At 44.9% G+C, this 71,719-nt stretch overlaps 1 protein-coding gene across 3 annotated transcripts; it reads left to right on the top strand.

Moving 5' to 3' along the window:
• Positions 1-28,783: 28,783 nt before the first annotated feature.
• Positions 28,784-64,671, top strand: cdon (cell adhesion associated, oncogene regulated). Of its 3 annotated transcripts, none has more exons than XM_040130244.1 (19): positions 28,784-29,365; positions 42,408-42,546; positions 43,354-43,632; positions 44,158-44,304; positions 44,782-44,925; positions 45,023-45,313; positions 45,403-45,672; positions 48,682-48,944; positions 49,451-49,625; positions 51,457-51,573; positions 52,203-52,406; positions 52,718-52,899; positions 53,694-53,799; positions 55,758-55,880; positions 56,147-56,338; positions 57,034-57,335; positions 57,506-57,585; positions 58,588-58,850; positions 60,187-64,671. In XM_040130244.1, exons 2-19 carry the CDS (start codon positions 42,474-42,476, stop codon positions 60,339-60,341), a joined length of 3,366 nt encoding a protein of 1,121 aa, XP_039986178.1. In that variant the 5' UTR covers positions 28,784-29,365; positions 42,408-42,473; the 3' UTR covers positions 60,342-64,671. The 3 variants fall into 3 exon arrangements, with proteins under 3 accessions (XP_039986178.1, XP_039986180.1, XP_039986179.1); XM_040130246.1 differs by lacking the exon at positions 28,784-29,365 and adding an exon at positions 29,540-29,657; XM_040130245.1 differs by lacking the exon at positions 28,784-29,365 and adding an exon at positions 29,661-29,769.
• The last annotated feature ends 7,048 nt before the right edge of the window (positions 64,672-71,719 follow it).

The following is a 71,719-nucleotide window of genomic DNA, read 5'->3' as shown; positions in this document are numbered from 1 at the left end:
CTGATGCCACGTTGAATTGCCTGGATTTTTGTCTGTCTGGGGGTCAGGTACGTCCACATCTGGAAGGCACATGGCTTCTGAGACAGATGTATGAGGGGTCAGGGGTCACCTGGGCCCTTTAATGCAGATTAAAAAAGAAAAGTGAAGAACAACAGAGATGAACAAACCTCTGTAGTGGCTCCAAGGCTGGACAGCACAGACCGAGACTCTGATCAGCATCACTCAGGTATGTATGTGATGTCGGGGGAGGTTTATTGCAGAAAAAAGACAGGACTAAAAACTACTATTATCAGTCTGCAAGTATGTGCGATTGCATTGACAATGTGGGGATAAAATCTGACTCATACTGGTTTCAAATTCAGATTTTATTGCAAAAGCCTGAGTTCTTGTCACCTTTACTGAGGATTGTTATAAGGTCTGACGATCCTACTCTAAATGTAGATGTGTTACGTGGCATGCTGCTTGTGTCGAGTCTTTGTTCTCTCTGTTCCTCCGCTACTTGCTCTGCTCAGACATGTTTCTCCCTCCCACCCCCAAATTCCCTTCTTTCAGAGAGAGGTCAGAGGCCAGGGACTGTGACCTGCCCTGGGGGTGGCTGAAGGACTCTCCCCCACCTCCCCTCCTTGAGAGATGGGCTGTGTCTCCTCATCTCTTTATTTTGTATACACCTGAGTCCCTTATGCTCTCTTGGATCAACTGACAGAGTGCAGAAAGAGCTGCCGTATCCAGTTTCAAGCTCTATTTTGTATTGTTCGGACAGATCGATTAATGTTCCACCAAGCAGTTGTATGGAGTCATTGTACCCTTAAAAACAGTGGAAAAAAATGTGTAAACTTCACTGAAAGTTCTGGTCATTCGGTTAAAGTTAAAGCAATGGGTTTACAAATCCAGTGGACGTAACGGCGCCTTTGTAGAACTGAATTACGTCAATTTGTGTGGTTATATTTTCCACAATATGTTTCCCCAGTAATTCTGGAGAAACATATTGTTTTCCACAGTGTTTCCCACATCCTGAAAAAAAAAATGACGTGGAAGCTTTATAGATAATTCTAAAGAGAGGTTTTACCATTGTTACCTGGTTCGGGGAAGTTACTTCAGAAGAAGCCTGGTCTCAAAAGTAGCATAAGACAGTGTATGACTGTTCTCTCCGGATTCATACGCCCATGTGTTTCGATGTTGACCACCCGCCTTCCTCCTGTACCCCCTGCCTCTCCTTGGCACCAGTCCTTCATGTGTGTTAGCTTAGAGGAATTCTCTGGAGCCTGCAGGAGAAAACGAGTTACATTACACGCCACTGTCTTCTGCTCCTGCTCTGGGAGCCGAAGGAAAGTGTTGCGGCCCTTGTCTCTGCTTGTGGTTTTCAAACACGTTTAAACAGCTTGCCTCCTCTCTGCTCCTCATTCCACATTCTGACAACCAAAGTGTTTGGGATGAAGCTGGCCATGTTTCAAGCTTGTGTCTCCTCTCTGTTCCTGCAGTGATCTGGGCGTTTTTTACAGTCTAGTGAATCTGATAACACTGATTTCAAATGCACCAGTTTACAATTTTGTTCTCTGTTTATTCTTCCATTTGTCTCTGTGATTTGCATTGCTTTTCATGTCATATTTTTGTCCACTTCACTTCCGTGTTTTAGAACTGTGTAAAAAAAAAAAAAAAAAAAGTCCTCTCAAGTCACATGTGCCACTTTATCATTTTGATCCACTTATTTATTTTGTGATTTATGTCTATACAGATAAATCAAACTGATCCGAGACAAATCCAAATATTTAAACACAAACAGATGGTTCTGGAGCAGGTTAAGAGTCCCTCTAAATTGTGTAATTTATACTTGAGTTTTGCAAAGTTTTATGAGTGGCGTTTGAGACTCTGCCCTTCAGCTCATGGCATTCCTTTGCTCCTCAAATGCAATTATCTTTTCCCATTTGTCTGTTTTTGTTTTCCCCATCCTTCCCTCTTATACTCATTTCCTGTTTTGAGCTACACCAGGCTTTTAGCCACCCCCTCATCCTCCTTCCCATAAGTATGAGAGCATATCTGTTATTTACAGCCCCCAGGGGCTACCTGTCATTCTCACCGCTCCATTGTGATTGCCATGGTGACACCCAAATTCCACGGAGCGCAGGTCCCGACCCCCGCCCGCTCTACCATAAAGCTCTGACCCCTCACCTCCGCACCTGGGGATGCAGGTCAAAAAACTTATTGGTGTAGATTAGAGAGGGGAGGAGGAGATGTAGAGAAAAGCAGCAAAAATAGACAGATAGATAGATAGAAAACATACTAAAATAGAGTAGATGTTCATGTGAATGCCGACCCCAGCACTGAAAACCTGAATAAAGTGTTCGAGTCCATTGCTGCATCCTGCAACATTATATACAATTTTAAGGAAATACATTTATTCACTTTCTTGCCAAGAGTTGGATGGTGATTTCTGTTCTCTCGGCCAAGATATAGTCCAGAATACACATTCCCTCCTGCCCCTGAAAAACTGCATACTTTTTGTTTGGACTAAATGAACAAGATGAAACATGTTAATTAGTTAGCTTTAGAGATGCTGGGGCCAGATTCTGTCACCTCTGGACAGAGCCAGGATAGCTGTTTTCCCCCCGATTCCAGTTCTTATGCCAAACTAAGCTAACCAGCTGCTGGCTCCGACAACATATTTAGCCTGCATTAAAGGCATGACAATGGTTTCGATCTCCTCATCGAACTCTCGGCAAGAGGGCGAATAAGCACATTTCCCAAAAATGTCAAACCACTGTTTTGAACTGTTCTGATGGCAGTTTAAAAGACAGTATGAAGCTACTCTGAGCTAAAATGTCATTGTAGTTTCATGCTGTCTTTAGCCTACCCTGTCTCCTAAAAATTAGGTGTATGTACAACTAAACTAGTGCAAAGGAAATACGTTTTGCAAGCAAAGTAAATGCGACCAGATTTTGTTCTCTATTAGCATAATGAGGATATGTTGTTCATTTATGCACTTGGCAAGCAAGTCGCAAATACAAATGAATTTGCTTTTGCAGTTTTGCTGTATAGCAACATAATTTTCTGGAAAAATGGTTGCTTCAGCATGTTGCAGCTGCCTAAATGCTTACTGTGCATTTTTTAAATATCTGAGGATCTGTTTGATTCATGTTTCTGTTTGCCTCTGTGGTCTTGACTTCACAGTGCGCCAGCCTGAATGTGTTTGTACTTGTTCTTTGGTAGTGTGAGTGAACACTTCTCAACCTGGTAATATCATCTTTTCTCCTCTTTTTAAACCTGTTTATGTGAGTGTGTGTGTGTGTGTGTGTGCGTGTGCGTGTGTGTGTGCGTGGTTGGCGTGTGTGTGCGTGTGTGTGTTTGTGTGCGTGCGTGCGTGTGAATATATGTGGTCTCCGGTTCGACTTGTAGGCCTGTTGCCATGGATACGGAGGTCGCCTGAAGAAGGCACGGTAAAAGCTGATAACAGTCTGCCGTGAACTCATCACGACCTCCTGTGGGAGGCAAAGTTACAGAGTTACAGTCTGACACTGAGTTTAATCTCTTTTCAAAATCAGGTACTGTAAGGATATCATCCAATATCTGCCATTTAACACTGGAAATTCACCCGGCGGGGGTTTCGTTTTCTTCTTAGGGCTTGACTCATGCCGCTACTGTTACCGAGGAACGATGATATGTCTGACTGTTAATAAAAAAGATCATCCCTTTTACAGGTGCTGTGGAAGTCTGTGAATGGAGAAGAAACCTGCGCTCTGGTTACATTCAAAATTGGGTGAATTAACCCTCCAGCCCCTCAGGCTGTATTACTCCATAATTACATGGTTTCGCGATTTCTCCCGCTCGTATGTCGCCATGTAAAGGTTTACTCCCGCAAATATTTTGGTCCAGCTGGCGCTGTGGTGTAACTGTAGAAGGGGAGCCCTGAGTAAGGGTGCGGGGGCGCTTTCTTGTCCACTCGTGACTGTGTAACATCTGAGAAATCCAGACAGACATAATAAAGTCACAGGGAAGACATGTCAGAAACAGAGAGAAAAACATGTCACATTGAGGAACAAAAGGAAAGGGAAAACTCACACTTTTTTTTGAATGTTGACTCATAAATAATCTTGTTGTAAAGTCCACCCACACTTACCTTTACACTATTGCCTTTTTGTTTTAGATTCAGTTCAGTGCAACGCACGTGTTACTCTTTGATCAGGCGGTGTATCTTCTTGTTCCCCTTCTCCAGTTATGTCCATACAGGGCCTTCTGACCTCTTCCGGAGACTGAGGTCTAAACTTCAGATGTGGGTTGTTCACTTTTGTGGTTAGTCTCTGATTCTGTACAAACTTTTACTGTTGATATCAAAGGTAGTTAAGCCCCTACAGCCCAATCGTGATACCGCATTGTCTACGTTTGGATATAGATATCAATGAAAATAAAACAAAATAATGTCAGTAGTAACCACCAAAATAAAAAAAAAGTTTCCATAACCAGTCACCAATGAGAGTTAACATGTTTAGGTTTCCTTTTATGGTGAAATTACCAATTTTCTGTACATTAAAAATGTGTATCAGTGCAAAAAGAAAGAGTTGTAAATGTTTGTTGACACATAATCTATATAAAAAGTAGTAGACACTACAGAGGTCAAAAGAATACCACACTCAGTTTCTCATAACAATAAAGAGTAACCAAGACTCTCTACCTTGTTATTTAACAGTGTGCTAACCCATCTGTTGCGTTTATAAACTTTGTAGTCCTGACCAGGGGCGCTTCTCGAGCTCTTTCCCCTCTGGAACAACTGGTCTGTCTCGTGGTTCAGATCTAATGAGGCAGACGCTATTGTTGGCCCGGAGGCTCGCGCGATGGTCTAACCCTTTGTGCCAAGATGCCAATCTGAATCCTCTGCTGCTGCTTTCCATCTGACTGCCAGTCTCGCTGCTCCACACCCATGTGAAGCCCACCTGTCCATCGCCTGTCCTCTGAGCTGTCCGCCGTCGGGCCAAACCGCACAACCATCTGCCCTCCGCCTGGCTCCTGTCCTCTGAAACATGGATCATCAAAACCTTATTCCGCTGTAAACCTCAGCAGAGCTACAGGAAACCCCGGCGCTCTGGCACACTCCCGTATTGTCCCTGAGAAGCGAGGAGGGAAAGTTTCGGGGGAAACTCTACCGTAAGAACCATTCCCTCCCCGGGAGTCCTGAAGGCCTCAGAGAGAGCAGGACATCAGGTCAGAGGGCCCGGATTCATCTGTTGTAGAAACACTTAGAACATGTGGTCAGACCCCGCGGCCCCTTCTGCACCAAGTAGCAGGAGCATCCATTATTATCCGTTACTGCATTTACTTCTTATTCCTAAACTTTTCTAATGTTTCTAATGTTATTTATTTTGTTATTTGTTCTGTTGTATTATTTTTTAATACAATAGTTTTTTTTTTTTTTGCATCATAACATTGTCCCACTTCATTTGTTGTTTTCATCTTAATTTCGAGAAGCTTTTGCCCACTTCTTATTACTACATTTTCATCATTACTTTTTCTGTACTGCTTTTTTCTGTACATTTATCATATTAAATTCTTACTGGCTGTGTACTGCCAAACTCATACCCTTTTTTTTCCTCTGAATCAAGCCCTACGCCTTTGGATGCGCTTCAATGGAAAGCACATTGAGTTTACATTTAATGACATGTGCTAGAAGGCATGCATTTCTCTCTGCGTGGAGGACAGAGGGGAAATTTGGTTGTGAGATTTATTTCACAGGTTTATTTTACTATTTCTGGACACATGCTGATGCTTACATACGTGCGGTTTCTAGTATATTCATCTCTGTGTTATGTCTGAATTTTTCTCTCCACACACATAGAAAGATGAAACTGTCGCTCTGGCCTCTGCGTACATAATTTTTAAGAGTTTGAACTGTACGCTTGAAGCAGCTGCATCCGTTGTAAGTCGCACTCCAGTTACTGATTTTGCATACCTGCATATTTATTTTCAGGGACAATGCAGGGGTCGAGCCAAAATCAGGGGAACGGGTCACTTACATGCAAATAGACCTTCACATTCACACATTCGCATCTACGTATATATGTGGTTTGGAGTCTTCAGTTTACCTGACTCACAGAAAATCTACTTTAGTGGGATTCAGGTGCACCGCACACATAAGACTCAATTTCACCCGGTTACTGTCAAACCCCAATAACTTTAAAGGCTGTAAATGATCGAATAAAGTCAACAAAATTCTACACTTTGATGTAAAAAGTAAAATTTTCAAATGAAAGAAAGAAAAAGAAACAAAAAGAAAGAAAGAAGTCATGGCAAACGCAGACACTGTTTTAAAGTGGATCTCCACCGGTTTTTAAACATCAGGGTCTGTTTACAGGTATACCGCGTATACGGGAAAAAGTTACGTATGGCCTCCTCTGGTGCCAGAGGGAGGTACGCAAAATGTAATAAACCGCCCTAAGTGATGTCACCTCAGTCATCATCGGTCGGTATCCGGATACTACAAGTATTGAGCTGAAAAATATCTGCGGGTGTGGAGTTAGAAAGAAGTGAGATTACCAGTATCCTTAGCGGCTCAAGGCTACCTTAGCTTACCTTAGCTTACCTTAGCTTACCTTAGTTTTCTTAGCTTACCTTAGCTTACCTTAGCTTACCTTAGCTTACCTTAGCTTACCTTAGCTTACCTTAGCTTACCTTAGCTTACCTTAGCTTACCTTAGCTTACCTTAGCTTACCTTAGCTTACCTTAGCTTACCTTAGCTTACCTTAGCTTACCTTAGCTTACCTTAGCTTACCTTAGCTTACCTTAGCTTACCTTAGCTTACCTTAGCTTACCTTAGCTTACCTTAGCTTACCTTAGCTTACCTTAGCTTACCTTAGCTTACCTTAGCTTACCTTAGCTTACCTTAGCTTACCTTAGCTTACCTTAGCTTACCTTAGCTTACCTTAGCTTACCTTAGCTTACCTTAGCTTACCTTAGCTTACCTTAGCTTACCTTAGCTTACCTTAGCTTACCTTAGCTTACCTTAGCTTACCTTAGCTTACCTTAGCTTACCTTAGCTTACCTTAGCTTACCTTAGCTTACCTTAGCTTACCTTAGCTTACCTTAGCTTACCTTAGCTTACCTTAGCTTACCTTAGCTTACCTTAGCTTACCTTAGCTTACCTTAGCTTACCTTAGCTTACCTTAGCTTACCTTAGCTTACCTTAGCTTACCTTAGCTTACCTTAGCTTACCTTAGCTTACCTTAGCTTACCTTAGCTTACCTTAGCTTACCTTAGCTTACCTTAGCTTACCTTAGCTTACCTTAGCTTACCTTAGCTTACCTTAGCTTACCTTAGCTTACCTTAGCTTACCTTAGCTTACCTTAGCTTACCTTAGCTTACCTTAGCTTACCTTAGCTTACCTTAGCTTACCTTAGCTTACCTTAGCTTACCTTAGCTTACCTTAGCTTACCTTAGCTTACCTTAGCTTACCTTAGCTTACCTTAGCTTACCTTAGCTTACCTTAGCTTACCTTAGCTTACCTTAGCTTACCTTAGCTTACCTTAGCTTACCTTAGCTTACCTTAGCTTACCTTAGCTTACCTTAGCTTACCTTAGCTTACCTTAGCTTACCTTAGCTTACCTTAGCTTACCTTAGCTTACCTTAGCTTACCTTAGCTTACCTTAGCTTACCTTAGCTTACCTTAGCTTACCTTAGCTTACCTTAGCTTACCTTAGCTTACCTTAGCTTACCTTAGCTTACCTTAGCTTACCTTAGCTTACCTTAGCTTACCTTAGCTTACCTTAGCTTACCTTAGCTTACCTTAGCTTACCTTAGCTTACCTTAGCTTACCTTAGCTTACCTTAGCTTACCTTAGCTTACCTTAGCTTACCTTAGCTTACCTTAGCTTACCTTAGCTTACCTTAGCTTACCTTAGCTTACCTTAGCTTACCTTAGCTTACCTTAGCTTACCTTAGCTTACCTTAGCTTACCTTAGCTTACCTTAGCTTACCTTAGCTTACCTTAGCTTACCTTAGCTTACCTTAGCTTACCTTAGCTTACCTTAGCTTACCTTAGCTTACCTTAGCTTACCTTAGCTTACCTTAGCTTACCTTAGCTTACCTTAGCTTACCTTAGCTTACCTTAGCTTACCTTAGCTTACCTTAGCTTACCTTAGCTTACCTTAGCTTACCTTAGCTTACCTTAGCTTACCTTAGCTTACCTTAGCTTACCTTAGCTTACCTTAGCTTACCTTAGCTTACCTTAGCTTACCTTAGCTTACCTTAGCTTACCTTAGCTTACCTTAGCTTACCTTAGCTTACCTTAGCTTACCTTAGCTTACCTTAGCTTACCTTAGCTTACCTTAGCTTACCTTAGCTTACCTTAGCTTACCTTAGCTTACCTTAGCTTACCTTAGCTTACCTTAGCTTACCTTAGCTTACCTTAGCTTACCTTAGCTTACCTTAGCTTACCTTAGCTTACCTTAGCTTACCTTAGCTTACCTTAGCTTACCTTAGCTTACCTTAGCTTACCTTAGCTTACCTTAGCTTACCTTAGCTTACCTTAGCTTACCTTAGCTTACCTTAGCTTACCTTAGCTTACCTTAGCTTACCTTAGCTTACCTTAGCTTACCTTAGCTTACCTTAGCTTACCTTAGCTTACCTTAGCTTACCTTAGCTTACCTTAGCTTACCTTAGCTTACCTTAGCTTACCTTAGCTTACCTTAGCTTACCTTAGCTTACCTTAGCTTACCTTAGCTTACCTTAGCTTACCTTAGCTTACCTTAGCTTACCTTAGCTTACCTTAGCTTACCTTAGCTTACCTTAGCTTACCTTAGCTTACCTTAGCTTACCTTAGCTTACCTTAGCTTACCTTAGCTTACCTTAGCTTACCTTAGCTTACCTTAGCTTACCTTAGCTTACCTTAGCTTACCTTAGCTTACCTTAGCTTACCTTAGCTTACCTTAGCTTACCTTAGCTTACCTTAGCTTACCTTAGCTTACCTTAGCTTACCTTAGCTTACCTTAGCTTACCTTAGCTTACCTTAGCTTACCTTAGCTTACCTTAGCTTACCTTAGCTTACCTTAGCTTACCTTAGCTTACCTTAGCTTACCTTAGCTTACCTTAGCTTACCTTAGCTTACCTTAGCTTACCTTAGCTTACCTTAGCTTACCTTAGCTTACCTTAGCTTACCTTAGCTTACCTTAGCTTACCTTAGCTTACCTTAGCTTACCTTAGCTTACCTTAGCTTACCTTAGCTTACCTTAGCTTACCTTAGCTTACCTTAGCTTACCTTAGCTTACCTTAGAAATTTAAAAGCCGCCACAAAGCAAACCTCACCGCAAACTTTCCCAGAAGCACCTGCCCTGACTCTGCGCCCTTCGTTCCAGTACCAGATGTCTACTGAGGCTATAATGTGGGTTGCAACATTAAACTTTTATTCCCAGGTGATGATGTAAGTGTTGAGGGAAGAGCGAAAATAATTTAATTTAATTTACATAATGTGTTGACTTTGGAACTGATACCATTCTGCTGGAAGGAACACAGAACCTTTTCATTGGCAACTCTCACGCTCAACACATTTCAGTGATTAATGCACTCAAACAGACTTGAAACATCTGTCCTACTTTCTCATCTTAAACTGTCTTTTGGCGCCGCAGTTGGCTTACCCCCTCGATATGGGTTTCAGCATGTCCTCTGTGTGGCAGCTTTGTTGGCCTTCAAAGCCACGACAGGTAATGGCACTTTGGCTTTTGTGATGCTGCAACACACTCACAATTATAAAGGGCTTGTGAAGATTCTGGCACCACATAACAACAGTATCTCTGTACTGTTTAATCATACCTTTCTAATGGCCCGGAGAGCTCACCATAGCGGGAAACAAATTACGTCCTGATAGCACCGGGCAAAGTCACGCCAGGCTGTTTTGTTGCCGCCTGACGTGTGGCCTGGCAACTCTGTAGAACCCCCTGGGGTAAAGTGACATCAGTTGACCGGAGAGCTCCCGTTTACGCACGAGGAAGGAGCGGGGATAAACAGAGGATCTGTTTGGAAAGGCTCAGTGACGCTTTTCCTAAGTCTCACCTCAAAAACCAGAGTGTTGACTGCTCACGTATTCCCAGTGCATCTCGCACTCTCAAGGAAAAACACGCAGGAGTGGTGGAGGAAAGCCTGAGATTGTGTTTGAAAGAGAGAGTGGAGGAAAATGAGACAGTAGGGACTCGAGCTAGAAGGGGGAGGGAGAAAGAGGGAGAAAGAGAAGGGGGGAATGGTCTTTGTTAATCCCTCCACATCTGGCTTCTATTAGAATGTGGGGGCCGCTAAAATAATGTTTTTCACCCTACAAGCCTTTCTGTGCTATAAATTACCCACCAGCCACTGTGCCTTCCTGACTGAAACTCTTTCAGTGGGCCAGCTCCTTTCTCAGGCAGCCGACCCAACTCCTCCCCCTCCCTCTCGCTCTTGTCCACTTTGCCTTTTCCATTTCAAAACTCCCTCTCAGCGCTGGTGCGGTAAAATCAGGCCATTCTTCCTGTCAGCTCTCCGCACTTCCTGTCGGTACTCTGGTCTTCATAACTTTGTCGATCTCACCACCTTTGGACATCTCCCTCTCCATGTCAGTGCACTCGAGCTCCTACATGGGCAAGAAAATGTTGATGGCACATCTGTTAATAAAGTATCTGCAGCTGGGACAGAAATGAAGGGTGAATGGTAAAGGCTACTTGACGTTGCTAAAAAACATCTTCCTGAAGCAAAGCTTTCCGTGATTAATATGCATCGATTGAAATTACTAAAATCTAAAAAACCTCTCATTAAGTTAGCAAGCCGTGATGATGATAATAAAATGAACAGAATATTAATTATTTAAACTCCAAATTCACTCAGATTAAGCCACTATAATTCTTAAGTCAAATGAGTGTGTTTTACCTCTGTGAAGAAAAGCAGTCATTCCGTTCATGACTCGTACAAGTGAATTTCGTTCGTACCTAAAAGAAAATACTAAGTGCGAGAAAATTGGTAAATGCCACAAGTACTCTTAAATCGCTCTAAAGAACAAAACTGTTCGTACGGCTGCTTGTCGACTGAGGCCCAGCGTGAGTAATGTACGGAGTGCTGAGTTCACTGATGGGGCGAATCCTAGCTCAGGTTTTGCAGGAGTGGTGTCCAAGCGTCATCATGCAGTGGGCTAGCATATCCAATGCACATACCAGGCAGAATACCTTATGGTTTCCGCTGCGTAGCGTTGTGGTAATTCTGCTGTTTGCGTCGCAAGTGCTGAGATAGAGGCGCTGCTGTACACTGCTGTCGTGTCTCGGCATCCGACAAGCCTTCAAAATGACTGGTTTTTATTGCCTTGCATTGTATTTTTCATTCTGAACATGGCTTAAAGGCCAGATCTGTAGCGCCCCTCATTCTCTCAGCAGTGAGACAGTCTGCCAGGTCTGGTCTGTCACTCATGATGGGCGCCTGCTCATCATCACCGGGGGTTAACCAGAGTTCAGTGTGCAGAGGTGCATAAAAGCAGTATGGAGCTGGAGACGTGAGGTCTAAAGGACTCGTGGGGAAGGAGGGAGGGAGGCCGGTGGAAGGGGTGAAGGGCAGCGGGTCAGTGCCTCATCACAAGTAACACCAATTAGATAAATAAGAGCTGACAGCTTAGAGGATGAAAGGGAGAGGATTGACTAATGCGCGAATTAAAGTGGTAACGATGAACTGGCCGAACCTGATTTTATAGCCATTAGGCACCTGTTTGAGGAGAGCAGCTGGTCCTGCCAGGAGGCCGAGGCTTCCCCAGGTGATCCCCAATGCCCGGGCACATCTGCTCTGAAACCAGAGTCATGGCTGTGGCACCCTCCCTCTCCGATGACAGTCTGACCACTGGGGAGATGCTTATAGTGATCAGAATCAAACCGAGCGGAGTGAAACCAGAAATCCTGCCACATTCTCAGGGACTTGTGCTCACTTTATTTACGTATGGTAATTTAATTAGTAGACCTTCAGCAAGTAAGACTGAGTTTATCTTACCTGGTGACCTGATGAAATGTAGAGGATTTCTGGTTTCTTCTCAGTTTACAGAGATCAAGTCCAGATTAGATCACACAGGAGACAGTCAATTGCCACCTGAACCCTCAAAAACCGGCGGTCCACAGGTGCACCGTGGGCATCAACAAGAGAAAAACTCCATAACCTCGAAATGGAGGTATCGTATATCTATTGACCATGATTTATGTGCTATAATGTAATGGCGTTTGGAAGAGTGAACTCAACTTTTGATTGTTTGAAGTCATCCTGAGAAACAACAGGATCATATGAGCCTGCAGAGGGGAATGTACCGACATATTTCAGCACGGCGTAATTCTAGCCGGTCACGGCCTATCATCTGGATGGAGTGGATGTCATCCCTGTGCGGGTACCCATTGTGTCAACGGGCCCTCTGCCACATACTTCCATGTACCCCCTGTCTCTTCTGTCTGTCTCTCCATTACTCCATCCCATAATTACCTTCTGCCCTTCACTCAGTGAACCCGTTCCTTCCTTTGCTTGCCTGCCAATTCCTCAGATGTTCAGAGAGAGCCATGTCATTAGCCTGCTGAGCTGGGCCGGCCAAAGGACTGACTGTCTGGACCGTTCTTACAGTGCTGTCTGGCTCAGTCCGAGAGTCTCTGCAACACTGGCCTTCAAAACAACTTGTGAGCTTGAAAACTCTGATTTATTATACACGAGTTCCATTTCTCTGACCAGATTATCTCATATTGGAAAACTGCTGTCGCTGTGTCTATCTGCTCATATGACGCTTGTGTATCCTCATGCTGTCAGAGTTTTTTCTCGGCTTAGAGCGAGAATGTCTAGATAAGAGATGAGTAATGAGATAGCCAGTCGGAGCACCGAGGCTGCCGATGACAGCCGTCTTACTGGGCGAGGCCCTCCAATTCCAGTATGGAGATATCCCAATTTATCCCGTGAAAGGTAAGAAAAGAAAGGACACAAACAACCTTTCAAGAAGCAACGCAGACGTATGTCAACCATTCTCAGGATACGACAGCCCACGTCATTTTTCTATCATGATCCATGGGATTATATGTGTGGAGGTGGGGTGTGTGTGGGGGTATGAACGGGGGAGAATATTCCTCCACGCAGGGGTCTAAGATATCAAAGCCAGAAGGCTCTGGGTAGGATGGAGAGGGTGTATGCAGCGGGAGGGTTCTGGGGAGGTGGGGGTTGGCTTTTGTTCCAACCTCTCCACCAGGATCCCCTGAAAAGATCACCGAGCAGGCCGATTCGTCACGGCTCCGAGCTCTCCCCTCTGATTGGTTACGGCGGGCGAGCAGATGTTGGAGCTGCAGCAGGGGGTTCGGATGATTCCAGCTCCTCACTCTCACACCGCGGGACGGTCAAACAGCACCAGCAGCTCTCACACACAACCTGCTGAGGCGGGGGCCCACAGGCTCACAACGCACACCACTCGCTCGGGTGACTCTCAAAGACGGATTCAAACTTACCACTTTTCACTTCTGCTTCCTTACATCAAAGATGAACATAAATGCCTCACCCCAAACTATGCTTGCTCCTGACATTTATTGTGGTTGTTAAGTGACCATGTATGGATCCACTTCAAAATGCTATTGACAAACTAAAGATCTTGTTACGGGGTCACCGCTTTACTCCTCATTGGGAACAGATTACAAACTACACATGGAGCTTTTAATATGATCTGAGTTGATTTTCTTTAGAAGTTGTCGTAAACATCCATATTATCCATACACTTCCTATATGCACCTTTTATATCTGTATCCTTGTCCTACTACAGTGTTTGGATCATCAGGATCGTGTTTCACCTAATCTGAGTTAATCTGATCTAATATTTGTTAAATCTCCTGCCAGCTACCATTTTGGCCGAACTCAATTTCAGAATTCATACGTTACTCATAAGTAATACTAAATTTCCAAAAATCTGAAATCTAAGATGTGCAAGGCTATAAGATGCTTCCAAGAGTTACTTGAACACATAAATAAAAAGCGAAAGCTACCAATCCCTGTTGTTACCTAAGTAGAAAATGAAATGAGAGTTTAGTTACTTGAAAAAACAAGTTGCGCGGTTCCTCCATAGCACTCTTGTAGGTAGTGTGCAGGACAAGCCACTGTAGACGAGTTCAGGTGTCGCCGTGCACCAAACCTTTGCAAGTTTTTCGTGGTGGATGTGATGCATGTCGTTCTAGAGAATAGAAAATTGTTTTATGTCACGTAAAATAAACAAATAAAAAAAGAACAAGTTTGAGGTTTTCCACCCAAAATTATGCGCAGTACAGTCATAGTTGTCTAAGTCTTGTTCAGGTGCTCGATATTTTTCACCAACACAGCTAACTGCCCAAGATAAAAGGAAAGAGATGCCTTGAGGCTAATGTTCAGACACAACCCTCCTTTGAGTGAACTAATCAGAGTGATTAGTGTAGAGATTACTTGTCTGTGTGTCATTTGAGCGATGCTGTTTCCCATCCCGGCAGCGCTGTGCCTCTTAGTCCTATCTTTAGCTTCTCTGCTACAGCAGATAAGAGTACAGCGTATACATAGTGGTCTTGTGATGCAGAGTCCAACGTGCTGAGGCCTCAGCTTGAGGAGGCAATGAGTTCTGTAAATTGGGCAAGAATTGTAATTGCTCTGCTCTGCATCAGCAGACTGATGCTTGCTGAAGGGTCTAGGTCCTATACAAACCCTTCCTGGCAGAGTTAAAGAGGCAGATACGCTATCTGGAAAAATCTGCAGGCGCTGGAGCTGAAAACAGTTCCCATACTGTCCCTGCCCCGCTCGGCCAAAGCTGCAGAGTAAACAGCCAGTTGGACTGTCTTCTGGCTTTCCCTTTTTCCTCCTGACATGTGTTTTATACACAACAAACGTGAACACAAATAGATCAAAAGAAGGAAGGAATGGAGAATGAAAAGGGGAACTCGAACAATTCATTTTCTGATATAATGACCTGGAACAAGTCTGGAAGAAACTTTAATAATCATTTGTAGATTAAATTAGGCCATGTATAACAAATCTCCACAAGAAACTTTTAATTTCTAGTTCCTAATTTCTAATAAAAGAATTCATTTTCTAATTTTGTCTTGCCGGGATTTGCATTTACAGTTCCGGACGGGGGCCGTAAGGAAAAGCATGCATGCGAATGTGTGCATAGTTCACACAGACAGTGCAGATCAGAGCATTTGGAAAGCCAAAAGGGACTGTGTAAGCGGACATCTCCAGAGACTCGGGGTCCATTTAAGGCATTGCATTTTCTTATACAGAAACAAAACAGATGTAAGGCCATCCTGATGAAAAAGGTTTGATTGACAATGTGGCCCCGCAAAGGCTGAAATCCTTTCAGCCGGAGCCTGGACAAGCGCCATCAAAAATGAAGAGCACCGGGGCAGTTTGGCAGGACGTTTCTCATGACTACGGTAGGTGTGTTCATCAGAACAATACAGCAACGTGTCTGAGGCCCTTGGAACCGGGGCGATGCGTTGAAGGATAATTTATGATTATTCTGTTTGTTTTCCAGTGTTATTTCTCTGCATGGCATATTTGCTGCTCCACTTACTTGGATCAAAATGTCTGTGTTTCTCCCACATTATGCGGTATGGTTTTGATTTTCCTGCAGTGCCGAGCCATACAGAGACACGCAGCTAATGCCGAGTGATTTAAAGCAGGAGGCGCACAGAGGAAGGAATTTCTGATTGATTGAAATAATGAACAGTTCAGTTTGTCAAAGTTAAAGGCGGGGGGTCAAAGGGCAAAGCTCCTCAAAGAACAGACAGGAGTCGTCTTATCCACTAAACATCAGCCTGCTGCGGCTCTGTTGCGTGTGCGAGTTTGCTCTCTTTGAAGCCTGGTGCTCCCGTACGTATAGCATGGCGTGACTGGAGCCAAACAGGGTGAGGAGACCTGTGAGGGGGAGATGTTCTGGTTGTGGTTATCGGTGCACTATGCTGGCATCCAGGCAGCACAGCATGCTGGAGAGATAACAGGCCTTTTAGGGAGGGAGAGCGGGGGGCGAGAGAGTCAAACCATCCACCTCTTAATACCATGTGACCGGCCCTCCGCCCAGGTTGCGGACAATTGAAGTCTGAGCCAGTAATGCACATCTGTGCCTTATTTTATTGCTGTTCAATTCCGTGTGGGTATGTGCAGAGGCCAACAAACAAAGCACTGTTCCACCTTGTTCCCATATCCCTGGCTGAAACCTCCCTGCCTCCCCCCGTCTGCCTTCCTCTCTCCCCCGTGTGGAGACCCATTTGGTCAGACATAGGCATCCATTACAGAGAATGCAAAGGTACAGATCTTATATTGGAGTGGCATTCCAGCATAGCCCCCACGGGGTAGATGACAGGGTTTTAACTTAAAAGAAAAAAGGCATGCAGGGGGAGACTTCAAGTCTGAAGAGGATATTAGAAAAATACATTGAAAAACGTCCCCTCGGGCAGTTTTTTTTTTTCACTTTCAGGAACAATTTTGTACCTTTCCTTCAGAGGGAAAAGTGTGCTCGGTTCAGAGGGGGCAGGAGGAAGGGAGGGATGCTGTTTTTTTGTGTAGGTCTGAAGTGCAGAGGACGTAATGAAAACCAACTGGCAGGCCGTCACTATCTATCTATTCTGGTGTAGGAGTGCATTGACATGGAGAAGAAAAACAGACCCTCTTCTAATCCAGTCAAGCCTGCACTTCTCTTTTTCTTCCCTGCCTCCCTTTCTCTCCTTCTATTTCATTTTCAGCATCCGACTGTTCTCAAACTGAGATGGTGCTTTCACGAAACAAGAGAATGACTTACAAACAGGAGGATGATGTGAGCTGACGTGTGGCTGTGCTGAGGCTTTACATTTCTTTGTCGGGTCAAGAAGTTGACTCCTTTTTATCGCACAAATCCCCCATAAAGAATTCAGATGTGTTGAGTCCTAAATTTGAATCTTTTATTTTGCCTTGAAATATCAAATCTCAGTTATCTATAAGGGACAAACACACCAGATTCCAGGTGTTACAATTACAAATGGACCAGGTGGGATTTGTAGTCCTGAATCTCTGTGTATTTTGGATCACAGAAGCAGATTGAGGAGTCTGGCTGTTTCATTGTGTCCCACCTGGCTGCGCGGTGAAAGCAGTCTTTGGACCGACTCTGAAGGCTGCCCCGCAGTGGTGGAGGGGGGGGGGGGTGTTCAGTCTGCGGTGTGATAAGGCTCTGAAGAGAGTTCTTTCACACCCTCACTGCTTCCTAATCCACACTGCGCCACCCAAACCACCGGGTCCAATATTAGCTTTCCTGCAGCTGGCCAGTGCAGGTAATGAATATGAGCACGTTTGATGCTGATGTTTGATTACGTGTGTAGTGTTCCTGAGCTCTGAGAGGCATGTAGCTGTGGATATTTAACTCTGATGTGGATGTGGAATTCGAAAAAGCCATGGGAAAGTTTCCTGTTCACACAGTTTTTCAAAGGTTTACTGTGGACTGGGTTTCCAACTGATGTTTATTTTCTAAGTTTATTATTTATTTGATTAATTGATTCACAACTTTTGTTGGACCAACAGTGGACTAACAGTTTCCATTTACAATGACATATGACAGGGAAAAGCAAAGAATCCTGATGTTTAAGAAACTGACAAGCAAATGTTTGGCATTTTTGCCTGATGAATACTTTTAAATGATTAATCAGTTATCAAAAATATGGCTGATTTCTCTCAATCTACTTATCAAATGGTCAACTAATAATTTCAGGGCAACTTCAGACAATGTTTTTGAGAAGACTTCTTAAAATAATAGTCAAAAAGGCCAGGCTGGATATCAACCTCAGTTTTAATTGTTGCGGCATTGGAGCTTTTCACCGTATAACTCAGCCTACAAAGACATTTTGCAGTGAGCACCTTCTTTGGTATGAATATCAACTTAAGAAGATTTATTTGTCAGATGGATGAATAGTCCACCAAACAAAGCCAACATCCTCTCAAAATGACTGAGCCGCTGTGGGTCACTGTGACATTTAAAAGCATAAACACTACACAAACTCCACTGAATCAGACGTAATGTTAAACTCCGTCTGAGTGAAGTTGAAGCCGATGAAATTAGGATTATGAATAAAGGTATTTTTACCCACACAGATGATGCATTGTGGTGCCTATTGTAGCTGTGAAACATTTATGACTGCTGCTCTGTAGTTAAACGTTTGTTAACACTCCATCTACCCTTTTCCTAATCATCTGTCGTTAGTAAAGTCCAACAGGCTCCTCTCATTAACCAGCCCAGGCGGACAGGTAGAGAGAGCCTTTCATTCTCTCCACATTTATTATTGCCTACTTTAATGAGCACTTTGGACCATCACCTCAACTCTGTGATTTATGGCATTTTAAGCAGAGATCAGAGGCCCGGGACTCTTGCGCGCCTGTGAAGCCGGCAGCCTTTCCTGACACCCCGGGCCAGCCTGGGCACCGCTGGGACACAGCTGGGCCCAACATGACGAGAGGTGTGAACTCCCCGGGCTTAATGAGCTGATGGGAGAGGCGGATTACAGAGGGGGTCAGAGGTGATGGGACCGGGGACAAGGAGGCTGGTTCTTAATATCCATGAGCCAGATTAAAACAGAAGAGATTTACTCGATCGATGTGTAGTCCAAGAGAATTCCGCAAAATCTAAGTGCTCGTTCCAAGTTGACAAGTAACCTGTGTGTGTCCAACTGTACAGTGCCGGCGAGCATATGAAATAATACTCAGAAATGCGTAAATGTCAAAAGAATGAATTTAATGCATACATTGTGGGACTTTAATGGATTGGGCAACCCCCCAAAATGAAGACTCATTACCCTTTCACCTTCGTGTCCAAAGAGCATCAGCAATATTTTCCGAAAGAAGTAAAATCATTTCTCTAAACAAACGTGCAGCATAATCATTGTCCTCAGCAGCAAAATGATTGCGCTTTGGGTCCAAAGGCCTAGTGTTTATCTCCTCATCTCCTAAATGTTCCCTCCTTGACAGCTCTCTTGCTAACAAACAGAACGTACAGTAGCAAGCCGGTCTTTCGTTAGAGTAAGTATACGTGTGCAACCACGGCAATAATCAATGGCAATTAAATGTTTGTACTATGCCGTATAACCTGTCTGGAGAATTTTTTTTTTTTTTCAATAGTTGTGAAGAGAGCTGCATTGGATCTAAGAGGAATAACTTGGGTGTTTGGGCGAATGAATCACAGTTGCTTTCGACATACACGGGGACAAAAAATAATGACTGATTGATTTTTTCATTTTGGGGCAAACTATATTTTGTATGTTCTTTATTTAACCAGTTAAGATCCCACTGAGACTCTAAATCTCTCTTACAAGTGAGACTAAGGCAGTATCAACAAGTAGTTACACACAAGAAAGTACACAACATTTTCTTGTTATCAGTCCAAATATTTCCAATTCCAGAGAGAGTCCTCAAAAATAAACGACAGTTTTCCAACAGCATTTTGTTATCATATCTGAAGGTTGTTTTTTACTCTGTTAGGTCCGAATCGCAGGCACTTTGAAAAAAAAAATTCCCTTTGACCTCAGACCAATACTGAGATCCACAGATTGGTGTCATAGGAAGCTGCTTTGCAACGGCATCAGTAATGATCCGAATATTTTAAATAAGATTTCATCAAAATAAGTGTCTCAAAGCGAGTGGAAGAGCGGGAGGCAGGCGGTCCAACCCCTGATGTCGCATGCAGCTTGTTTTCACAATGGGGAAAATTATTCTTTGAGAGGTCAGGTTCATGTCAGCCATGCTCCTCTGCTGCCCTGACCCTGTGAGTAAACCTACCCATGAGCACCTGGGGTGAGATCAGTCATTATCAAACCGTCTCGGAGAGCCGGTAGGACACTATACCCGCAGCAGCATCGGATGTCCCTCCGTCGGTGCGCCACTGATTTCTTCGCCCCGTGACCCCAAACAGTCCAGTATCACAGTAGTGAACCTGAGCTGCCTAAGTGTTCCCTGATGTGCCATCAATCCATCCCGAGAGCTGAGTTTCCACCTGCCTTGTCTCTTTCAATCAATTTGTCCTGGCTGCTCAGTTTCCCCTCATATCTGACACTCAAAACAAAACAAAACCTATCCTCTTAACTTCTTTCTCTTGTTCAGTGGTTCTGACTATAAATCTGCACACACCTTTCCTTCACCTGATGATGTGATTGCTTCTTGTTTGCCCTGCACAACTTTACAGCCTCCTTATTATTAATGTGTAAGCCTTTAAGGCCCAGTCTGTATTTGCTCGACCATTTACATAAAGTGCTGTATCTTAACATAATTGAAGTATTATAGTAAAAAAAAAAAAAAAAAGCATGATCGTAATATATAGGCCTGTTCTCAGCAAATGTGTTGAGAAATAGTAACAAACCTACCACCTCCGAAAGAATGAATGACTTAGTTTTAGTTGTTTTCTAGTGTGTACTGTGTTTAAAGGACTTGTCGGTCAGTTTAAGACCGACGGCAGGTTCCAAAGCTGCTGTTTGATAATCGGTAGTGGGACGACCCCCTCTGTTTACAAAGGGGGGGTCTTGTTTATTTATTTTTGGATCACGCGTTAAATTTACCAGCACAATTCGAGTGAAATGAGACACGTTCTCCTAAGCACCTCGGAAATAAACCAGAGTGGCCCAAAGGACTTTCACTCACCATTTGCAGAGGAAGCTGTATCACAGTCAGTGAATGTGGATTTGCAGAAGCCATTGTCTGGCCAGTCCGCACGGTCTGCAGCAACAGAAATAATATTCAGTGCTTGAGTTACTTTTTAAACCTACAATTTGTCATATATGGACTCACGCTCTTCTCCATTTCACTGCACTCCATTTCAATTTGAGTACACAGCTCTGCACTGACCTCAGCCCGTCAGGTCACCGAGCCAGAACGAGGGAGGAAGTCCAGTGAACTCATGCTGGGCTGGGACATTAACTGTGGGAACACACAGGCCATGAAATACATGGCTCTTTAGAGAGTGCTTTTTATTCGCCTCTAACAGGGCTGTAAACTGCCTTTCAGTGCCCTGATCAGGAGACCACAGGCACAGTGACACTAGCCGCATCTGTCCTAACACTCTGACTCACACTTTCCGGTATCTGTCCACACTGCTGGACGAAATGGGATACAGGAAGTAGACATGAATTCAACTCTGGGGTTGAGGGGACTTTTGTCCAGCAAGCCTAATTTGAAACAGGAGCCTCTTCAGACAGCTCTATCTGGCTCCCACTTGTACTGTCTTTCCAGCTGTCCCCGGGGAGCTGCGATTTATGGAGCAGAGAGGGGAGAACAGCCTGCCGGAATGGAGCAGATTGTTCACGGATCTAGCTTGTCTCTATGGCATGAGGGGGAGAAAAAGGAGGGGACGGGCAGAGCTGGGTGAGATAGCATGAGTTAGAGGAGAAAAAAAAAAAAAAAACAGAGATCATTATGAAGACATCAGTGTCTTCACTTCACATCTGCCCAAGATTTCCCCACAGCCCATCCTGTTCCGGGGGAAAGTCACTCCGCTGGGGTTTGATTAAACCCACCAAATCTCTTGTGTCTTGTCACTGATTAGATAGCGGTCATCGTCACTATGCGGTTGGGGAGACAAAACATGCATACATATGGCTACATAGAAAAACAAACAGGAAAATGTAAATAGACATGTACAGTACATCAGCACACAGGCATACACAAACATGCACACGCGGTTTCTTTGTTTACTCTTGGTACATTTTCCTGTGGCTCCACAGTGATTATCTGGTGATAGCCTGCAGTGATTGTGCCGCCTGGCCCCTGCTGGGGGCTGTGAGGCTCCACATCAGAAAAAGCGGAAGGGAGATAGACGGTATCTTCCTGGATGGTGTGTTTGACCAGTGCGACACACAAACAAAAGTGATACTTTCACTGAGACAAGGGCGCTGTCTGTGTCGGGAGACTCAAGCAAAAAAAGCAAAAAACAAAAACAGAAAACAGAACAGAAAAAAGACGTGGGCAGTGGACGCTCTATCACACCCTGACATCCTGTGCTCTGCCTCCGTTCTGTCTGTCATACTCCAATCTGCTCAAATCCCTGAAAACAAACAAGCATGACGCATGGTGAACTGTCCTCTAGCGTATCATGCCACTTGAGGCCTCCGCCGATACCAAAGGAATTATTTTAGCACCTGCGGGAATGCCAGTGACCTCCAAAGGCCATAATGAGATAAGTATAAACATCCAAACATTTGGGGCATGTGCTCCCCTCAAGGTTGACAAATGTGCTCTGGAAAAGCTGCGTTCAGGAATGCGTGCTGACAACTTCATGGCCTTGTCTAAAACAGAGCCAGCATGATGGATGGTGTTTTTCTTGACAATGCCAGCTGGTAGATGTTTGTGTATTTGTTTAATGACATCTATATGTGTGTGTGTGTGTGTGTGTGTGTAGGTGAGGAAGATTAGCAGAGATTCCTCTCCTTTAACCCTCTGCCCTCGTGTCTGTGTCATATATTTTGTTCTGTTCATTTCCTTATGTGACTATGTTTGCATTCGCTTTATTGTCTTTATGGCGAACCTGGTGTAATGACTTTATTTGTATTATTGCCACCCCCGATGAAGACCCTTTGAGGTGGGAACCAGTTAACGTTTTTAACCATTAGTACATATCCACAATAACGCTAGATAATTTTACTCTTTGCTGTACTGAAGAATTTTTCATCTTCAAGAGCACCTTGAGGTTCCCTGGATTCACTAAATGTTAAAACAACTGAGCACCTGGCTTCTGCATGTCTTTTGAATATTTTTTGTGGTGTTGGATTTGAAATTAAACAAATGACTATGAAGTTACAGCATCCAAATTTTTTAACAGTGTAGGAATTGTAGCCGTAACATCACCAAGCAGCACTCTTTCAAGATTCCACGAGCTACAGCGAATTAAAGCCAAAAGTCAACAAAGCCCCGAAACCAAAACTGTGTCAATGCCCAAATACTTTACTTCCTAATCACCACTTTTATCTTCCTCTACCTGCAACACACTGAACGATGTCCCGCCTCAGATCATAATAGTGCCCTGAATCCGCCCACTGTGATGGGGAAAAGAAGAGCACCACGTGCACAGCGCGCATAACAAAACAATGAGGAGAGCTCACTGAAAAGTCAGTATAGGAGTTACTTGGCAGAGAAAAAAAAAAACCCCAAAAAACATGCTGAATGTGGAATTCAGGCCCAGTTTGTGTGTGTGGAGGTTATATGACCAGACGGGGTGCGAGTGAAAGAGAGTGTGGTGACCTGTAACAGCTCCATGACTCCAGTCTGGGGCTTTAAAATCCACACGCCGGGGTCCTGGATTGAACCCACTGCAGACCTCACTTCAGTATAGACAAGGCGGCCCCAATGGGAAACTGATTGTTTATTTAACTACTGTTTTATGGAAAACGTAGTGACAGGAAGTCCTTAAAACAGCAGCAGTTACTATTTATATAGTCCCTTTTCGGAGTAAACACACATTGCTCGCCCTTCCTCCCTCCAGCAGACACCCTGCCGTTGAGGAATGCACCCATTCACAAGCTGGTGGCCATCTTGGAAGCTTGCCTCTCACTTCCTGTTTCCATGGCTACACTCCAGTGCTACGGGAGATGATAAGCACTCGCAGTCTCCGGTCCTAATCCTCTTCATCTAGCTCATTTTCTACATCACTTCATGCCATTCGGAATGAGCTGGAAAAGCCAGTTAGCCGCAACAAGCGTCACATTTTTACGCGCATAATCCCTGGATCCGCAGATAGAAGCAAACACACACAAAAGAGAGGAAATGCAGATGCTTTTTAAAAAATTTTTTTTTTGTCTAACAGCTGGAAAACATTCAGTCCAAGACTGCCCCGATTTGAATGCAGATTAGAACTAAAAGTGACTACATATGAAAGTTAGGGTTATGCATGAGTCTGACTCGTTTGTGTGTAGCTGTGGGGCAGCTGTATTCTGATCTGTTCCTCCAGCGCTGCGCCATAAATCACAAGGTCACCATGAGCCCGTGGAACCAGAGGAAACATCAGTGTTAAACAGGAATGATATTTCACTTCGGCCTCTTCCTGCCCAGCTATTCCCCAGATACCCACTATAACCAACTCCTGAATGCTTTATCATGACAGCCCCACGTCAGTGCTGTTTTGGACGTTTGGGGGGGGGTGGACCGGAACAAGGCGTCCATACAATTTGGAAATCACTTATAAATCGGAGCTTGGTGGAAGCGAGCGATATAGTGCAGGAGCGTGGAGTAGCACGGGAGCGTTCACGGCTTCACAAGGACATTGCTGTTCAAAAGAAAGGACTGTTAAGGTGACCCCATAGCTGAGTGGTCAGGGCGCATACCCCGCTGGCATAAATGCCCTGTGCAGCGAGTCCTTGGTTCGACTCCAGGCCATTTGCTGCATGTAATTCCCCACATTTCCTGTCCAAAAATCAAAACAGTGCCACTTGTATGTCTAAAAAATCTTGGTCTGATCACATCAGAGCTGCAAATCCTACTTTTATTTCTTTTTATATTAACCTACAACAAATGTCTGACCTTTGCTGTTGATCTTTTTTCTTTTAAATCTTCTTTATATATTCGTTCAGACATCACAAAAGAATCAAAAGGTCGAAAGAACACATTATGAGTTTTTGTTTTGTTACTCATTAAAGTATGGTGAGGCCACTAGCATCTGGAAACTTTGTGTAGAACTCCTTCAAGTTTGCGTTTTCTCTCTTTTTTTTTTTTTGTACGCAAAGTGGTAGCTGTCTGCATGTGTATCTACATATATCGCTGAGCTTTGGACAACTTAGGCAAAACAGCGACGGTGCGTAAACCGGAGTTTAGACAGCTTTATGTCCCATGCAGTTCTCACATCAGATGGGGGAAAGCTCTCAAGATGACCAAGGGATGTACAGGGTCACTGCAGTGTCAAGAGGGGCACTCAGGATTGTTGCACGTGGTAAAGCCCAGGGAGATGTGTGAATAAGTGAGATGTTACGGACTGCTGAAATTCCCTGAGAGCCTACGATGGATAATGTGATCCCACCACAGTGATGCAGAAACCAGATGGGGAGGAGTGCCTTCAAATTTTTCTTTCTCTCTTTTACACATCCATGAACACACACACAACCGCAGCCGCATACCCGAACCTACAGAAAGACATTACGTATGCCCGCACAAGAACACACTGATACACACTCATACACACACACACACACACACACACACACCCACGCAGCCACTGCACACACCTGTCTGAGTGATGAGATATACAGCTCTCTGAGGGGAAATCCGTTTAGTCTATGTTGTAAAATATTGTGATTTTTCTCACTCTCGTATATATTTCTTCGCCTGCAGAGTTTTTCTAGTCTATTAAAAACGTATAAAAAGCTGCAAATAAATGTCCCTATCTCAGCCACTAAGAAAAAAAAAACCTTTTAATACATTTTTGTAATTGTCCTGCTTCATGGCTACTTCAGGGAACAAGTACTTTTCCTGGCACTGTTATTTTACCAAACATCTGCTTTTGAGTAAATTATGTAAATTTGGTTGTCGGATCTGAGGCCCAGCAATCAAGCTCTGGTATTTTGTCCTGCTGACCAATCCACAAACCCTGACGGGGCCCAAACAGAGGGATGGTACTCCTGTTATCTGAAAGTGCCTTTTAATAGCAGTAGGCAGTAGGCGTCCCTCCGGCCCCTGCTGACAGAGTCAACACAACCCGGCGCTGCTTTGCAGGTCATAAACACTCTGTTGACAGTGGTCAGAGGCTTATTATCCCCGCAGCAAAGCACAGCAAGCTCGATGTACCAGCCCCAAACGATCCCTGCTTGCGGATTTGGAACACAAAGCCCTTGTTAGCAGCTCCCTTTGCCATTTTAAGCTCAATCAGGGTGTCACAGGAGGAAAATCGGTATAAGGTTTAAACTGCCAGTGTTTGGCAGCCTGTGCATGATCACCAACGAAAAAACCTCGTATTGGCCAAATGTGTTGCAATCTACTAATATTTGATCAGGGCCGATATGACTAAGGAAACAAGCCTTATACCGGTTAAATGTGGGCCAGAGGTCACTTCTGCTTTGTGTGCTTAATGTTTCTGCTGCTTCTGCTCTCGGTGAGCAGCTATCTGAAGCTGCTGTGGCTCAACAGTGCGGAGCTGGCAGCTCCACACAGATAAGTGAGTAGATACCCCAGGGGGCCAGAGACAGCCGAACCCCTCGGTGGATAAGAAGTGTCTGTGCTGTCAGCTTTGGTTCCCAGCGTGGCCTCTCCTCCTCGGGTGCCCCTCCCGCCCCCACCAGGCCCCTCCCTGGCCCTTTTGTGTGTGGACCCTGCTCCCTGTGGACTCGCCGCTCACTGGCCTTTCACATGCGACTGTGTCCAATCACCCAGCTCACCCCCCTCTGAACCCAGAGCCTCTGTCTCCATCTCCAACCAGCTCCTGACCCTGAGAGAGAGAGAGAGAAACCCAAAATAAAATTAATCACTTGTAATCAGGAAGATTAAGGGAAAAGTTGGACAGCATTTTCTACTAGGGCATAGTTTAATCAGAGTTGGAACCGTACAACTCAGGTGTTGTAAATGATTATAGTTATCTATGGTTAATAAATCATCTATGAATACTTTATAGTCAGTAATAAGACATTAAACAAACCAACCATTGGGTTGCCAGATTGTGAAAGAACACTTTGTTAGGTGCATGTCCTCCTCTGCCACTACGCCGTGCAGTTTTACATGATCATGAATCCTCAATAAAGGGTTCTTCCACCGCATTGATCCATCAAATCTGCAGTTCAATGGTTTGTCCACAAGTGTGAGACCAAGATTTGTAAATGATTGTAGTACCAGTGATACTAATGATAAATGTAAGAACAGTAATGAGAATAAAGTGGTCCTCCCAGGACAGAAACCAATAAACATTCATGCAAGTGCACACTAAATTGATTTCGGGAAGTTAAACTGTCCATTGCAGTCCAACTGCATGATGAATTGAAGAGCTAGTTAGGTTTACACTGGTGAAAGGGATTCTGTAAAAGCTGCAAAACCTAAAAGCTGAGGATAATAAAGGATTTATTGCCTTACTAAAGCTGTTTATTGCACTTTATAGGGTCTTCATGTATGCCTGATTAGAATTTGGAGCTGAAAAGTGACTTGACAGCACGTAGAGAAAAAACAAAGTAGACAGAAAATGAAACCTCACAACGACAGACACCTGGCACTGCTGGCAATGAGTTAAAAGAAAAAGCAGGACAGTCCAACTCATGTTAGTGAAAAGAGAGTTGAGGCATCCGTCCTTCATCAATCCCGTCTCCACCACCTCCGCCACGTTGTTTTTCCTTCTCCTCCTGCGTCCGAGGTTCGCTGGTTTGTTGGCTTTGGCCCTGACCCCCTGAAGGCCCTCACTGGGTCGACCCAGCCTCGGCGGGATTGGATCACACCTTCCATACAAGGCGGCCGTCAGACGGTGAGCTGCACCTGCTGCCTGAAGCAGGGTGGGCCCGCCGCTGCCACCGCCCGGCCAACGCCGGAGCACATAATTACTGCCTCAAAGATGACTATGCTGTTTACACATGCCCATACGCACAACAGATGACTGTTTCTCACTCCCAGCCCCCCCCCCGTGAAGGCATTTCACCTTAGTGATGAGGAAACGGCCGCAGCCAACAAAACATTCAGACCGGCCAACCAACAGGTCTGATGCCAGAAATGACCCGTAGCTATTAGCTGTTCAAACACCCCCCTCCCACATAACTTTAATTCAATTCAATGGGCCCAGTGAGAGCCGGTTTAATCTACAAGGCACAGTGTATTCCACTGAAAAAAAAGAGACTTGCCTTTTGTGGCTTTGAGGCAGTGTTGGGATTGAGGCTGTTCGTGCAGTAGATGAATACGTCACAGCCCTAAACAGAGGGGCAGACTTACTCACCCGGTGAAGCTTTAAGTAGAAACAGTATAAAGTGTGTGGCTACCTTGGCATTTTTCAGTCTGTCCTTACTAATAAGTATGCAGCTTCCAGCTGACAGGCTGTGCAGCAAGAGAAAAAAAAAAAACTATACATATGTAAATAATACAGTCATCCATGTAGTGAATGTTACATTTATTTTAACTCGGATGATTAACTTAGACTCTGTATTATTAATATTTCAATCTTTAGTGTAAAGTTTTCCCCCGTTTCCGATCTTGACGAGATTCCTTTGCCCTCACGACGTCAATAGTGTTTCTGGAAATAAAAATGGGGCTGTTTGCATGGGTGGGTGGGGCTGCTTCTTCTGCATGAGATAACGGCTTATAGAGCGTAAATGAAATCTTGTCATCTCAGCCCATCTGTGCTGATAAAGGTTGCTGAAAAGTACAAACTGCGGTCAGTTACACCTGTGCAGGTGAAATGAAAAACAGTACACCTTGTGGTTTTCACACTACCATGGATATTTATTTTTTGGGGTTGTTTTTCACTGATGTAATTTGGGTTTTAATGATTTTTATCATGTAACTTTATATAAGGGTCTTAGTTATTTATGAATGCAGTAAGTTCACATGCTGTCATGTTTTGCCTTGAGTCAGTGTATTTTGTACATCCATAAATAAATAGACTGAAAAAAAAAATCGAGCAAAAATCATTTTTCTCTTCTGAGAGGTAGAGATGAACCGTCGTTAAAAGCCTTATTGTGGTGTAAATGTTCACTCACGAGTTCTTATGAGACAAAAGGAAAAGGTGCTCAGGTGGGTTAACCTGTACACCCTGAGTGGAGCGCGTCGCACAGGTAGCAGAGGGTGCACGGAGGAGGAAGGAGGAAGTTTTCTTTTTCTCGTTAGATTGTAAAACTTGCTAATTCACAGTCTATATGGGTAACACCCCCCCTCTCTCTCTCTCCCTCCCTCCCCTCTCCTCTCCAGGAGCCGTATTGAGCTGTGGGGCTGGGACATTCCTGGTCTGACGACCAGCCTCACCACTGCCATGATTTGCTGAGCAACTCGACACTGGCTTCAAAGACGCGTGTGTGTGTGTGTGTGTGTGTGTGTGTGTTGAGGAAGCAGCGGCGGAGACGGAGACCGAGAAACGGGGGAGAAGTCACAATAAGGGGTTAGACAGCGCGACAGAGAGAGAGAGAGAGAGAGAGAGAGAGTGTGTGTGTGTGAGCGCAGCGAGCCGGGACGTAACGCCTTCATTCAAACACACGGACTCCAAACTTCCCGGGAGAAAACTCTCCACCACCTCAGCTCGAGTTTAGTCCAGGGGGGAGTTGTCGCACCTTGGCCCCGACGCCGGCGCTGCTCCGCGGGGTCTGAAAACTCTCTCTCCCCCACCTCCGCCGCCGACTGTTTTTCTCGTTCCTCCCGTCGTCGCGCACTTTCAGCCCGTGTCTAATGGAGGGCCCCATACGGATTTGCCACCGGGAGAATGCGTCTTGCTGCTGACTCACCCGACGACTCGACGCTTTTGCCCTCCTGCGAGAGAGGTAAGGACGGACGGCGCGGAAGGCAGAGACGAGAGTCCCGGGCAGGCTAGGGGTGGGTGGGGGGCTGGGGGGCTTCGGTGTGCGCGCCGGGCCACCTGGGCTTCCCTGGGAATGACAAAACACAAGGTGACGCTAGAAAGAGAGAGGTCCGCGGCGCCGGTTCGTCTGTTTCCCAGACATCGGCGTGTTTTCTGAACTCAGCATTGTGGGGAAAGCGGAGACCAGCGGCGCGGAGTGGCAGGAGGCTACATGCGCCTTCCGTGTGGCGGTCTGGTGAACGGGGGGCGCCCGTGTACGGAAATTAAGAATCTGTGTGTGTTTATCCACGAACGAGGTGCCCACATTGCGGGCTCTCCGCGCGAACTCCAGATAATCACTTCTATAGGTTCCATCTGCTCCTTAAGGTCCGTTTTGACCCGACGACCCTTCGACTAGTGTTAAAGTTTGGATTTTTCTAGATTGCGCGAAGTGTCAGACTCCGAGCTTCTCTGCTACGCTTTGGATTTTCTGTTGACCTCGGGTTTCGTCTTTGTCAGATTTGTATCCTGCAGACGGAAAAAGAAAATCCTCGTTCGGGACCGAGCAGTAGTTTCCTGTAAAGCCGAGCTTTGTTATTTTGCCCGAGTGCAGCAGAAGCATTCAAAGTGGCGCTACTCTCCAGCAGTTCACTGTTCAGTTTCCTTTCCTTTTCCTTTTTTCCTTTTTCTGCCTTCTGACACAGCTCCGCTCTGTTGTCTGCGAGGCGACCGAGACAGAAGAAAAATGCCCAAATATTTGTTTGGCAAACTGCGCCGGGCGGCAGCGACACTTCGCTTAACCGTGGCAGTTGAAAACAGATGGCCTGCGGGCTGCGTTGCTGCTCGGAGGGATGAAAGAGCAGTTTTTTTTTTTTTTTTAGAAAATGGAAAACATGGCCCCTCGGTTGACACAGTGGTGTCCCAGTCATAAAAGGTGAAAATGGACTGGGATATGTGAGACATCGCCTTGTTCTAAAGTTACACTTTTTTTATTTCTTTTTTTAATTATGGATCCACTTCAGGAGCCAACTTTCTGCCACATTTACCACTGTGCAGAATCATGGTGGCTTAGACTAATATTTGAAGTTTTTTTTCTCTCTCTCTCCCTCTCTCTCTCCCTCTCTCCACAGACAGAGGGCCTTTATTGTTTTAGATAAATCCCCTGAGGGTGTCATAAATGTTGGTTTGGTAAATCCATGTAAGTATTCCTCTAAAATTTGGCAAGCGTGCAAATCACTGTGCAAAGCAAACCCGAGCATCTGCAGCCTACGTGTCTGCCTGAATGAAGGTGTTGCTGTTTACTGATCGGGAGCATGCTTTTCTGACTGATTTTGGATCGGGAATAACCTCAGTAGTGTAGTCACTCCGATGACAACAGCACTGGAGGCAGAGGGGAATCTTTAACGCACCGCTGACAGAAAAAGAAGCCCATGTGTGGATGCTGTCTGAACGGGTCTCATTGACTCACTTTCACGTGAGTCCTCTGTGTTTTGCTCTTCCTCTCGATGTGGAAAATACCCCCCCCCCAAAAAACCAGAAATATGTTTGTCTTTTCTCAAAAAGAAAGGTCACTGCTGACAGCTCAGGACTGAGCGTGCGGTGGCGTGCACGAGCTTATTCCACTCAGGTCTTGCTGTGTTGTGATGTGCTCTGCTGCATTTCAGGAACTTTGAGGATGACACTATAAAACTTATAGTTGGTTTTTTTTTTTAAGCCATACACAAACTTTTTGGGAAACTATGAAATTAATCCACGTTGTTGGAATATATATATATTTTTTTACTTGATTACAAATAAGGGAAGTTTGCTTTTTCTTTTGTGGCTAAACACTGTTGATCTGTAAAGTACACCAGACGCAGCGCAGATATAAATGTATGATGCACCATAAATGTTGAGGACTGTACATATTCGATCTAAGGTGAGGTTTTTGCAAGTGCGTTTATTTCAGAGCAGAAATTTTAAAAAAAAGTATGACGGAGTAAAAGTGATAGTAATGATGTGACTGCAGAGACAAGTTGGTCCCCCCCCCTCTAGTTTCCTCTGTCTGCTGTTCACCCCTATCATCAGAGCTTCACAGGGGCTTTTGTTACATAGGGGCAGCTCTCAGAAAAACTGAACACTTAAAAGTTATGAAGAACAAAGTCCTGGATCCCTCGCGAATGCATGACATCCAGTCAGTGGGACACACATGGCCGCCCTCAGATAAAAAACACTTTCAAGTTCAAACAGTTGCTCGTGCATTGTTGCGTCCGGGGGGGACAAGAAGACACTTCCGATGGCTTTCAAATCCTTTCAGTGCTCCCCAATATTGGGTGAGCTTTTGACAGGGGCAGGGAGAGATTTGCTCTTTGTGTTTGGACGCTTGGACGCTGACGGCATGCACTTTAAAGGAGAGATCCTCCCTCAGGTTTTGATACTGAGTCTGTTTGTAGTGTTTTGTTTGTTTGTTTTCTTTTTTTTTGTTTTTTTTTTTGTTTTTTTGTGGCCACTCTCCTTCGGCCTGCCTCATTTTAACTTCATTCACGCCACGATTTCCTTTTAATACCTTTCTCTGGTCAGCCTGTGGAGAAACTGGTCTCTCTGCCTCTTCATCGCTGGTTTTCTCCCTGTAATTTGGTTTAGCACTGGTGCAGAACACCGGGTCTACAGAAGTGTGTTCTTAAACTTTTAGTATGACGTTTACAGATATGTTTTAGATTGCAGAAAGATGGTTTTGCTGTCAGTTGTCCTGTGTTGCGTGGTGGAAATATTAAAAAAAAAATGGCCTCATGCTATCTATAGTAAGCAGTTTTTGGGTTTTTTTGTTTGTTTGGTTTTTTTTTTATGGAAAATGAAAACATTACTCTTTTGAATGACAAAATAAGCCCAGAAATCCAAGCTACATCACCAATAGCTACTGGAATTTAAGATGGACATAAAGACCGGTGGAGTATTTTTAGTATGACTGACCATGTTGTTGATGTGTGGGATTTTCCCCACAGTAACTGTGTATTGGGAACGTGATTGAATCAGACAACAACAGAGCCCCAGAGTCATTTTTGTGTTTTCACGGCGTGTTTTTGCGACTCGTAGGGAAATTAATAAACCATTAGTGGCCCGGCTCTTATCAGGCAGACCCGAACAAAGCACAACTATGCCATTAAGCTTGTTCGAATAATGTTTGAGCCATTAGGGTGCCTGCTAATGACAAACACATGTTGCTGTAGGAGAACTATGTTAAGTGGGCAATTTGAATGTAAGCATGTGTAATGATACCAGCCCGTGCTCTCATAATGGCCCTCTTGATTTTTCTGATGCAGTGTTGTAATCACACAACCGCATATGCTCCAACAATGACGGGCGATTGTTGAATGAAGGTTAAACCAGCGAGTGACGGTTGCATACGATTAGTAGATTAGCTGATCAACATTCAATTAAGTGACAACAAAATTGACAAGTGATTCATGATTTAAGTCGCTTTTCAATCAAAAATGCCAAACGATCGCCAGATTCAGCTTCTCAGATGTGAGTATCTGCTAATTTTCTCTGTTTTTATATCATTGTTTATGAAATATCTTTGGGTTCTGGACTGTCTGTCGGGACAAAACAGTTTTAAGATCTTCAGTTTTTTTTAAAATCAGTTTATCGAAAATAATATTGTCAAATGAAAATGTCAGTCTCAGCCCTTCTTCTAGACAATGTCGGAGATGGATAAGTGGATGAATGTCTATCTGAGGTGAGTGCGGTTGGAGAGGGTGTGTCTAAATGGATGACTAAAGTATATTTTGGGCGCCTCCCACATTCTCCTGCCCGCTAGGCCATACAGATTTTAGGCCGGGCAGAAAAACCTCAGCCCTGGCTTTAAGTGAATGGAAGTGAATTTAAAACCTAAATCACAGTGTGGTTTGGTTGTTTATTTGGTTTCGCGCCGTGATCTGTCATATTATTGTGTCATATTAAAGTGTTCTGAGAGTCATAAAACAGGTGAAACATCTGAATTTCGACCAGCCACCTCTTTTTCATCATCCTCACAATATTTTGACTGCTGGAATTAAGTCTTACTCATTTTCTAAATCTCCGATGGCTAATCCATTTCAGCTTCTTAGTATAATAAAGTAGAATTTAGTGGACTGTTTTATGGTTGACGTTTGACCCTCCAAGCGACTATGCCCAAACTAAAACCTGGCTTGTTTTGAACTCTTGACACACAGCCCTCCTTCTACTCTCATTGCTCAGGGATTGAGTCATACTCCAGCGTTTTCCCATTTTCTAATGCTGGCCTTTACTCTGTGAGCCTCGGCTCCCATTCGTCAAGGACAGACGCAGAGCTCAGGCCCCATTAGATGGACATAAGGGAGTTTTGGGCAGCTTGCCAAACGGCCCCCATGTTCAAGGAGACAGGGGGTGCTGATTGACAACACCCAGCAGCCATGAGCAGGGGGTCGATGGGAAAGATGGGCAGGTCAGAGAAAGAGCTTGAGATCTGGTGACTGCTGGGTTGGTGAGTGCACCCTGCAGCTGCAGTAGTAACAAAAAAGACTTTACTTTCTACCCGCAGTTTCCCTCCCTAAATTTATTCTAGGGACACGCTGTGAGTGGAATTGGGTAAATCGAAGCAGTGTTGAAGTAGCCATGAAGGCAAATGCAGTAGCTGGAGGTGTCACTCGTGTTTACGTGAAGCTGTCCTTTTTAGCACTTCTTATCTGCTCGGAGCTCACACTGTCATTACTTTAACTACACAACACATATGTCTCTCGCTGGGACCCCCACCCCCTTACCATGTCCCCCGACTCTGACAGATGATCCAAACAGTCCGGCGCTGACTCCCTGTACTATGCAAGCATGTTACTCCGGGAGGTTACAGATAGGCTGCACGCCTCCTCCGGTACAACTCCTCTGAAATGTGGAAGGTGAGCTGACCGTAGCCTGATGTATACGCCAGCTTTCAACAGACGGTCATATTGAGTTCCTAAAAAATTCAGTACCTTGAAGGACCTGAAACTGGATAATGACTTTCGAGAGATTTGAGAAATGAAATGAGAAACATCAGGGCGTAATTGTTAAGACAAACAAACAGTTTTTGGAGCAGCAGAAACAGATGTTCCAGCCAGCCACTGAAATGCAGTGTACAGGCTGGAGATAGGCAGGACAAGGAGGTCTGCTTCTTCTCCGAAGATGGTTTGTTTTCTGTTAATGTAACTGAAATACAGGCTTCAACTAAATATATATGTCTGTATTCTCAATATGATAAGGGAATGTAAACCAATACCACACACATAGCGCTTTGAGCAAAAACATGCGGTCCAGGCGGCTACAGTTAATGAAAATACCTCGGCATCAGATGGTCAAGAGCAGCTTGTGTGACACTTAGGGACCCATGTTGATAGAGACCATGATTTTTACTGTAGGAAAAAAAAAAACGTACTTTAGGCTCAGATCGAATCTGGTCGACTTGATGAAAGGACCAAAGGACTATGACAGACTGCAAAATAGGTCCTGAGCCGCTTTGAAGTGCACTGCAAGTCTTTTTTTTTTTTTTTTGCGTTATGGTTTGTTACCATCTGTAGACGCCTTTTATTATATCCTCATAATCATTCGAGGTGGGGCTTTTCGGCCTGTGTAGCTGTAATATGTGTGCCCTAAACATGATGCAGAACACCACATGTATGAGAGAGAACAAAAAGTTCCCCGGGAGAGTTCGACGTGGCACTTTACGCGGTACTCGCCTCTCTCCAAAAACAACTGTTTTTCTCATAATTTTCAGGCAAATACACGATGAGACCCATTGTTCTGCAGCCTTGTATTGTGTAGTTTTCTTAATGATTCCTCAGCCCAAGGGGAAGATTTCAGGGAGTGAACTATTGAACTGGACCTTTGCTGACAGCTCTCACAGCAAAGTATTTCAGAACAAGCGAGGGAATCTATTTATTTATTTATTATTGCATCCTCAGCGTCTTCCTGTTTGCAAGATTCATTTCTTTTTCCCTTCCTGCAACTGACCCTACTAAATATGCCTGACTTAGTCCGTCGCCTCAGTGCGGGCCCCTAGAGTTAGTCTTTTCTTCTTGAAACTGTGAGCAACCACAGCTTTCTATTTCAAATGGTGAACCAATAAGTCACATCTGACATGGGTTTTTTTTTTTTCGCGAACCAGAATGCATGTGCTGTTGAAAAGCCAGCGCAGGACCAGCAAGACTATATTAAGGCAAAACTAGTGGCTGGCACTCCCCGCCGGCTGACAAACAGGCTACTTGTTTGAAGGGCTGTTTTTCTCCCAGATCAGAGTGTGAGCCAGTGTGGGTACTGCTGCTGCCTGCCTCCAGGCCTGTGGTCATGGGTGCCATTTTGGGCCTTCCCTCCTCTAAGATGTGGCCCCTTAGGGAGCTATGGAACCCCTTCCTTACGAAAGATGTGCAGTGTGAGCGGTTGAACTTAAGTCAGAGGGATAAAACATATGGTTGGCCCTGCCTCCTGCATTGTTCTGGGAGTCTTTTGAGATGGAGCAGATACTCAGCATACTGCAGTGTACATTTCTGCCTCGTGATAGATGGAAAGGGATTTCTTGTTTGACAGATTTTCATCATGTAAAATAAATCGCTGTCATCTCTTTGTGATGCTCTTACGCAGTAGCAAACACAAACAAACCTATACAAAGAATGCACTGAGTAAGCATACGCCACGGTCTCTGTATTATTGCTATGTTTTGCTGTTGTCATGAGGTTGTGTGTCTCTTGGCACTACGGCACGCGGCACTACGTCATCTGCCAAGAGCTCTTCTCACCTCCAATGCTGCAGCATTGAGCGGCCTGGACCCTGAACATGTCAGAGGGGTTTTTGTATGATTTGACCTAGTGCCAGAAGTGGAAACTCAGATGATGTGTGTGTGTGTGTGTGTGTGTGTGTGTGTGTGTGTTGACGTATCACCACCAAGTTTGTTTTGTGATCACTTGATTGCACAACAAGCATGGAGTGTTACAAGATGAGACGGATAAACATTTATGCAAACTAAATAAAGTGTTTACATGCTCTGTTTGTGACTGCGTATTTATCTTTAGGTCCTCAGACCTGTACATACAAGGGAGCTGCTTTGTTTGTTTGGGTTTTTGTGATTTTGAGATTTGTGGAATTGGTGACGAAGACTAATTATATTTTAACCTTTTTACGTGTGTTTGTTTTTGTTGCGCTGGCTAGCTGTGGAGGGCAAGGCTTTCAGCCTGTTTGAAACTGTTTGGACAACCTGCCAATTTGTTTTGGTTGCACATGTTTAAAATTACATTATTTAATATATGTTTTAGTTTGAAAGTGCTTTTTGGTAAGCGGCCAGGGACCTATCAGGAGGAGACTGAACAGAAACCGTTGTCTGTGTCTTTGCTGCTTGTTGCCGTAGAGACACGGGCAGTGATGGAATCCAGGAGAGTTGGGGAGGGACGGGAGACTGCACGGAGAGGAGAAGGGGTGGGGGCAGCTGGATCGGATCATTGCATGTCCATAATTCACAGCCTACACACAACGGCATTTATAAACGCAGATAGTCTCTTCACTCCCCCAGAGAAGGTGGACGTTTGGCAAAGTTGGTCATTTTTTCCTCCCCTGCATCAGTGTGTTTTTCTCCCATCTCTCTAATCAAGGCTGATATTGAGGAATGTGAATCTGTGGCCTCTCCTGCCCCGGTGCCACGGCTGCACAATCCCAGCTCCTCTTTCGCCTGGCGTGATGAATCAAACTCTTGGCACATGTTGGAGATCAGTGTTATAACACACCCTGTGGGCAAGAAGGCCTTCTTGTGCATTCCTCCTTTCCATCAGAATTACCTTTTCATCCGAGCAGACGTTCCCCTGTGGGCTGAAAGGCCTGTGAAATCAGCCGGAAGGGCCCAGAGAGCCTCGACAATGGGGAAGGGTTGTTAGTTACATGCGCTTTGCAAAAGGTCTCGAGGTGGACTTGTATGGTGCTGATACCCAGGGATCTGCTTCCAGTGTCCGAGGCCACTATTGAGTTTCACCCCTGTGGTTTATCCCGCTGTTTAGGACTTTGGGAAACAACCGTACCTCCCCCCCTCCCCCTCACAGGTTCCCAGGAAAAACAAGACATTGCAGGACAATCTCCAATTAAGATGGGTTTTACATACTGTACCATTCAGTCCCCGGTCTCTCTCCCTCTGTCTCAGTCTTTCCTCCTCCCTTCATTTCCTCCCCCTCTCAGCTCCCTGTTTGTGTCCTCGGCCAACAAGCCTCGGGGTAGAATTAGCGCTGTCTCTCAGGTCCCGGCACTGGCACTTTGGGGGGGTCAGGCTTTGGTGAACGGAGGCATTGGGGGGGAGAAAGGGAAGGGACGGGGATGTGTGTCCTTGGTAAACAGGGCTTTGTGGGATGTGACTGTCTGATCCCCGGGGCCTCTCCCTTCATTCCTCCTCTCGTCTGATCCCACACCACAGTGGTGTCGTCAGGACTGTGGCGTCGCCTAGTTCTGGGACCCGCTTGGCCCCACCATCACCCTGCGCCTCCCGGACTGCTGGTGCTCTGTCCTTCTGCAGACACACAGAGAGACAGCAGTGTCTGAAAAGCAGACTGTCCTTGAAGAACTATCTCATTTGTCTTCTGCATTCCCACTCAGTTGTAATTGTAATTTGTTGCGGAGACTTGCATTAACATTCTGCAGGATGTCAGGTTCAAACAAGGGCAGTCATTTTGTATTATGGATTGACTAAACCCCTTGAATGTGATTTTCTTCTTACGTCTCAAGGGAAAACAAAAAGAACCTCTCTTCTTCACCCTCCTAATTCCCTTAGTTTATTCCAAATCATGTCCCTCTTTCTTTTTCTCTCTTTCTCTCCCTTTCTGCAGCTCAATCCCTTTCTCCGAGTCTGTCCCACGTTTAATAACGTCTCAGTCTTTAATCAGACAGAGTTAGGCCATACCAGAGGCTCAGTGTTTCCACTCATTAGTTTCCTCTGTGGCCCCGGGCTGCCTCAGTGGGCTCACCCATACCAATAGAGGAAGCCTATAATGGTCCCCTAGAGTCTCTTCTCTTGGGAGGCTCTTCCCGAAGTTTCTGGGCTGAGCTGAATGTAGTTAGGCTGAATCGTCCGTCAGTTTTGGCAGATTTGGATGCGAACTCAGCCATTATCTGTACCTCTCTATCTCAGAGCCAAATAAATAGGGAGGAGAAATGAGTCGGGGCTTGGCAACTTTTCACCTTACAGTGAACGTTTCACCTCTTTATACCCCCATCTCCTTTTACTCCTCTTGCAGAGCTTTTCTTTCCAGTTTCTATTGTATGTTTTTTTTCCCCCATTGCCTCTCATCTTCTTGATTTGAATTTATCTCCCATCTCTTGTGTGTGTGTGTGTGTGTGTGTGTGTGTGTGTGTGTGTGTGTGTGTGTGTGTGTGTGTGTCTTTCTCTGTTTCTTTTGAGTGTGTCCGTCTCTCTCTCTCCGTGGAGCTGAGGAATGTGTGCGCTGCAGATCCTCTGTCATTGAGATGTGGGGCGAGTGCAGACAGGTTTGGGGTATAGCATGTGAATCAGCTTCAGCACACATGTCAGATTAGACCATCATACCAGAAAAGACTCGCTCTTTCTCTTGCGACTCACTGCTCCCTCACCCTTAAAGTCTTTATCTCCAACTCTAGGTTTCATTCAGTTGCAATTCTCTCTCTCTTTTTTTGAAGATAAACCTTTTCTGATTTATTTGATTTTTTTGCACTCTGGTATTGATTGTCGGAGCAGTCAGGGTCAGCGCCGGTTATCGAAACGGCGTTGGAGCTGCTTCACGATGTTTGCCGTTGGCCTTCATTCAGCTGTGCAGTCGTGTGAAGCGGAGAGGCCAGGCCCCTGCCTCAGTCAGCAGCACCAGTTGTGACCTGTTCCTCCACTGCCCTCCAGGTCTTTGATGCTCCGCCGCGTTGCTTTCTTTTCCCTGTTTACCCAATATGACAGGGATATGGGCCAGCCCCACATGGGGGCAGATGGGGCTTTAAGTAGTGTCTGCAGAGCAGAGGCCTAAGAAGTGCAGGTGCTAACACCCCCCCAAATTTTTCACCCTTTTCCCTTCCCTGAGGGCAGCCTGTCAGATGTGTTTATTTTCTCCCGTGTCATCACCAGGGATCCCTCTTGTCGTACAGGGGGATAGATGGTCCTATTCCTGTGTCTGAGTTCCGTACTCCTCCCAAGATGGACAAAGAAAGTTGCTGCCTATCAACAGTACAGTATATCCCTACTATAGATTCCTCCTGAAGGGAGCATAACAGATAAAATGCAAAACACTGAGTTACAAAGACTGAGAGAGGGACACAAGCTTTCTAAGAAGGCTAATGTTTTTAATCGCTTTGGCACACTTAAGCCAGGTGTCAGTCGTACGTTTTCCAAACATACATGGGTCAACCCCCGCACCCAAAAAAATAGGAACTTTTCCACTTGAACTCACTGACACTGACCTCATTTATTTTCATAAACTGCCCCTGTGTCTGTATATCAGCTTTCAACAGCGCAGAATCCGTTTTGTACGCAGGATGTCTCTTCAATTTATAGCTGGTCGATCCCGCTCTGAGAGTGGCCATGCATCTCCAACATAAGTGCAAAAGCAGAGAGTAACACAAGATCGGATTCGGGATAGGAGGGGGAAATCTGGAACACTCCTTTCCTTTAAGTTGTGTAGTCTGGAGTTTTGAGGAGAGCAGAGGAGTGAGGGAGTGGGCTGGCCGGAAATCAGCAGTGGACCAGAGGAGATGGCTCCCAGGCTGATCAGACTTCATTTGACAGAGACTTCCCCTGCGTCAAAGGGCCACTCCATCCTTTGTCTGGGCGTTTGCTCAGGAGGAAGCAGGACTTGCCTTTCCATGTAGCTAGTGCTGCCAGCATCAGGACGACCCTCTGTGATGCGGGATACAAGATATCCTGACAGTGTCTGTCTCCGCTGAGGCGGCTTGATGGTGGCGGATGTCAGAGGGAAGCCAAACAGATAAGAGGCAGGAATGATGCCCCTGTGTTTCCTCGTTGCGCCAGATCGATGGGCCAGATAGGCAGCTGTGTGTGTGTTTACACAAGGGCACCCAGTGGGGGCTAAGGTGCCCAAGCGCTGTGATCACTGGGAGGTGGTAAATGGTTAAAATAAGAGAGAGAAAGAAAGGTAGATGAAGAGGGAGGGAGTCACAGAATCAGCTCTGGTTTCTCATCGTTCCATATGCCAATGTGCCCGCACTTGGCTGTGCATTTTTATAGCACTGTTGTTAATTATTGTAATTATATATCATTATTCTAGCAGAGAGAGAAAGATAGTTTCCACTGATGACATGGGGGCAGTGTGCAGGGGCCTGTTGCAACATGTGGGATGGAGAAATGCTAGCCTGCAAGATGTGGGTTTGATCTGCCCGAATGAGAATGCACACACTTAAAGTGGGGCCTGAAATGCAAAGTACACCCTACATATATACAGTAATGTAGTATGTTCAGTCCTAAAGTCAAAATTGTTGTTGTTGTTGTAGCAGTTCAGTCAGAATCAAGATGAAATCTGAATTGTTGAGAAAGCAGCATGGTTTTTTTACCCGTTTTTAATTTTTCTTTAAAACGCTTGTTTTGTGTGGAGTGTTTGGTTAATGTGTGTAAAAACAGTGAAAGTGTGTGTGTGTGTGTGTGTGTGTGAGTGAGTGAGTGAGTGAGTGAGTGAGTGAAACAGAGAGATTTTTGAGGTGACCTCTGGGGGCTGGTCCAGGGCCAACAGACACCCGCTGGTTCACCCTCTCTCTCTCTGCTCTTCCCTGACCTTTGACCTCGGGGTGAGAGGGGGGCGTGAGCCAGGAGCTGGGAGAGTTTATTATTTCCTGCCTCCTCTCTCCTCCTCCTCTCTTGTTGCCCTCTGAGAGAGAGAGAGAGCAAGATGAAGAGAGTCTCATTGGTTTGATGTTAGAGGAACAAATCAGCATCACTCACACCTAGTGCTGAAATAATTGATAATAATTGATTATTCGTTCAGGTCATTCAGGATTTGCTACTTTTGCCTGTTTTATACAATTGTAAACTGAATATCTGTAGGTTTTGGACTATTCAAAGCGATTTAAAGCGGTCACCTTTGAATCTAAGAAATTGTGCTGGCCAGTTTTAATTAATTCTTGACAGAAAAAAAATCAACTGATTAACCAATAATGAAAATAGTCATTCAGGTTCCCACTGGGACCATCTTGTCATTTCCTAGCCATCCTACAATCTCAAGAGGAGGCTAAACAAATTGACCCGCTTGATTGTCGAGCAGATGAAACAATGTTCAGGTTGGAGAATGAGGGGTTAGAAGACTGTTCAGCTTCGCTGATCCCACCCCGGCATCATCCTTTTAATTTGACCCACCCTTCAGCCCCGGTTGGCCCTTCCGTTAACGTCTGCGAGCCACCGAAGCGCCAGTGTGAATATCACAGCTGGATGGCCATTGTCCCCCTGGCCTCAGGCTCAAACCCTGGTTACCAACCAGCAACCTGGGATCAAAGCTTGCCCGGATTACTCTTAGAAAAAGGAGGAGGAGGTGCCGCAGTCGGAGGGGGTCAGGTTGAAAAGGAGAGAGGAATGCTCCTAATTACGTGCCCTCCACTCCTTTTCTGTCTCTCACTTTGGCTCTTCTCTTGTCTCCCCATTTGTGTCTGGGCCTGCACTTCAGGCTACAGTGAACCTATGAGGAAGCAACACAGTGTGACAAGAGAGTGATATTAAGAATGAGGCGACAGTCTCTCCACAGTCACTCCATTAGTGGGAGATCTCAGCGGCCCAGTAGGAGAGAGTAGCAGGGGGGCAGAGAGGCTGGACATTCCAGCCTCCCTGGAGACACTGAAGTGGGTGAGAAGAGGGGTCAGAGGAGAGGGTGGGAGGTAGAGAGATCAAGGGGTGTGTGAAGAGGATGTGTTGTGAAAATCAGAAGGATTGTCGTATGGGAATCATTTGGACCCTACTGGATTTTTTTCCCTACTCGGATCCACCTCCGAAATCTCACTTCAGCCTCTTTTGCTGTTTATTTCTGTCTCACCTCTTTTCTTGATGTGTTTCTTATCTCTTCTGTGTGTTGCAGGTTTGCTGGACAGACGAAGTTGTACGTGCCGGGCAACACGGCTGCTGACAGGGGTCGAAGTGCACCATGGACAGTGGCCTAAGGGTCCTCCTGTCCACTGTGCTGTGCCTCAGCCAGTCTCTGCTTATCAGCTGCTCATGTAAGTTATTGTCCTACTCTAAGCTTAACAGAGATGGGAGTGATGAGATCCATTTTCCTGGGGAAAAAGAAAAAAAAAAAAAAAAATCCAATAGCAGCACGGAGCTGTTTTCAGCAAATACACTCTGAAAAACCCTGAAGAAAGTGAATCATCCGGCAGTTGTTCAAGACCAAAACAGATCTAAAAAGGACTTACATTCATCACGTGGCCATAAACATGACTCCAAATTAAGCTAATGTTGCTCCGTGTCTGCTGGAAATGTTAAGGCTCTGTTTTTCAGCTTGTTGTGGAGTTTCCTGACTCCCAAGTAGCCAAAAAATAAACTACTGCAATTTTACAGTAATAATTTGAACTTATAATACTCTTTCCAGTTCATAACATCTGGTGTCGGGGAAGGTCTGTCCTGTCGCACATTAGAATTCTACAGTAGCAGAGAGCGTTAGCTTGACAGTGGCCAAACAAGGGTTGGTGCCTCATCAGTGCTAGACACATGGTTTTAAGTGAAAACAATACAGCTAGCAACATCTCCCAGAACCTGAGATGTTGCACATTTAAAACGATAGTTCACTATTTCAAACTTACAGTACCTCGAAGTCATGGAGAGTTAGCTGTTAGTTTTGTTTTCCAGGAGACATGTGTCTCGTGGTTTTCTTTTTGAGCCCCTCCATTGTATTGTTCTGGATGGAGGCAAAAATATATCTGCATGAGACTGTGTGTTTTGTAATTTGAGCTGACAAACCATGTATGAACAAATTACTGACTTGACAATTCTGAACCTGTTTTCCTCTGCTCTTGTCTCCTCACCAGCTCAATATCCCTCTTTCAGCTCTGAACCTGCCTCTTTGGTTCAGAGTCAAGGCTCTGTTGCTCGTCTGCGCTGTGCGGCAAGTCCTCCGACAGCGGTGGTTTCCTGGCGCTTCAGGGGCCTTCCCCTGGACCAGCACACCCTGCCTGGTGTGGAGGTCAGCAGGGGCTCCCTAACCATCTCCTCCCTTAAACCCAGCCATGTTGGCGTCTATCAGTGTGTGGCACACTCGGACCACGGGCCGGCCGTCGCCAGTCGCCTCGCGCATGTGGACATAGCAGGTACGGATATTACCCTTCTGTGCATTCTTCTACTCACTTCAAAGCAAGGGGGTAAAGAAAGAGAGGAAGTTGAATGAGAAAAGGAAAGCCATTTTGTGAGCTGATTTTTTTTTTTTTTTTTTTTTTTTTTGTTGAACACTTGGAGAGAATGCCTTTCCTCAGCTGCCTGCCGCTGAGTGGCGGACGGGAAGGAAGCAGTAGGAGTTTTTACTCGGGCACCCTTCCAGATGCCTCTTGACCGGTATCCTTAATGAGCCTTGGGCTTTCCTGTGTAGTGTGTTATGTTCCTGCTGGGATGCCGCTCGCTGTTGGACACTCCACCAAGGGGTTGACCCTGCTCTGCAACTGTATCAAGCTGAATAGAATCACTCGCTGCAACAATAAACAAACCCAGTGATCCAACGCAAACAGTTCAACTCAAGCGGTGCTGTTGTCCTTCAGTCTCGACTGTGCTCACACTCATACCCTATTCTGCACAGAAAGTCGGTTTAACTAAAGAAATCATCTTTCTCTCCGTCCACACAGAAATGTCGGAATATGAAGATGGCCGACGGCAGTCCTTATCAGTGCGGGAAGGCAGCACTGTTCTTATAGAGTGTCCTCTACCGCACAGTGTCCCTCCAGCCCTTCCTAGACTAAGAGTACGAGGGAAGTGGATGGAAGTGTCAACAGGTATGCGTGAAATCAGCGAATAAATGTGCGGTTTCTCTTTTGCCTTTCGAATGATGACTTTAACTGTGGTTAGCGATGTGATTCTAGATAATGAGACAATAGCAATTCAATAATTCTGCTTTACTGTGTATACTGCTAATATCTGTTGTTGTTGTTGTTGTTGTTGTTGTTGTTGTTGTTGTTGTTCCATTTTAAATCAATGAGCAGAACTACTCATTCTCAGACATTTATATTTAGTTATTTCATCAGTAGAAGGTTTCTCTGTGGAATTTCCAGCAAATTACTATTCAGCGCACTTATTAATACTCTACAGTATTTATTAATATTGCCTAATAAAGTCACAGGTACCATGACTTAAGAGTTCATCAGTTTTGCCCCCCAACTGTTCACCTGCTCATGGTGTAAGTCACATGCTATCCTGATGGCGAGCAAGTTGTCTGCGTTATTATTGAAATGGCTTTATCTTCCTCTTTACAGATGACTACTTGGTCCTTCCGTCCGGGAATCTTCAGATTATCTCTGTCTCAGTCCAGCACCAGGGCATGTATAAATGCGGTGCATTCAACCCTGTTACCGGGGAAACCGTCACGCAGCCTCATGGTACCAAGCTATCAGTGAAACGTGAGTCTGATGACATTTCATTTAAGATGCAGAAGTTTTCATCCGTCTGCTGTATTCTCTGTTATCATCTGCTACCATGGTTCCTTTGTTTGTCTAGATTTAGACACCTCCTCCCCAGTGCGGATCGTTTACCCCACCGCCCCGGTGACTGTTGTGGTGCAGCAGTCGCAGCCGCTGACGCTGGAATGTATCATGTCTGGGAGTCCTGCACCTACCGCCAAGTGGCTTAAGAATGGTAAGGAAGTCACATCGGGGCCTTTTCTCCAACGACAGCACAACAACCTGGCCTTTGTCGCGGTGGCGAGGAGCGACGAAGGGAGTTACACCTGTGCTGCTGAAACCCAGCGGGGGACCATGATCAGCGCTAACTACACCGTGAATGTGCTCGGTACGAAAAAGACAGGAAAGGGAGTTACGTGGGGACTCTTTGCAGCAGATGGGCATGTTGAGGTTAATGTTTCGTCCTCTCCTCCACAGAGCCCGTGTCCATCGTGGAGGGCCTGCACAACCAGCCTGTCTCTCCTGGCTCCTCTGCCCGTTTTACCTGCATAGCGAGAGGAAACCCCTCCCCAAACATCACGTGGTTGTTCAACGCTGATCCCATCACCCCGTCGCACCACTTTCAGATCTCCGGATCCTCACTTCTTATTACAGATGTGACGCCACAGGATGTGGGCATGTATCAGTGTCTGCTGGACAACGGGATCGGTTCGGCACAGTCATTTGGAATGCTTACCACACAATCAGGTATATATCCATTAGCTATCCTATAATGATTTCTTTTAATTTGGGTTTATTGTGGAGCTATCTCTACTCCGCTTGTATAAGTAATAAATAAATCTTTAACTCCACTTACGGAAGTGGAGTTATGCTTACAGAAGACAGGCAACAAATAATGACACTGCAGATGCCAAAGGGAGGAGTGCCACAAAAGACACATCTTTTGTTAAGTCAAAAATTCTTGCTAGTGTCAGAAAGGGTTAAAGCCTCTTACCAGGCACGGTCTCTGTGGGCCTGCACATACAGTATCTGCAGGGAGTCCTTGCTCTGTGTGTGTGTGTGTGTGTGTGTGTGTGTGTGTGTGTGTGTGTGTGTGTGTGTGTGTGTGTGTGTGTGTTTTTCTGAGGCTGGTAGGAGAGGCTTGGCCAAGGCCGCCCTCCTCCTGAGCCTTGAACTGAGCTTGATCGTGAGAGTGAGCTTTGTGCATGCTGTCAGGGATAAGCCCCCGGACGCCGGAATGTAAGGAGTAGCCGTGGAGGGTTATGACGAGGACCAGACCACCCAGCTGTCACCATCATACACAACTGCCTTTAATTTATTAACACATCACAACCCTCCCCCTCTTCCACTACTGTCTCCCAAGCCCCCCCCCCCGGCTCCACGCCAGGGCCCCATTCCTCATTTGCTCCTCTATCCGCAGAGTGATTAACACAGCTACATGTGCTAGATAGGGAGTACGAATCAGAAAGGATCAGGAGGGTTCACAGCAAAACAGTTGCTCCACTTCCACGGGCTGCAGGAAGAAGGATGAGCTTGAATATCTGTTGCCGCAGACCACGCTTATACACAAAAAAACAGAATGTGAAGCTGATAAGCAGGACACTCCCAGCAGAGGTAAACACTCTGAGGTCAGTTTGCGTTCGGTTGCTTTTTCAGGTACCAGGCGCCAGAGCTCATCGAACGCCCTTCGCATTCAGAGTGAGCGGTACCATTAGCGTGTGTAGTCCGCTGTTGTAACTCATCGCAGAGAGCAATCTGATATATGTTTGGTATTGTTGTTTCCGTCGCCATGGCAACCCCCTGCCTTTCATCGTTTCAGTGGGATGACCACGGGGGAGATGCGGTGTCCTTATTCCCTCGCGTGATTGTCTGCTTCCTCCCTGTCATTCCCATCGCCTCACACTGCTCAAAGCGAGCAGCCACATTCTAGCAACAACTAGTGCTAAAATATATTATTTGATCATTTGACTGACAGGAAATTAATCAACAGTTGTGATAATTGACTACTAATTAGTTTATTGAGCCGAAAATTTCAAACATAGATTTCTCTGCTTCTCTCTGTTTGAATCGTTGTAAATTGGATGTCTGTGGGTTTTAGACGTTTTCAAAATTTTCTCATTTCTTTTTTCTTTTTCTTTTCTTTTTTTTTTTTAAACCAAACGATTAACTGAGTAATTGAAACAACAACTGACAGAAAAGTCTTGAAAGAAAATAATCATTTACTTTGCCGTCCAGGCCGTCACCTTTGGGAATATAAAAAAATACATTGACTTGTCCTCTTAATAAGTGGAGCTCTGTCCAGTCTGAGACTCTTGTCTCTGCTGGTGATCCTTAGTGATTTACTATAACGTGTGCTCGCAGGTGTTCTCCTCTAATGGACTGACCTTTTTCTGGGAAGGACCTGGCAGCGTTTCTCTGTCTAGGTGTAGTAGCACTTACTCAAGATAGATCACTCCTCTCCATCATGAGGATGCCGTGGCCTTACTTGCCTCTTCCTGTCTCAGTGTGTCGGAGGAGGAGCCCTTTCGGTGGAGAGGCGAGGGTGTTGGAGGGCAGAGGGAGGGAACGAGCGGGAGAGCGCGTAGGACTGGGTGTAGTGCTGGGGTCTGGTCTCTCCGGTATTTTAATGGTTGGCGTTTGGAATGTATGGCAGCTGGCCGGAGTCCCGGGATCAGGTCTAGTGTTACAAGCTCCGCGCCTGTTTGTTTTGCAGAGTGAACCGGTGCCGCACACACTTAAAAGACCCCGAAACTGCACCCAAGACCCTGCAGTGTGCCCTTGTGGCAAGCCTCGCTGCTTTAACCTCCTTATTCCCTTTTTTTTGGATTTTAATATTCAATTATGTCGCTCTTGGACCTCAGTGGTGTGGCTCAGAGTCGAGAGGTCCCTGCTCTCGCGGGCTGCGCTCAGTGTCCTCCTAACGCCTGGGAAAAAAATTCCACCTTGGCTCTGCCAAACCAGTGTCAGCCATAATAAGGCTCCCAGCCTGCGTGATTTGCCCAGGTGGACGTCTCTGGCTCCGGTGAAGATTTAATAAAAAATAAAAAAGAGAGCATGATTATGTAGTGCTGCGGAGATCCAGGTTTTTCTTGTTAGTTTATGTAAATTAAAAGGCTTGTTCCAGATGTAAATCTTTCCAGCACTGGTTGCCCTCTTTGGACATGCGGGGCCACCTCTGTTAGTCACTGACTGAGTCACATTGTTGCCATTGCCTCAGCTTTTATTACAGTGTGCTCTCTCCAGCAGTGGGTGTCTAAAACTCAGCAGAGCCGGGTTTCTTAATCAAGGAACGCAAGTTTCACAACAGAAATGGCACGCATCTGCAAATAGAAATATCCCAGTGTATGCAGTTATCTTATGCAGGAAATGATCAGCTACCTTTAGGGATGGAGGCCTGAAAAAGTCGCCAAATCTTGTGTTGTTTCACAAATCTAAAATCCTCTTCCGTGAAGATGTTTACACTTGGAGAACATTACTCAAGTGAGGTTTAGACATTTGCTTTAAATATTGAAACATTTTTATTTGTCAGTTTAGTTTTATCTAGACAAAGAAGCTCTGTTTTTTTCATCTAAATGACACTATTAATTATTATCCTGAAAACATTTTTTATTATTACCATTTAACATTTTGTCAGTTTTTCTTTCCTTTTTTTTTAAATTCCAGCTTTATTATAGCTACTGTGTCCATGACTGAACTGTGATCTGAAAGCATCGTTATAAAGACCAGTCATATCTCAGTTTTTTTTCTCACTGACAGACCCACAGCTAGGCTCCACGGCTGGTGTGCTGCTGGAGGCTTCGCCTTCTCTCCATCCCATGCAAAGCGACGAGGGCCACGACGAAGGCGCGGGCGACACAGTCAACCTGCCAGCCGACAGGAGCGGTGACCGTCTCACTCCAGAGGCGCCGATCATCATCAGCCCGCCGCAGACTCACAAGCCTGATGTGTACGATCTGGAGTGGAGGGCGGGGCGAGATGGGGGCAGTCCGATCATCGCCTACTTTGTCAAATATCGTAAGGTGAGGGGAAAAATACACACTTCCAGGTTTCACTTCTTCCTCGCCATTGTCTTAAAGACAGTTTTACCGCAAATGCACGACCTTTCCCTTAAGTGTTTTTGCAATAAACCAACTGAGAATGGGCAAATGTAATTTGTTCATTACATAAAGAAGGTGCGGCCGGGGGCCTGGACTGACTGAAAGGTCATCATTTCCTCTTTAAAATCCTGCGTCTTCCCCAGTAATAACCTCAGCCTGCCCATAAAACTGCAGCGATGCTAGACTAAGGCCTTGTTGGCAGCAGGACTCAGTTTTGCTGGAGTTGGAAATTGTGACAGAAATCTCACAGGCATTGTCTCTCAGGCCGTTCCATGTTTTTACTCAGGCTCGGAAAGAGACTGAGCTGCGGTGGATTGCAGAGCGGCGGATGATTAAGTTTTTCGCTCTGTCATTTTGAATCATGTGTTTGTATTTGTCTGTGTGTGTGTGGCCGTCTGTCTGTCTGTTTGTGTCTGTCTGTGTGTCAGGTCGATGAATTGGGAACAGTGGTGGGGAGTTGGCATACGGTCCGTGTCCCTGGCAGTGAGAAGTCCCTGCGGCTGTCAGAGCTGGAGTCCTCCAGTCTCTATGAGGTGCTGATGGTGGCTCGGAGTTCGGCAGGCGAGGGCCAGCCGGCCATGCTCACCTTCCGCACTGGCAAGGGTCAGTCAAACCTCTGGCTCGTAACGAAATAACACTGTTAAGATAACTGTCACCAGCAGTGTAACTTCAATTCCCGTGCGCATTAGGCTGTTCAGTGTTTCTTGTCATATTCCTGGGAATAACCGAATACTGGAAGACACTACTTTCCCCGTTTTCCAACAAAGCTACAAGGGAAGCAAGAAAATTCTCAGCTGCCTACAACATCAACAGTAAATGTCAGGTTTTGGTGTCAGTTCCTCTGAGTTAAAGAGCATCTGGTCATTTCTGGACGCAACACTGACACTCAACAGGCATTCAGGAAGAAATTTATCGGAAAAGAAGCAGAAACGCGCATCCTTTTCTCCATCAGTAGCCGTCTCATGAGAACAGGAAAATATGCAAATGACACCGCATCTTCAAGTTAGGGGTGTAAGAGAATCAACTGTAGCTTTTCGGGCTGATATTAGTGTTTCTACCTTCAGAGCAAACCCACAGAATCATATCATTTTTCTTTTTTTTTGATTTACAGAAGAGGAAGCACAATTAAGTATTTTCAGCAAAGGCACCTTTTGGCTCCAGCACTGAGCAAAATGAAATCATTTCATAGTTTCTGGGAACTGAGAAAGATCAATAACTGAAGCGGAAGACGATGATGAGACAGGCTGAGGATAAGTGGATACACCAAACCATAAAGTTAGCACTTTTTCATTTCACTTCATCCCTAAATAACTGCTAGACGATTGAAAATGTATTATTTACAGCCATATAATGCATCTGAGGGTAGACTGCTCCTTTAAATAACCACTTACATCACATTATCCAATTATAATCCTAAATACAATCATAATAATCAAGGTTTTTGTGTTCTTGAGACAAATAAAAATAACAACAACCGCAAATGTTCTGAAAACTAACAATAATGCTATACCACGGCACGGTTGAAAAAATGTTCCCTGGCCAGAAATAAGTACAGTACTGCCAAAAAACACAGATATGATTGTATCCCAAGGGTGGTTCTTTTACAAAATGGTCTTGGACAAAAAAAAAAAATGCCAACCAGTCCAAAACAAGGCTCTTATGTCCACATGTGGCTTCAGACTCGCCGGAACAATGCCCCCTTCCTTAGTTATACTTGGCCTCAAACAGGTCTGTGAACTTTTTTGGTCCAAAACATATTTATTAATTTACCTGTTCAATTATATTTTCTGTAAGATGGATCTCCCTACATGAGGCTTGTTTCAAAACCTTTTCTTCATTGCCAGAAATATAATCCTGGTGGTGAAATGCTAAATCCAAACACAGTTTTCGTTGCCTAAAAACAGCCAAAAAAAAAAAAAAAAAAAAAAAGGAGTGGAGTACAAAAAATGTCAAAATCAGCCTTTAAAAGCCACCACATGTAATTCGTGTGTAATTTGAGAATGAAAACTTTTTCTGAGGTCATTATAAACAGATACTCCGAAACAATAAAGAGGACATGACCTCCCTGTCCTCAGTGGTAGCTACAGTACTGTTTAAATATATGAACTTAAAATTATCATGAAGTTTCGTGTGCCCGTTCTGTTTTTGAAACGTGTTCAGTTGGATACACACTCACATCACACACTCATCCAAGCAACTACGCAGTTAAATTGTGGGTGCGGAGTTGTCAAGTGGAAACCTGAAACCCACCCTGATAAAACCAGAACAGCTCTGAAAACCAGGAGGAAATTTTAGATTTCAGAGCCAACATCCGGAGCTGTTCCGTGTGCTTTTGGTGGAACTGATTAGCCCTGAAGACCTGTTGGGCCTTGTTTTTCTTACTCCCAGCTTTTCTTTTTCTTTTTCTTTTTTTTTTCTTTTCTTCCCCTCTCAGAGAAGAGCACCTCCTCCAACAAGAATCCGTCCAAGCCTCCCGTCGTCTCGATGCCCCCCAAAGCTCCAGAGGACAAAACCCCCAACACGCACTTTGGAGTCATCATACATGACAGAGGTAGATGTAGACACAAACGATTGTTGCTGCTGGACAGTGTGAAGCTGTTGACTATGGGATGTTTCCAAGAAAGTAATGGGGCTTTCTGTCATGTAGATAGTTAGTGAGGCCAGTTCCTGACCAGACAGCGTTGAATAGATCTCTAAGCTTAATGTTTGGATGTGGTCTGTTTTGTTTCTTTTGAGTAGCAACAGTGAAACGATAGTTGACGCCTGTAATGACTCTTTGGACGAGGGATGCTGTAAGTAAAAAGCCGTGAGATTTCACGCAGCTTTAGGGTCAGATCCGAGTTTGTGTGCTTGTTTTACTCAAATTACAAGCGAGCCTATTTTGCTGAAACTGACGTTAGTCTTTTCACTAACCCTCTTTTCTCTCTCTCTTACTCTCTCCTGCCCTCTCTAACTTTGTGGCTAAGAGCCCAGGCAGTAAGTACACATTCCTCCACGGCGAGCCACTTCACTGTGATGTGTATTCTTTCCTTTTTTTTTTCTTTCCCTGTGAACTTGTTCCATACTCACGAGATGGGATGCAGTGATGACAGTTGCCAGTTCTTATTGCCCTCTGTGTGCTTTTAATTGGATCCACAGGAGTGTGCACGACTCAAAGGTTTTTCTCCCTTTCTGTCCCAGTACCCGAGGCCCCCGATCGCCCGACCATCTCCATGGCAACTGAAAGTTCAGTGTACGTCACCTGGATCCCGAGAGCAAACGGCGGCTCTCCGATCACGGCTTTCCGCGTCGAGTACAGACGCGGCCGCAGCGCGGAGTGGGTCGTGGCTGCGGATAACATCTCACCTCTCAAACTGTCTGTGGAAGTTCGCAATCTGGAGCCGGGTGAGTTTTCACGTAGCTCACGACTTTTCTCTACGGTCTAGCGAAGCATCAGCTGACTCCTCTGCCCAGATAGAGCTTTTCTTGATCCTTTGCATCATAAGGAAAACTGGAAAAAACACAGATCTGAAATGATCATCTGATGACTAGTTTGCTTTTCTGTCTTAACTTTATTTTCCTACCTAGATTTTCATCAGTCAGCCTCAATCCAGACTGATGTTACCTGTTTCACTGCTGCACACGAGAGTGACTCATTCATCCAGCCGATTTTTGACCGTTTTAGTTTAGTAGTGACAACTGTATCCCTTTCTCAGGCTCCACCTACAAGTTTCGCGTGGTAGCCATGAACATGTACGGCGAGAGTCCCCACAGCATTCCCTCAAAGCCGTACCAGGTGCCACAAGCCAGCCCGCGTATGGCAGACCGCCCTGTGGTCGGACCTCACATCTCATCCACAGACGCCATCAGCGACACACAGATCATGCTGCGCTGGACTGTGAGTGCGCCCACAAAGGCAAACCCAAACTGTCTTCGTACAGTTTTGACCTACAGTTCTCACCGTAGTTGTGCATACACAGTTTTCCTGTGCAATGAGGGATTACCGCTAGAATTTCAGGTGCATTCACTGCCAGTTTTACATCTGAATAAGGTAGTTTGGATAAACTGTCGGCCTGTTTAAAACCTGTCTGATTGTGTTAATACTACTCTGGTTTTTGCAGGGGGAAAAAAACTTGAGACTTGAATGTTGTTGCGTTCAAGTCTCAAGTCAAGTCTCAAGTGCCAGCACAAACTGGAGACGTACGACTACCTTACAACTCTTTTTGCCACTGCATACGACCGGCCAGTGGCAGGGTAATTTTTGTTAGCCCCCGGTGTACGTAGTGTCTCCTCCAGCTGGCTCACCTGTGTCTGAGCCGCTGGCGGTCCTCTGGCAGCTGAGACCCAATCAGACCTTTTTAATTGAGCGGCTGTGCTGATTGCGGCTCTGCTCCACCAGGCCCCGTTCGTCCACGTTTTTTACTCTGCATTCTTCAAAGCCGTTTCTCCTCCTAACAACAGTTTGAGCCGCAGATGGATGCAGATAGTTCCCCGCATTTACTTAACCCCAGACAGTCTCATTATTTCCTGAACTTCAGACAGACAGTGCAATCACAATCTCGCTCGCAGTCCTGTACATCTGCTGATAACAAGCCCTGCCATTAGTTGCTGGAAAATTTCCTCCCTTTGTATAATAATTGCCCTAGAGATTGCTGTAGACTAACGTAATGTTTTTTTTCCATCCCCATCCAGTATAGTCCCTCGAGTAACAACAACACACCAATCCAAGGTTTCTACATTTACTACAGGCCCACAGACAGCGACAATGACAGCGACTACAAAAGGGATGTGGTCGAAGGTACGGGGAAATGCAAATTTGAATGTTTGTATGTCTGTGTTTTCACTGCAAAGTGAGCGTGTAGGTGGTGTAGAGTGTTTGCCGACAGCCTCATCCGGTCCCGGACGTTAAGCTCACGCTGTGCAGATAAACTGGGAGCTGGAAGGGTAATGGATACTCAATGTTAAGAGTGGGGTGTAGTGAAGAAGGGGCATTTCGGCTGTTTGATTTATAGAGAGTGCCGTCCCTGTGCAGCAGGGCTTTTCTGAAATCTGTTTTTAATAAATGGTTGCCAACTAATGGGCCGGAGTTGAAATATGAGTCCGGCCAGAGGGGCTCAGGTTGTTGGGTGGAATGCTAACGGTGGAGCCTGGTACAAGGAAGGGGAGGAGGGATGTCCTTTCACTCCGCCCAGCTCTTTAACATCTGGTACTCACTGTCACTCGCTGTCAGCACTGTATTTGGCGATTTACAGGTCAGAAATCTCAGTGCGTCAAGGTTACAAATGAGCTAAATTCAGTCCAAAAAAAAAAAAAAAGTGAAGTGCAGTTTTGTTTGTTTTTTAGATGTCAGGATACATATAATCGAGTTTCCACAGAATTTCAAAGATTTGTATTTCACTCTTTAGTTATGATCTGCTTCCACTCGATATCAAATTATTCAAATGCTGTTGAAAAGACCTCTAATAACTTTTTAACCATCTCCAGCATCAAAAAGGTCACTGTGGCAGGCACAAGACACGCACTGCACAAATTATACCAGGATTGTTTCATTTTTCTGCTAAAACATATCCCGTTTAAAAATGTCCAGAAGGTTTTTTTTTCTTTTTATTTTTTTTCATTGAAATCATCAATTCGCTGCCCTTTCTTTTGAATATGTGTCAGTATGATATCTGAGTTTCGGTACCAATACAATGCTTTTTTTGGATGCCATATTTTGAGGAATATGAGCACATCTTTCTACATAACTCCTTTTCTTTTTGGTTCATGAATAAACTAAAGTTCAGTGTCCAATGTCTTGTCTAACTTAGTTGAACTTTGGCTAAAACAAAACACTGCTAATATTCTGACAAACCACTCAATGCCAGCTCATCGCACTCAGCTGTTTTTGATTCCTCAGTGTTATAGACACGTTTCGTGTTCAGTGCCCTGCCCTACACATCTGCTGACGTCACTTTCCCCTCAGATAATCTTCTCGTGTCTCGTTTAAAGCTGATGGAGCACAAAATGGTGTTCATTTGTGAATTAAACTTTGCTTCTGTATTGATTCTGATTAACAGCATAGAGTAGATTTGGCCTTAGCTACAGGTTTCTTTTATTGTTCCCGCTTCCAACAGCTAAAAGCTACCTTGGGACAGAAGTAACACATGTACAGTCATTTATCATACTTCATATTAAACAAAAACAAGAACAGCAGCTCATTTCAGCCTCATTTGTTGGAAATGTAGCATTTCCAAGTTGGAGATTGTCGTCTCATCTGAGATTTCAGAGCATATAGTGGTGCGATTGTGTGCGGTAGTGCAGCTGTGTGTGTGTGTGTGTGTGTGTGTGTGTGTGTGTGTGTGTGTGTGTGTGTGTGTGTGTGTGTGTGTGTGTGTGTGTGTGTGTGTGTGTGTGTGTGTGTGTGTGTGTGTGCGCGCGGAATGGGAATACTGGAGGCAAGCCAGGACAAACATTGAGCTGCCATATATGGAGCTCATCTAGAGTAAAGCAACTGTCTGGGCCCTCGCTGGACTGATGGAGTCAAGAGAAAATGAAGGGGGGGGGGCTGAAGCGGAGAGGGGGGGTGAAAGAGAGAGAGGGGGGGTGAAAGAACATGACCTCCATGAAAGTGTGAGGCATGAAGAGAAGGAGGCGAAAGCAGGAAATACTGATTGTGAGTTTACACAGGCAACGGGAGTCAACGCGGACTTGTGGAGGAAGTGGTTTTCTCACCTTTGCCCCCCTTTTTTTCCTCCTCCCTATCTCCTGCCCCCTCAGGTGTAAAACACTGGCACATGATTGGACATCTCCAGCCGGAGACCTCCTATGATATCAAGATGCAGTGCTTTAATGACGGGGGAGAGAGCGACTACAGCAACGTCATGATCTGTGAGACTAAAGGTAAGAAAACACAAACTGTACCACGTAAGAAAGGACTCGTGTCAAGAAAAAGCCTCCACCTTTATCGGAAGTCCAGGCATGTTTCTGCGAAGGCTATAACTTTAATGATGGGTATGATCGTCGTAATTACACAACATAAATGTGCTGAGTTTTATTAGTCCGACAAAACAATGGCTTGCATTTTATAGTCGGTACTGTGTTATTTTTCTTTGTCGCTAGCGGGTAAAAAGCTGCTCCTCATGTCTCCTCCTTCCTCTCTGCTGCAGCACGTCAGTCCCCGGGGTCGCCCGGCCCCCACCCCATCACCCCACCCGGCCCCCACCCGCAGGAGCCTCCCAGCCCTCCTGGAGGACTGCTGTACCTGATTGTGGGCTGTGTTTTGGGAGTGATGGTGCTCATCCTGCTGGCTTTTATCGCCATGTGCCTGTGGAGGAATCGGCAGCAGAACAACATGCACAGTGAGTTTATAGATAAATTAAACCCAAAGCTAACGTAAGGTGTCTAAATGCTGCTTACACTACAAGATTGTGCATAATGTGTTTGTAAAACCATCTATCACATTCTGTGTATTGTGCTCTCTATAAGTTTGACCATAGTTCACCTTCAAATGAGTGTGCAGGACCTGCAAACAAAGAGTTAACTCCACTGCACTTGCCGCATTTTTAAGATAGCTGGCCCACAGACAGCTTGTGCAGCATATTCCAAGTGTTTATAATGCAGATATGGATCCCACAGCGCTTGCAAAACTGTTTGCCATTGTTGGATGGACTCTTTACCGGACCTTCTGGATCAGAAAATAGTTGGGGTGTTGTAGCTTTAACGATTTCGGGAAAAATCTAAGACTGAGTCACAGGTGACTAAACAGTTAATTGATTTTTTTTCTTGTTTTTTATTTTTATTTTTGGCTATATGTTACATGATCCTTTCTCTCATTGTACAAAAACTCCTCAAAGTGTAGTCTTTATTTTTACTTCTACACAGGCTGATTTAAAAGAGCGTTGCCTCGACTACTAAGGCTGAATACCTACCTTAGTGATGAACTGTTTTTGACTAGACTAGATCAGACTTTCAGTACGGTTTCTACCTCAGTCCTAACCACTCTGCCTCTTCATGACCTCCACTGTCTCTCTCTCTCTCTCTCTCTCTACTGTAGAGTATGATCCTCCCGGCTACTTGTACCAGCCGGCAGAGATGAACGGCCATGTTCTCGAGTACACCACCCTGCCTGGCACCAGCCGCATCAATGGAGGTGTCCACGGGGGCTACGGGCACAGTGGCCCAATGTTACCCCAGGGCTGCCATCACCTCCACCACAAACTCCCGAACGGCTTGGCGCTGCTCAACGGCTCCGGTGGCCTCTTCTCACCTGGCCACTCACACGGCCATGATGGCACCCTGCCCCACAGCGCCCGGGACTGCGAGCACTCGCACCCTCACCCTCACCACCACCATAACGTGAGTGTCGCAGTTCAGACGCCACAAAGTACTCCAGACCTAGAGACAGGACGCCTCATTCATAGCTTTATCCGGGCTGTGCAAGTACTAAACGAAGTTTGGTACTTTACACTAGAAGGTACCAGTTCAGTTTAGTTTGGCTAAATCTGTCGTTTGTGTCCTTGCGTCAGGGTGGAGGCATGTACACAGCGCTTCCCCAGACAGAGTCTTCCGATTGTATGAGCTGTCAGAACCTCTGCAACAACAACAGGTAAGAGAAGAGGTCTTTTTAATCTAAATTAGCATTGTCTTTATGGATATCTTTTGCTTTGTCCTGGTTGTCTGGCTCAAGATACTTCTGTTTTTTATTTTTGAAAAAAATCTGGGAATTTATTCGTGGTTATATTGAATGTTAAAAATTGGGTGGGGTGTCGTCAGGGGGAAAAAAAAGAAGAAGAAAAAGAACAACATGAAAATGCAGGCTAGAGTTGGTCCTGAAAAGTGACAACCACTCTGTAGTTTAACCATTCATCCCTTTTTTTTTTTTAATGCAGGGATCCTTGTGGAAATCACAAGGAAAAGCTGGCTTGAGATAATTAACATTGCTCATATTTCATTAGATGCATCTGAGCATAAGCGTCCTACTTTGCTTGTGACCACTACCAGCCCCAAACACACACACGCGCACGCGCACACACACAAACACACATTTGCCCTCCTGCTAGTCCTGTTTATGTACTTAAGGGTCCCCAGCATCACAGTTTACACTGTGTGCACCCAGCCAGCAGACCTAATGATCCCTGTGTTTATTTACCTCCGGCTGCTGGGAAAAGAGGAGGTGTGGTCACCGTCCAATCATGTACCGTTAGAGAGTAGTCGGGTTTGGGGGGAAAAATGGTGAAGATCGCTGCTTGCAACCATCTGCGTTTGGGAACTTCACCGGGGAGCAAAACCACAATGTGTCAAACTTATTTAGAGGCAGTGAGACTGGACCTTTAATCTCCAGTTAAACGGCTTAATGTTTTTTGCAGCTGTGCGACAGTCCATCAGTTGTGTTAGAGCTGTCATTGTTTTGCACATTGTTAGGAGTAGCAATACAAGGGTTTTCTGTGTCTGGCGGAAAACCCACAGATACCCGGAGAGGAAGAACTGGAATGGTATGTGAACCACCGCTGAGTGTTGTCAGTGGGTGAGAACTCAGCAACGCACGGGCACCTTATAAACGACTGTATATGTCCCACTCTTCTTTCCATCCTTCTCTGTCTCTGAGCAGATGTTACAACAAGACCAATGGCACTTTCTCCAGCGGCACTCTGCCTCTAATGCATCGTGTGGCGCCCTGCCAGCAGGATGGGCTGGAGATGGTACCTCTGGGCCAGGTTTCACCGCAGTGCCACGGCCCAGACAGCCCGATGACCTCCGGTGACCAGGAGGCCGACGCAGGGTATCAGCCAGACGAGCACAAGGAGTCCTCGCCCTCACAGCATTCCTGCTGTCTGGTCGGGAACAATGAAAACTGTCCAGCTGACAACACTGGTGAGACACATTTTTTTTACCAAATGCCCACAAAATCTTTCCATGTATTATGTCTTTTTTTCCTCCTCCTCCAATTTTTTCTTTTACGTCTTCTCCCGTGCTACTTGTTTTTTTTTCTGTGTAACTTCTCTGTTATACAGCAACAGTGGATAATAGAAAAAGTATTAGATTCTTCACAAATCAACTGATAAAATGAAGATGACATTGCCACAGAGAACTGAAACTTCTCACCACCTTTTTTAGCCCTGGGTGATGGGATTTAATTTCATATTTATTTTTTAAAAAAGTCATATAATTGCAGATAGTTATTGCAAGTATATGTTATATATTTTGGAATATATTTGAATATTTCTGAATTGTGAGGTTATTGCTTAAGACTCAGAAAAAGAGGATATACAAAAACGAGATCAAATTTAGGCAGGAATGACCTTATCTCCTTATGATCATACTAAAACTAAGGTGATAGTTATACTGCAGTGGCGCTTTTTAAATCGTTTTTCATTGCAAGAATACCTTTTTAATGGTTGGATGGAAGTAATGGTGGCTTCTGGCCAGTGAAGTGTTTCGTGATAACTTCAGGAATAACGCAGAATAACAAAATTACAATCAGACTGACTAATAGCTTTTACAGTACCACACATGAAAATACTATTTGTCAACCACAGAGCTTACTGTAATTACAAGCATAGACAGTCAAAGGAGTAGTTTGGGAAATACAGCTAGTTGCTTTCTTGCAATAACTGGGAAAGTCCAGAACATAACCCCCTAAAAGAAAACACCACGTTTCTTTTTGTGTAGAAATTAAACAGAGGAGATGTAACATGGTGATAAGCGATATTTAAAGGTGCTGGTGCTGGTGGGTAGATTTTGTTACCTTTGGACAAGGCCGGGCTCTTTCCCTCCTTTTTCCAGTCTTTGCTCTAAGCTAAGATAATCCGCTGCCGGCTCTGGCTTCATATTCAGCAGACAGATATGAGTGGTATCAATCTTTTCCTCCAACTCTTGGCAAGAAAGCAAGTAAGCGTACTTCCCAAAATGTCAAAACTATTTCGTTTAGATATTAGAGCCTTAAAAACAAATTCTCCCTGGGGATTAACTGAAAACCTTTACTTCCAAGCCCTCATTGTTCAGCACTATTGTGAAGTTGAACTCTGACAGTTCATCTAAATGCCCTACTAGCAAGTTTTTATATCATCACCAGTCCTCATGTTGTTTGCAGACAAACTATGTAGCATCGCCACAAATTACACTGTGGGCCTTTGCTGAATCTGTTCTCATCTTTTTTAATACGAAGTAGAAACCGAAGACTTTCCTCTCTCTCTCTCTCTCTGTGCAGCTGAGGAGGAGCTGGAGTGCGTGGACACAGAGGGGCCTGTGGTGTGCTGGGAGAGTCTTGGCCTGCCAGACTTGGACTGTGACGAAAAGCCTGGGTGGATCTCTAGCAGCAGCCTGGCGGGAGAGCTGATCCAGCCCAGCCTACAGGAGGTCTGAACGCAGCCCACACGCAAACACACTCCCCTGCGGCGTGGAGGTTGTAGAACGACAGAAGAAGGTGGAGGACCAGCGATGGGAGAGTAAGAGACACTGCGCGTTACAGTGACAAGGACACAAAACTGTTGATGGACCGAGCTGAGAGAGAGAGAGAGAGCGGCTGCAAGCGACTGAGAGCAAAGCCAGATGGGGAGAAACGCAAAGAGAAAAGGGAGTGTTGCTCAAAGACAGAAACTATATCCCACTGGAGGGAAGACTCTCATAAAAGATCAAAAACTCTTTAGATGACTTATTTATTTTTTGTAGTAGTAAAATATTATTTCATATGAATGTATCTGTTTTAAAGAAAAAAAGTTTGTCTTTTATATTATTTATGCCTTTTTTTGATGAGAAATACTTTTTATTTTTTGTTGTTTTGTCCCTCTGTGTTCCACTCAAGCGTGGAGATTAGCAATTGTCTGTGTAAAGTTTTGTAATAATATAAAGAGAAGATATGGAAGAGTAAACAACAACCTATTTTCGGTTTCTTTCCTCCCCACCTTCATGTGCAGAGCGCCCGATGAATGATTGCCACAGTGAATTTCCCGGCCTCGGTCCAAAGCCATCAATATTTCTGGCAGGCCTTTGATGTGGCTCTGTGATGGGCTGTTCCACAGCAGTGACCCCTGAACAGGGTGAACATTCCCTTCACTGTTCAGATTAAGGCTGCTGCTCTTTGCTCCAGTGAATCCTCGATGGCTCATCGCTTTACGCAAAATGCGCCGTTGCCCTGCGAGGACCGTTGACCTACTGGCCCCAATCTGTTAGAGGAGTCGGGTAGTTACATTAAAACAGAATTGTTAAGTGTTAGAAGCCCTCTCGCACAAATCTTCGTATGTTAAAACCATCTGCTTCATATTAGTGATGCTGTACCCTCATTTCTGATTTTGAGATCACCCAGATGAACTGTATCTGGCCAGAAGAAATTCTAGTGCAAAATCTCCGGCCACCAGGAAGGGCTAAATCCGAATCTAAAATCTAACACAAACTGCGACATAAACAGCAGCAAAAATGCCCCATTCAGAGACTTTATCCTCTCATCAGTGTGGTATTCATTCATGGTATAAAAGGGTCAGTTTCCCCCAGAGCACGAAAAAAGTAGTTTTTTTGTTTTTGGTTTTTTTTTTTACTTCCTCGGTGTGGTATATAGGAATGTACACAGTTTTGTTTCATTGTACGGCGAAAAGGGAAGAAATAGTCCCAATGAAATCAGTGAACATCGATGTTTTGGACTCTCCACAGCAAAACGGACATTGTGTCTCCGGCGATTAAAGCAGCACAAACACATTTTTCTTCACCTCCACTGTGTTTGTTCACAGGCAGAAAATCTCAGGAAGTCAAAACCGTGACATGTGACAGCAAAAGGAATCGCATGGCTAAATACCAGTAGGAGCTAAGAGGCAAAATATGTTACTGTGATTTTGGGTAAGGCCACCCTATAGCTGGTTTTAAAAAAAAAAAAAAAAAAAATCTTTCTGTCCCAGTTTATTGAAATTACATTCCATGGGTTCTGTAGACTGAATTCTGATTTGCCAGTTGGAGCTGCCGGCATGCAAAGCTGTGTGTTGTAGCTGTATTATCTCACGATAAAGAACAAAAAACGGACTGTGGTACATCAGAAATAGATGGAGGTGAGTTGAGATTCTGTCATCGAAAGTTGCGGTGCGATGCTGCTCTTGTAATGGTGTTAACTCATTCATAAAATAGTCGTAATATACTCTCCTAAGGTTTCTGCCTGAGTTAGCCGAACCCATTTTCTAAAGGTTTAAACCTTCCGTTCTTTCTAAAGCAATCTAAAGCAAACTCCAATCTGCGCTGGCTGATTGGAGTTGATAGGATAGCAGCCGGCAGATGACAGGACTGGCCATGCTTCACTGAGGATGACTGCAGTGCAGGCTTTCCATGCCTGGTGCCTGTCTGCCTGTGTTCGTGCCAGAGTGGGCTGCCAGTCCTCAGGCCCTGGCTCGCCTGGCATCTCTCCTTCCCCTGATGGTATACGGGATATTCCTGGCACACAGAGTTACTCGCCTGCTGCTGAGGCGTGGCGCGGCTTCTTCCGGCTGTTATATTTAGTCTCGATGGAGGCTGTTGTGCTGTTGAGGCTGGTGGCCTTCGCCCAGTTGAGTTGACTTAAACTCAGTGCTTTCCCAGGAATGGCCTTCATGAGTTCCGCAGTCCTGAAACTCTCTGGTGTTTTAGATGTACACTGTTCAAGAAATGTTTGTTTTTGAGTAGTGGATCCGAAACGAAAAGTGACCCGAGGCCCAGAATGATGGACAGAGCTTGGCATTCTCTGCACGGAGTTGTTACGTTTTGTTTTGTTTTTTTGTTTTTTTTAAACTTTTCTTTTATTTCCATGCAATAGCTTATTCAAGCCCCCATTATGATTCCCTTGCTGCCGTTAGCAAGAAAAAGGAACTAAACAATGGGAAGGAAATAAAGCTGGAAATGAAAGAGAAATGGTCCAGGGAGAGAGAGGGGATGCTGACAGATGCAGGCTGGGCTGATGACGAGAAGATAAGGCCAGGGTTGTCTCTAAATGAGCTGCTTCTCCATCTCCCACGTCTGTCAGTCGGCACTCTCCCTCAGCCCTGCCCTGCACCCTCTACCCACGCAGCTACACCCCTTCATTAAGGAGCCCATGGGAACAAGAAAGCTCATTGTCCGCCCTGGAATTTCTGCCCCTTGCTGCAGAGCCGACCTGTTAACGCCAGTCCCTCTCCCCTCCGCCCACCATTCTTCCTCTCTCCCCTCTCCAGCACACCCTGAATGAATGCAATTCTTATGAATCAGGCAGTGTGTTGTTAACTTGCTTGATTCAGCCCCGGGCGGTTTTATCCTTGAGATGTCACAAACCCCAGATGAAGCATATTGTGGTTGGATGAACTCCAACAGCATTCCAGTGGGTCCCAACAAATGATGAGCTCATATGCTTTACAGGACTAATAATCTACAGTATATGTTCCCTCATGGATGTCCGCTATATATTTATAATCAGGCTCAGGTCTCGGGGCATGTAGATGCCACATACTGTAGCTGACATTTTGGGTTGTCGTGCTGCTAAAATTGTTGCATTTGTCGACTGCAACTGTTGGATTTAATCAGGAAGAAAAAACAAAAATACAGCCTCATCTTTATCCCAGCTGCATCCGTTTAACTGCCCCCATTTCCTCCGTCTCAACAGACTTTACAATTTCAGCATTGTCCTTCTGCTCTGGATCAATAATGAGCCTATTGATGACAAGCAGGTTGGACCTGTTGACATGAGCTAAGCTTCAGAATGAAATCGATGGCGTTCGCCAGTCGGAAGAAACTCTGAGAGCCAAGCCGGCGGAAAAAATAAATCCGCTATGCTTTCATTATTATTCACCGACCACTCCAGGACATCTTTGCACAGACATGACTAATGGTGTGTTTATTTTAATATGCATGAATTATTTAAGAGAACATTTGTTTTATGTGCACGAACGTCTGTCAAGGTATTGGTCAGTTCAAAGGAGCTAAAATGTTCCCCCAGAAATTATTCAGGAATGTTTTGCAGCAGAGTGAGTTTGCAGCCTTGAGCGATGTGCTTTAAAATGCTGAGATGTGTCGGTCTGCTCCGGATGTGCCACAGTCTCTCATTCTGTTGACAGTGACAACACACAGTAGTTAATGAGAGAAGTCTAATGCAATTAAAGAAGAAAAAAAATCAAAAAAGCAGGGTGGTAATTGGAATTAAGGAACCGTAATGAGCAATATATTTCAAGAAAAACAAAAAACACTCTTGTCTAATGAACCCCCAAACCAGATGGTTTTAATAATGAACACAATACAAGACTGGTGAAGTGTTTCAAATGGAAACCACAACCTCAGGTCTTCATGGTGTCACGCTTCGTAAGTTTATATGGCTACAAAGATTGCAGGAGACAACAGTGCAGTCTTTCACTGATCAAAGTGTTTCAGTATGTGTTACAGTCCAGTCTGGTGTTGAAAGATCAGTTCATCCAAATGATAGGAAAAAAATATTCTCTCATTTACCCCTGATGGTATTTAGTCAGAGATCAGTTTTGTTTGTTTGTCCAGGTTAATCCTGTTTTTGTTTTTTTTCCCATTTCTGCCTCCCGTTCAAAACAAATGCCGCTGAATGGAACTTCATTTGTTGGTGCTGTCAGCATTGAAAAACTGCAATCAAAAAAAAATTCAATAGCTGCTTGTTTTTCCATGTTAAAGCTTATCTTGGGAATACACAGAACACAATGTCATTGTTCTTGAGGGACTGTTTTGTCAGTAGAGAGTAGTTCCAATAAAAACCTGTTCACAGCAAGGTCTGTGGATTATCCTGAGTCACCACGACATTGTTTCTAAAAAGACGCATTGATGGTAAACTTTTTCGAGGAGTACTTAAGCAATTTTGTTCTGCAATGCCGTAAATTTTGGGAACCTGTGAGAGACGGATTTAAAAAGGGAATGGTCAAAATGGATGTAGCAGAGGCTGAGCTATCCTGGATTTTAGTCCTAAATATGGATCAAGCTCAGCAATGCAACTCAAAAGCTGTTTTTTTGGTTTGTTTGTTGTTGTTGTTTTTTTTTGCTTGGTAGACAACCCCCATCTTTCAGGGCTTTTGTTAAAAACCTGTAGTCTCTAAACTAAAGCCGAGTCAACGCTTGATGACATAACATCACTCGACAAACCTCAAGCTTAAAAATCTCAGATGCAGACCGAAGCTATCTGCATGGCCAATGCCATTAGAGACACATCTGAGAGTATGTTTTTGGGAATTCGGATGAACCAACTCATACACACAATTTTAAAAAGTAGACTTTATAACGCAGCAACACTTTCGAAGTGATGGGACTGATGTAATCAAAACAGAGTCGTCATCAGTCGTCCTCCACATCCAGCCGGGTGAAGTAGAAAGTTATCCTGGCTCCTTCGTCTGTATCGTACAAAGCCTGGCAGGTGTACATCCCCGCTGCGTCCCTCTGAAGCTCCTCTATGACTAAAGCAGAGGTGTTGATGGGCACCTGCATGCGACCCAGGCTGCTGGACTGAGACTGGAGCTTCGGGCCCTGTCCGTAGTCGTAAGCCACTGCCACATTGTTATCAGTTCCTGGTTTGGTGAAGCCCCAGATGAAAATATTGGGCACGGTGGAGCCACAGTCCAAGGTGACTGAGCCTCCCACTGTCGCTGTAGCATTGGAGCGGATGTATTCCACCTCCTCGGGGTCAAGTATCTCCAGACCTGTAACACAAGATGGCCGGAGTCAGTTACTGTAACTGTACAGAAAGAAAAGCCCTTGTGTTGCTTTCCAAACATTGAAAAAAAAAAAAAAAAAAAACAGCCTCCTCAGGCAACGTATTGGCAGATGTTTATTAGTTAATGTCTTCAGAAAACTTTTACAAGACCTCACAGTTTGTTGGGAATGGACTGCCTCAGCTCTTGCGGATGAACAACACATAATTAAGCACACTCACAGTTTATATGCCTCTGGCCTTTTTAATAGATCAAATTTTATGACCCTCCCTCTGGCTGCGCTTCACAATCTGACAAAATAATGACAGCAGTTTGTGATAAAGCGAGAGAGCCTACTCGCCTCAACTTGTCTCCAACTCAACATCTTTGTTGTTAAGGTAAGCTGAAGTACGATGAGCCTTTACCTTGTAGAGGAAGAGCCAGCCAGCAGAGGAGCAGGCAGAAATAAGGATTCATCCTCAGACTCCCGGGGGTGCCACAAAGCGTCAACTGGAAATCTCAAGTCGGGAGGCTATTTAGAGCCAATCACAGCTGTGAAAGCTTGTTTTCCTCTCCAGTCCACACTGCTGTACACACTGAGCGTGGCTGAGCGCGGCTGGAGAACTGACGGGGAGAATTCTCTCAAACTACACTGGACTCACTTTAAATTATTCATCAGTGCCTCCACCTGCCCACTGTCGCTCCATTTTGCCTGTCTCTCCGGCTCTCCGCTCATGACTGAGCTAATGGCTAGACCCGAGAGTGAGAGGTGCGGGGTGTCAGGATGATGCCATCGGTGCATATATTATTGACGAAAACCGGTGGAGATAGCCCTTTTAGAAATTCCATCACTTCCAACGCGAAGTGAAAACGGGGCTTGGCAAGGTCAAAATCAGCACAAAGGCTCCCGCTGAAAAACACGTACTGGTTATTATTTACCCGATGAGAGGCACGGTGCCAGAATATAATCCACCACTGATTCATGTCATCCACTGGTAACTGGTTTTCTCATGACTCAGTTGACGGTATTGTGTCACCTCCAAGCTCGGACGAGTGTGAATCATGGGAGCCGTGCACATAGACACCTAAAAGTGCTTAGCTTTTTGCATAATTCATGTATGGATATTAGTTCAAAAAAATCCTTATAATGCTTGTGAAGTAGGACACTCATGCAGTATCTCTGTTGTAACATTAAAAAAAAACTCCGTTTAGACTGGATTTAAGAGGAGACAAACAGTGATGGTTGGGGTTTGGGCCTGAGCTGTGCAGCCCTGCAAGCAGCCCATAAACCGGCTCTTACTGGAGGCAACCCCAGACTGTGGAGAAGGCTCTAATTAGTAGAGACTTAGTGTTCAGCTCTTTTTTTGGGGGGGGGGGATAAAGGAGGACTATATTTAGAAAGCTGCTGGAAGACAGACAGATGTAATAAAAATGCGATATAAAACAACATGGTTTCTGAGGGCAGGGCGGACTGGCAGATGAAGTCAAAGATGTATCAGAGACACACTGACAGGATAGTAAACACATTGTACAATGACGTTTATGATAAAACTGCCAAGAAGTACACTATGATGGAAGACACAGACCTGAAGATTGTGTAGGATAGCCCAAAATGTTAGTAAATGAGCAGCAACAAGAGAGGAAGGCAGGAACGGGGGTTGTAAGAGACCGTTAAGAGTGATTATTACACATACAGCGGTCCAAAGATTATGCAACATGTTTTTTTTTCTGTAGAAACTGACAACTTAACAAGGAATTAACAAATTTGAGAGACTTAGAACTTCTGCTGGAAAGAAATATCAGCTTGTTGGAAGGCAGATTTAAGTTATCTGCACTCCACTGGCCAGTACTCAGTGTAATATAGGTATGGCTTGCACTACATGTCATTAGCTTTGAAGGGCAGCGTTAGGTATCTCAGCATACGGTCTGCCAGAAATCCATTGGAAACACTTCAAATGAAGTCATTCAGCTCTGCTTTATAACTTCAAAACAGTGCAAAACTGTGTTTGTTTACCAACTGAAACCAAGAGTGTATCATGGTTTTATGCCACCACCACTTTTTATCTTGCGGCCAAGGTCACGTGATGACACCTGATCAAGCTCTGTTCAGTGAGGAGGGCTGTTGGGTGCGGTCGAAAGCCCTGGGAATAGCAAAGAAAGTTGACCTTGAATTAGGGACGGGAATTGGTTTAAACACTTGCGGCCCCCCACTTCAGAAAATCTGAATCTATATTCTGTCTGATGACCGTAAATTTGGCAAATTTGGCAAAAGCAATGAAATGATCCTCAATATAAAGCATTCATTCTGTGCACAGTAAATATTTAAGCCAATGCCAGTGCAACTAGGCCTCTGAAACAACCACGTTGCAGCTGCTATACCACACTATAATGTTCAAGCCAGGACAAAGGAGAGAAGTAGTATGATTTGTCATTAATGGGACCAGTAAGTCCTTTTTCTGTTGGAGTAAGAACTGTACAAATTCTTTACTGGTGAAGCACATCCTTTCAAAGTGCTGCAGTCCTGCACACAAGGGCCTGCCACATCTGCTGGCTGCCTGCCTGATTTGCTGCCTGGCTGCTTGCAACTTTTTTTGAAAAATTGGGAAGGAAGAGGACCAGGCGACTGGAAAATGTGAGTCGTTGAAAAACAAAATGTTTTGTGTGTGTGTGTGTGTGTGTGTGTGTGTGTGTGTGTGTGTGTGTGTGTGTGTGTGTGTGTGTGTGTGTGCGCGCGTGCGCGTCGGCCTTGGCTTTCAGAGTTAGCGACAACGGGAAAGTTGCATCTTATCTGGACCCTCTTAGCCCTGTAAAAGTTTTCAGGTGCGGTGCCCCATTGAGCGGATCTGACCGGGCCAAGCTTGAGCAACTGTTTTTGCTCTTGGCAGCGGATAAGAGGACAGAATCAGAACCAGATAGCTGGGACTATATGGGGATCTGGGTAACACATTACTGCCACCCCAACATGTGCCACCCGCCCAGACTGTGAGAGCTTGGCAACGCTGCACTTTATGTGAGAGCAAAGCTGGCAAAACAGGTGGGTTCCTTGAGCGTGCCCTATGATTAGATCAGTCATTACCACTGGCATTGTTGAAAGCAAAGCTAACCTCTCATTTCAGAGGACCACCTGTATTGGAATGTGTTACTAAAGTTTAACAGCACATGATTCAGTCTCTGGATGAGAAAAAATAGTCTGTGTTGGCTTACGGTGAGGACGTATGTTTCCACTTATCATCTGATGAGATGAGATTTTCTTTTATTTTTCTCTTTGACAGCCACTGTGTTTATTCATGTAACTCAGCTTTTATCAGAGTTGTCCAGTGTCCAGAGTTGACCGGTGATACTGGCTTCCTCTTGTTTGTAATTGTAGCTGTAATCTGTACCCTGCTGTCCTCAAGTTTGAGTCCCATACATCTCGTGCTGGCTGCATCTGTGAGGTTTCCTCCTCCTCCTCCTGCCTGCTTTTTTCTTCATTTGACAGTTGTGTCAGGGACCACACATTGAGGAGGTGGAGCAAGGCTGCCGTAATACTGTGGTAGACAGGCTAACATATATTAGCCAGCCTACCGTGTATTCCTGCTCTATCATCATTTATCTGCCAGGCAGGCAGAGTGGAGGTAAGCAAGGCTGTGCAGAGGCTTGTGCTCGTAAAGCACGGCGGCCCACCCCCACGACCTCCATTTCCCTCCTGGCTCACTTCTCATCTCGCAGCCTCAGACCTCGCAATGCTAGCCTCCTCCGCAAAGGGCTCCCTGTTGGGCCTCTACCTGAATCACAGAGCAGAGCACAGCCACAGCTGACTGGCCTTGGGACAAGGGCAGCAGGAAGGGGCCTCTCACTTCTGTATAACTGAGCCCCAGGAGTACACAGGCACAAACTATTATTTTACAGAAAAGCTAGAGATAACCTCTGCAGTCCTGCAGCCATGCACATGTTTGTTTTCCTACTTATATCCAGGATCTCTTTGGTACTTTAATCGTGTTTTCTTACAACAAGTGATAAAATAGGTGAGATAGGGGTGAGATAATTCCATTTCAAGTACATGCTGAATGCTGAAATTGTATTCTATTCAAGCTATTTACATGCGAAACAAGTATTAAAAGTAGAGCATCACACACTCGTGTACTTAAATAAATACCTTCTTTCTGACTCGATGAGAAGATTGATACCGCTCGCTACACCCAGCAGCCGGTTTTCTTAGCTGAGCATAAACCCTGTCCGAAGCTGAAAAAAAATCCGCCTCTAAAGCTCATAAATTAAGACATTTTTATCCTCTGACTACTTCCTGTCTTTATGCTCATCTGAACTAGCTGGCTGTAGCTATATATTTGCCGTTGAGATTTGAGAGTGGTATTCAGCTTCTCGTCCAACTCTGTGGAAAAAAAGGGAATAGGTGTATTTCCCAAATGTTGAACTGTTGCTTTAAGGCCAAAAAAACCCCCAAAAAAACCAAAACCAAACAGCCGGGGCTGAGAATACTTTGGACTTCCAATTGAGAAACGCATTCTGTGTGTCTGAATTAATTCTCCTTTAAATTAGTCCCCAAATGTAGTGTGTTTAGGTGGACAAACTTGAACGAAAGAGCCAGAAACTTTACAGACTTCATGTAACCCTCACTGCCAGAAAGTGTTGGACAAAGTGACCAAGGGGTGGACACTGCTATCCTTAGATAAAAGCATAAGGAGAAGATTCAGCTCTGAATAGGATAAATGTGTTAATAGCTGAAAACAAAGGCCCTGCTCTTAGATGTTTGTAATTAGTGAGAAGACTTGTTCTGCTCCCGAATGGATGAGTTCAGCTGGCTTTCAAAGGCCCCTGGATACATTTGCTCTCATAACCAAACTAAAGTGTATTTGTTGATCACTTCCACGGTACAAAAAAAAAAAAAAAAAATCACAGCAAGTCCTTTAGCTTAGTGTTTAGTGTCGACATCTTGTTTTTCTCGAAGCAAGAAGAAAAATTTGTCACTGGGATAAGATTATTTAACTTGTTCTCAATTAAAATCACGTTGTGTAAACGATTTACTTGAGTCAAGTGTCGTTCTCTTGAGACTAGTGGAAGGATCTGCTTATTCTGTCTTGTTTAGAGATGTTTACACTCGCAGAGCCCAGTTACAAGAGCACCCGCACTGGATCGAACAGGAGTTATCTCACTCCACTGACAGAAGTTTTATTTCGGTTTAGGAAGAATACATTGTTGAGACTCAGTGTGACGCTAAACAGGGCCTGACTGTGGTCATTTTTTACAGCGTGCTGGTCTGAATGGATCAAGCTTGCGACATGCTAGGCTGGGTATGTAAACCACAGGACTGCAGAGGGCCTGGCACTGTCCCATTCCTGTGAGGCAGAAAGCAGGTCCGTGTCAGGGAACGTGTGTAAAGTCCTGGACGAGCTGACCTGGAAAGAGCCAGATGGGGATTGGGTTTTAAGCACTATAGAGGCCTTCTGCAAACAACATGTGGAAAGGCTTTGGTGGCTAATGTAGTGTGGAGTATTTATGTACTGAGCGCTGACTTGACCACTGTCGATCAGAATTCAAGGAGCTGATATGCCACATATAGCCGCGACCTCTGCAACCATTTCCGCAGGACCACCTCGTCCAGAGCAGCACTCCCCCCACCCCCTCTACTCCAGTCTTTCTTCCCCTCGGGACCCTCAACCTGCTCCTGGTTCAGCTGTTTAGTGAACAGTAGTTCATACCCACAATCCTCTCTGAGCAGGTGGCCTGTCATAGGCCTCTTTGTTTTCCAGAGTCTCCCATGGCAGCTGAGGGCAGAGCGCAAGAGGAACATGTAATAACCCGGTGAAATTTCTCTGGTTTGATTCATTTAGTCAGAACATCATCAAATCAGATTAGGAGAAAGAGGTCGACACATCAGTGGGCTTAATGAATATTTCATTTTGTGATTTTACATATATACTCGTGTTTTACCAAGCCTATGGGGCCATATCGAAGGCAACAGTGACCGCACCGACTTCTGCTTTGACATTTCTACAACAAAGTCAAGTGTAAATATTGTTAAAAGGGACGACATAACTGATTTAGTAAATCATATAAACATATTCCTCTTGATCTTTGCAATCTTTGAACATGTTCTGTAACTATTGTAATTTATGGGGTTTGTGT

Source organism: Xiphias gladius, chromosome 7 (assembly GCF_016859285.1).
Source record: "Xiphias gladius isolate SHS-SW01 ecotype Sanya breed wild chromosome 7, ASM1685928v1, whole genome shotgun sequence".
Classification (NCBI taxonomy): domain Eukaryota; kingdom Metazoa; phylum Chordata; class Actinopteri; order Istiophoriformes; family Xiphiidae; genus Xiphias; species Xiphias gladius.
The sequence above is the reverse complement of the archived record's forward strand: the minus strand, read 5'-3'. Positions and strand labels throughout refer to the sequence as shown.

Coding starts and splice junctions, on each gene's coding strand:
- cdon (XM_040130244.1), top strand. CDS start 42,474: ATGGACAGTGGCCTAAGGGTCCTCCTGTCCACTGTGCTGTGCCTCAGC. Junction 44,305..44,781: donor GTGGATGGAAGTGTCAACAG/GTATGCGTGAAA, acceptor TCCTCTTTACAG/ATGACTACTTGGTCCTTCCG. Junction 49,626..51,456: donor CACCTTCCGCACTGGCAAGG/GTCAGTCAAACC, acceptor TTCCCCTCTCAG/AGAAGAGCACCTCCTCCAAC.